Below are 71,453 nucleotides of genomic sequence, written 5' to 3' on the forward strand. Positions count from 1 at the left end.
AGAGACTAATTAAGAACATGTAGAAAATGCCTAAAACTCAACAACCCCACCCAATAACAATAAACAGCAATGGACCCGAATAGACATTTCTCAACAAAATATACAGACGGCCAATGAAGACATAAAAAGATGCTCTATATCACAAATCATTTTGAGAAGAGAACACACAGTCTTTCTCCATTATCAGAACAGAAATGATTCTGACACAAGTTCTCCAGGTGTCCTGATTTGCTTCAGCCCCATAAGAACACCTAAGTGTGCTGTGGAACAATCCTTTTCTACACTGTGAATATGTATTACTTTCATGGGTTAATAAAAAGCTTACAGGCTGGTACCTGCTCAGGAAGTTAGGTGGGAAAGCCAAACTGAGGATGATGGGAAGAAGGAAGGTGGAGTCAGGGGAGTTGAGAGAGATGCCAGCCAGCCAATGGGTAAGCAGTGTAAAACATGAGGTAACAAGCCATAAACCACATGGCAAGGCATAGATAGAAATATGGGTTAATTTAAGTGTTAAGAGTTATCTAGTAACAAGCCTGAGCTATCAGCCGAGTATTTATAACTCATATTAAGCCTCTGAGTCAGTTATTCAGGACTGGGCGGTAGGGACAGGAAATGTCTGTTTACATATGGTGCCCAATGTGGGGCCAAAATTTCCAAATAAAACCTGACAAAGCTTAAAAAAGGAGTCTAGACATACAAGAACAGAGTCAAGCACGGCTTCTTGGTAGTTGCCTTTTTTCCAGTGGGCTCTGTCTGCTGGTGGTGAGGCATGGCTCCTTTAAGAGACAGCTTCTTGGCTCAGTGCTAGTGGCAAAAACAGGTGGTTCTTTTAAGAAGTCCTACTACCAAACACTTACATGATGTTTATGAGGAATCTGCAGCACGCTACTCAGTGGCAGTGTGGACCCAGAAACTTCAGGATGGGGTGGTAAACATGGCTCCCAGAGCTGGCAATAAACGTACTTCTGCCATGAGAACAGATTCTCAGGGAACTGAGGGGGAGGAGTCAGCACCAAATGTCATGATCTAAGTTACAGAGCAGTTTTTTGCTCATGCAGATGGAAAAGGTTACAGATGTACAATAGGGACAGATTCAGACAAAAAGAGCCTCTAAACGGGTCAGGTCACAGAGTGTTTAAAAATATATGTAGGCTTGGGAGAGAAAAGGATAAAGAAAGTCCTTAAAAAAGAAACAGGATAATAAAAAAATATAATAAGCTACTTAAAGATGGAAAATACACAGAGAGTCCAGATTGTGTATATTATTGTGTTGTCTTTAAAATTTTTGGCTGCTAAGAGACCTTGGATTACGAAAACTGCTATAGTAAACCAATCTATATATTTTAAAATTATATTGACTTCAAATTTTAAGTCAAAAGATATGTTACTTTTGGGGAGAGGTTATGCTTTTGTTTTCACAGGAAATGAGGGACTGTGGATTCATTCTGGGTTAAGAAAAATTAAGAAAAATTGATCGAGGACGACTCCCTGAAAAATCTCCAATGGGAACAGATGGCCCAGATGACCCAATGCTTCAGAGCGCCTCTATTGCAGTTTCTTCTGAGTTTTTCATCCTGAACAGTTTCAAGGCTGCTGGCTGAGATGATCCAGCCCCACAGAATACTCCAGTCAGGACTTGACCATAACCCTAAATTTTCTCAAGGTCCCCCAAAGATTACCAGAACCCTAATCAACAGGAAGTAGTCTAGAAAACTATGCCCACATTCCCAAAAAATGCATTATGGATATTTATTATCATTTAAGAGGGGCTGGTTACAAGTTGTTACTGATAATGGTCATGAAAAAAGCTGAACAAAACAGATTAGATTTAGGGATCTCATTCTAAAAAGAAAAGGGGGATATAGAAATAATAGGATAAAGGAGTAGATTATTGAATCTACTTTAATCCAAAAGACAACTATTAATCTTACATATTTTACATTAGTATGGATTTTGGTTTATTGATACAAATTTAAAGTTACTTTTGTTATACAGTATGTGTATTTCTACTCTTGTTTAAAGTATTATGTTTATGCAGCCCTTAAAAATAGAATGTATAATTAAGAAATACAGATTAATAATTAGTCATCTATAATAGTCACCCATATCTAGCAAACTTATGGTCATGTTAGTTAGGTTTTCTAGGTATACAGAGATATATTTCAAATAGATAAGTAATCTTCAAACACTTCAAAGACCAACAGCATATGGCATTTAAATGTTTAATAACTTAGGCTTTTTAAGACAGTGAGATGTCTGTTACAGACATACTCCTTTCTCCTATTTGCATCATGAGCACCTATTAATTTCTCAAAAACCCAGTTTGGACTTCAATTCAGAAAAAGTTAGTCACTCCCTCTCCCCAGCACATATTTTGTTATACATACTCATTTACTCAACACTTGAGAAGTGTGTCCTGACCATTTCCTAACATGTCAGTGACTGCTAAGGAATCTTACCATCATGGTCCTCTTGGTGAACAGATGTGACACAAGCCAGGCTTTCAATGCACACTTATCCATTCACGGATCTGTGAGATAACTGCAGACACTCGTCATCATCACTGTATAAATGAGGAAACAGCATCCTGCTGTGGAATAACCCTCTTGTACACTGTCAAGATTTGTCACTCAAACTGGTTTAATAAAACACTGATTGGCCAGTAGCTGGGCAGGAAATTAGTCAGGAAAGCCAAACTCAGAATGCTGGGAAGAGGACGGGCAGAGTCAGGAGTCACCAGCCAGATGCAGAGGAAGCAAGATGAGAATGTCGTACTGAGAAAAGGTACCAAGCCACGTGGCTAAACATAGATAAGAATTATGGGTTAATTTAAGTGTAAGAGCTAGTTAGTAATAAGTCTGAGCTACTGGCCGGGCATTTATAATTCATATTAAGCCTCCGAGTCAATTATTTGGGAAGTGGTGCTGGGTATTTGGGAGTTGCTGGCGGAAAAGAAACTTCCCTTTGCAGAGTCCCAGGCAGTTAGGGTTCAGAATGCACATACAGTGGATTTTGTCCTCACCCTAGCAGAGCTAACCCACAACTATTTTGACTAAGTACAGACGTTTAACAAGTGGATAAACATAGTAGAGCTTGGTACTGTATGGTACAGCACAGAGTGAACGGTAGCTAGTTTTCCCTCCAGCTCAGTTAATGTAGCACTGTGATAGAGAACTTGCCTCGAATGCATGAAGCCCTGGTTAAGTCTTCACACTGCAGAAACACTGAAGATGAACAAATCAACAAGAAGCCCCATGGAATCACATCCATGCCTATTCACAGTCATAGGAACTTGTCAGGCAGTTTTAGTTTCTTCCGAGAGGACACATTTCTTTATTCATTTGAATCAAATACAACTTACCTCTGAGCCACCATTCTGCGGCTATATTGAAAACTCATTTCCTGTAGCCCCCCTGACCTTTACTAGGATCACAGAAAGGCTGAGCGAATGTCCTTTCTTCTTAAACCACGCTTTAATATAAAATATTTCTGCCTAACTTTCTGCCACAGGGTGTATCTTTTTGTTTTGTTTTGAGATAGGGTTTCTCTTTGTAGCTTTGGAGCCTGCCCTGGAACTCACTTTGTAAACCAGGCTGGCCTGCCTCTCCTTCCCAAGTGCTGGGATTCAAGTGTATGCCACCACTGCCAGGTGCCACGGGGTCGAAATCTGTGTCCTGAACTTTCATGTAGCAATTGCTACCGTTGGTCACCCCTCTGTAACTGTAAAACTTCCTTCCTTGGTGCCTATGATTATTTTAATCTCTCAGGCCCACTGTTTCTCAGTCTCATTAGCCCTCTCTGCTCAACCAAAAAATGCTGTAAGCTCTCAGAGCTCAGTTATCTATATATGCTTAGATAATATCTGGCCCAACAGCTGTCCTTACGGAGATACAGAACTGGTCAAAGTCCTGAGAATAAGAGACCAAGTGATCAGCCCTAAAGGGGAGGGAAATCTGTATCAACACCCTTCTCCTCCACCAAGGCTCAGGGTATTTACTCAAAGATGAAACGGTAAGAATGCAAGAGCTAGGCTGCCCTAGTGGAAGTCGGCTGTCACCCAAGAATGTAAGAGCTGGGGGTGGTAAAGAGTGTTGTGAAATGCTCCCTTCCCTTCGGGATAGGGCATGGCGTTTGGCAGCTGCAGTGACCGGCTCAACACCAGGCAAAGCGCCAGCACGGACTGGGCGGGTAACTTCCGGGCCCCACCCCTTGCTGAGCTCTGGGCAGTGGGAAGTGGCCAGGGCAAGAAGAACCGCTGAGGATGTAACCCGTGGCAGGAGGGAGTCCCGTGCATGGGCGTCCCACACCCATGCACACGTAGACTCAGTTGGTTGTTTTTTAAAAGGCGCGAAATTGGGATGGCTTTTGACTGCCGTGTTCACCACTGTTAAGGGCTCAGCCCCTGAAGGCGGGCTGCTAAATGATCAACATACACTGACCGACACTGCCCATCTCTGCTATAAAAGCCACACACAACCAGCAGTTACTCTTTGGTTTTTAGTGGAGAAAAGTAAAAACGGACTCCACGAAGTGCTTTTTTTCTTCGCCCCGGGAAGCGTCCGGTGTCTTGCACGGCCACGGCTCGTGTGGCTGAGGCCGGACACCCGGCTGGGCGTGCTCCCCCTCTAACCTTAGGTTGCCCGCAGCGTGATTCCGAGCTCTAACTCGCGGGACCGCCCTTCCTGACCCGCCGGCCTGCAGACCGACCACACCTCTTCCGCCAGCGTCCTCGGCCGCCCAGCCCGGGCACGGAGTGCGCATGAGCAATTCAAAGCAGCGCGGGAAGACGCGCGCAGGCGCGCTCGGGGACCGGCTCGGGGCGCGCTCCTGGCGGCCGCGACCGTGGGAGTCCCAGCTTCCGTAAACCGTGAGTCTCTGGACCGTGCGGGGCCAGGAGCGAACTCTCGACCGGGACCGAGGTTCCGTCGCCCCGCCAGCACCCTGGCAGCTTCTCCGCGGGCTCCCGCGGCGGGGGGGTGCGCCTGCGCACTGCGCTTCCCGTTGCCGTGCGGGTCTTCTCCGCGCTCGCCCAGGCCGGCCCATTCATTCATCCCTTCCCCGGCGGCCGGGCTCGCGGTTGGCACCGGGCCGCCCTGGGCCGGTTTGAGCGGGGCCTGGGCCAGCCCTGTGGCGTGCATTCTCCTCCCGGGTCTTCTCGGTCAAGCCGCGGTCCCTCGCCCACAGCCGCCGGCGGGCGGGGTCCCCGGGCCGGCCTGAGCCGGCCGCAGCCCGGCCCGCAGGAGTTCCCGCCCAGCCCCGGGCCAGCGACGCCTCCCAGGCTGGGGATTTGGACCTCTGTGGGTTTTTTGATGTTAGTGCCCGTGAGGGCCGCTGGTTTTTGTTCCGTGCCCGTGACTTCGCCTTCCTCACAGTGTTCTGATTTCCACAGCGGCTGCACCCCCCGGTGGACATGCCTGTGCCGTAGCTGACATTCTGCACCCCGGTTGCGTGTGGTGGGAGCCGCCTAGGGTGCTCAGATGGAGGAGCCCATGGCGTGTTCTTCCCTGCCTGGCTGTGACAGGAGCCCCGCCGATGACTCGTTAAAAAGATATGAGCAGAATGTGAAACTTTCAGGTATGTGTTTCATACCCCAGGAGTGCATTTCTGAAGATGCGCGGTCGGCTGGCAGTCTGCGCTTTCTAATTCGTTAAAAACTAGGTGGAAAGAGAAGCTCCCTTCAAATTAAATTACAGTCTCAGAAATCAACAACAACAAAACCCACAAACACCTGACTCTTAGGTCTTCATGTGTCAATGTAGATTCATAAAATCTAGATTTAGGATTGGATTGCATTTTAAGAGGATTGAGCCAGGAGGCAGAGGCATGCGGATCTCTGTGAGTTCAAGGCCAGCCTGGTCTACACAGCGAGTTCCAGGACAGCCAGGACTTTTGTATAGAGAAACCTATATAACCAAGAGAGAGAGAGAGGATTAGAATCCAACTTTGTCCTTTTAGATGAACTTGATTAGGTCCAAATGTTAGTGGCTTTCTAGGGAAACAGGTTGTGTTGGTTTTAGAAACTGTCAGGGAAGGAATTTTAAGTTTTCAGAAACAGAATTCACAGAACGGAATGGTTTGTAGCAGTGATATAACACCATTTCTCACGATTCAAGATGATGACTGAAAATACGGGATCTTAGGAACTAAAACGTGCCCCTTCAGCTGGGCACGGTGGTACACATCCATAAACTCAGGTGGCGGTGGAGGCAGGAGGATCAGGAGTTCAAGCCCAGCCCGGGCTACTGGAGACCCTGTCTCAGCCCCACCTCCAGAAACAATGTGTCTTCATACAATTGTGCACGGTGCTGTGTGTCAGTGTTCATTTAACATACGTGTTTTTAAGCAGAAGAGTCCCAGTTGACTGCTTTCTTTCCTAAAATCTAGCCATCCTCTTTGTCCTAAGAAAATTTAGGCTTGTCCAAGAAGATACTAATTTTGACTTTTAATTTATGGTATGCCCTTTATTGTTGTCCGGGGTTCTGTATTTTGTGGGACGATCAAAGGGAAAGAGACACTCCAGATTAACTTCAGGCTCTGTTGCAGCAGGGAGGAACAGTTTCTATGAACTGAACCCCAAACAGCTGTATTTATTGAATGTGGCCAGAGCCATGCAAAGACTACAAAGCTCCTTCAGAAAAACACTCTAGAGATAACAGAAAACAATCACTGTTTCCTGCAATGATTTCTTTAAGGTCTAAGTAATTAAAGAAAACAAGTGTTTATGCTGATGTTTACACTAGATACAGCGAAAACACCTATTTCATTCTAATGTTTATCCTAGATACAATGATCTTACTACTTTTTCCTCTACAGTTTGTATACTCCCAAAAGCTTTAATGTCACTTAAAAAGCATAATGTCACATATTTTTGGTTTCTTTTTTTGAGACAAGGTTTCTCTGTATAGCTTTGGATCCTTTCCTGGAACTCACTCTGTATCCCAGGCTAGCATCAAACTCACAGAGATCTGCCTGCCTCTGCCTCCTGAGTGCTAGGATTAAAGGTGTGTGCCCCCAGCACCCGGTTTATATTTATGATTTCTTGACTAAAACTAAACTGTTACTTATTGTCACAATGAGTACCTCTCAGTGTCCCTCTTCATGGTGATGAACACCACTGTTAACTGTCAGACTTAAAAGCCTGAGGCTCCTCTTCCCTTCCTTGTTGAAGTACCATTAACTTCCTTAACCTAAACTGTCTGCTTCCGTTCCTCTTAGATTTCCAGTCCATTTTATATGCTTTAGATTGATCTTAAAATACTACCGTTGCCTGGTTTCCCCTGTCCTTTATTTATTTTTTAAAACAACTTGTTTTTCAGTCTGGCTTTGGGGGTGGGGGGTTTCGAGACAGGGTTTCTCTGTGTGTCTTGGTGCCTGTCCTGAATCTCACTCTGTAGACCAGGCTGGCCTCGAACTCAGAGATCTGCCTTCCTCTGCCTCCCGAGTGCTGGGCTTCTGGCTTTTTTTTTTAAATTAATAAATACACATACATACATATGCAATAGCATAGTCATATTCTCGTATCACTTAGCATTCCGTATTTTTGGCCTCTCATTCACATTGTTCATTGACTGGAGTGTGTGAACGCATGAATCTGATCTGGTTCTAGAATTATTTTCGGAGGAATGCTCCTTTTCTGATATCTTGAACATGGGATGAATTAGTGGGGTGATTTTTATTTCTGGTTTCAGAAGTTTTGTGGCTGTCATGTAACCCAACTTAGGCCGTTACAAATAGTGCCCATGGTAACTTATAAAACATGCTGAAATTTTACCCATGAGTTCTTTACTGTGACTCTTAACAAAAGCGAAAGCCATGTCAGAAATACCACTTTAGGAAAGACTAGTACTGATGAGGTCCAGGCATGCCATAAGTCAGATGAGATAGATCATGAAGCAGTTATGTGCCTGCATTACCTTAACTCCTTATTGAAGTTTCAGCTTTTTTGGTGGGGGTTTTGGGACTTTTTGTCTACCTTTGCATATGTAGAACCAAAGAGGATCCAGCCCACAGTAGGGGTTTGTTAGTATTAAATGATATAAAATAAGTGCCTAGTATAGCAGATGAATAGCAAAGCCCTTTGTTTAGTAGTATTGTTGAATTTTTTTTTTTTTCTCAAGACAAGGTTTTTCCGTGTGGTTTTGGTGCCTGTCCTGGATCTCACTCTGTAGACCAGGTTGGCCTCAAACTCACAGAGATCCACCTGGCTCTGTCTCCCAAGTGCTGGGATTAAAGGCATGTGCCACTGCCGCCCAGTATTGTTGAATTTTTGTAATACAACAAGATTTTCATGCTTATTGAAGAAAATTTAGGAAAATAAGAAAGCCTAAGTAAAATATTTCCAGTATTTAGTCCTTTAGTTATGTGTGCGTGTAGATAGAACACACAGAGGACAGCCTTGTACATCATTCCTCAAGTACTGCCAACCTTTCTGTTTTAAGACAGGGTCTCTTTGGCCTGAAGATCACCAGTGTGGCTAAGCTGGCTTGCAGGTGTTCCCCAGAGATCCCTTTTCTCCACTGTTCCAGCCCTGGGATTAAAAGTGTGGGCCACCATGTCTGGCTTTTTGACTTGGGTTTTGGGATCAGACTCAGTTCCTCATACTTTTCAAGGCAAGCATTTACCAACTGAGCTATCTTCCTGGGCCTAGGTTACATATTTTAAAATTAAGTTGGGATCATAATCAACATATTTCTAATTTTGTTTCCCCCTCGGTGTTAGGAATAAGATTCAGAGTTTTGTGTTGTTAGGCAAGTACCCCACCTCTGAGCAACACGCCCAACTCCTCTGTTCTGTTTTGCTTAGTATATATTTTGAAAATTTCTTAGATACTTAACATTCTACAGCTTTCTTTTTATTCTTCAAAGATTTCCAGCTTGTATGAAATTATATGATCCCCTAAGTATAGGGAATTAAGTCAGTATATAAAAGTCCCAAAATGAACATGACAGACTCCTATGCTATTATGGGCTGTGTTCTAATGTAGAAAAATGAAAGAGATTGAAGAGATACCCAAGTGACGGATACTTAGTATCTGTTATATGCAGGCACTTTTCTGGATGTCAGGTATGTCAGTGATTAAAGCGTAAGTTAACGTTCTCAAGCCAACTATAGCTGGAAGCGGCGGCGGCACAGCCTTTCATGCACTGGGGATGCAGAGGCAGGAGAATCTCTAAGTTTGAGGGCAGCCTGGTCTACACAGCGAACTCCAGGACAGCTGGGACTGCATAGACCCTGTCTCAAGTGCCCCTCCAATGTAACTATTATAGTTAGAATAGTAAGGATTATTATAGTCATACATTTAGCATTTACCGTGTGACAAGCTTTGTGTAAAGTGTGTGTACACATTTATTTTAATCTTCTAAATGCCCAAATGATACGGATACTATTAAAACCTTTTTATCCCAACTTTTCTTTTCTTCTGTAGATGATAAAACAACAGCTATTTTAAAACGAATAGAAAATCTCTTAATTAAAAAGAAAAAAAGCTATGGAGCGATGTACTCAGTGGTAGAGCACTTTACTAGTATGCACAAGGTTTAATCCTCCACACTACAATAATAAAATAGTGATATGTATACCTGTAGATAGAAACTTAGATTCATAGAGATGAGCTCTGCTCAAGACAGACATCTCAGGGTGGTATACAGTGGGTCCATGTTTCTGACTTCGGTTCCCACCTCCAGTGTTGTGTTAGGTTGCCTCCTGTATTGAAATCGTGTGGAATCTCCATCTCACCACGGTGAGGGCCGCTTGAGTAAATTGTGCTTTAAGTGGGTCCTTGTGGCAGAGAGAACACTGTGCTGGCTCTCCTCGGACTCTGTCACCTCTGACTCTTGATGGTCCCCTTCAAATCTGTCTTCTACTTGTCATTTTTTTACTTTAAACTTTGTATAGCATTCACTTATTCTCCTCTTTGCCCTTTTGGGTTTCATTGTGTTTCATTAACTCTTCTTACCCCAATCATTCATTCCTTTTTCAGTGTCTCTGCATACACAGCTCCTTCTTCAGCAAATGTTCTCTTTCATTTTTCTACATTAGAACACAGCCCGTCTATGCTGGGCGGTGGTGGCACATGCCTCTGATCCCAGCAGTCAAGAGACAGAGGCAGGTGGATTTCTATGAGTTCGAGGTCATCCTGGTCTACAGAGTGAGTTCCAGGACAGCCAGAGCTATACAAAGAAACCCTGTCTCAGAAAAAAAAAAAAAAAAAAAAAAAAAAAAAAAAACAAGAAAAGAGAGTAAGAATGTCTGTCTCTTCTGCTAGACTAAAACCCCGGGGAAGCCCAGCTGCACCAGTGTGTTCATTTTAAACGTGTACTTGTTGCAGAACGTTTTAAAAGGTAGTAATTATGAGTGAGTGTCTGTAGGCATCAGTGGTACCTCTCTGATGCTGAGCAAATGATGTAACTTCTCTGACTAGATACCTGTATCTGATTTTAGACAGGGTTTCACTCTGTACACTCTAGCTATCTGCCTCAAACTTGCTATATAGACCAGGCTGCCCTCAAACTCATGGAGATGCCTCCCAAGTGCTATGCCTGGCAAGATATTCATTCTTACTGTGCCAACATCATAGTGCTGTTATGAAGATCTGAGGGCCAGGCAGTGGCATGTGCCTGGAGTCTCAACATTCTGGAAGAAGTAGGAGGAGGATTGCAAACTTGAAACCAGCCTGAGCTACATAGTAAGACTGTGTCAGAAACCAGGAGCTACAGGATGGGTAGCGTTTGCCTAGTGTGAGCCCTGAGTTCTGGCCACACCGCTGCAGAGAGGAAAACCATCTGAGAACGTAATGCATGTGGAAGCACTTTGAAAGTGCCTTCAGCTTTGAGTGTGAATAATTACCGGCACTGGCTCGCACTTGGCTTCGGTTCTGCACTGGAGTCTGAAGATTCTTAGGTGGTTCTTTTTCGTATCAGTAGTTCATTAGATTTTACATTACTGCTTCCACTTATTTTAGCTATGTATACTTTTGTATTTAAAATTAGCAGTTTTTCTGGGGTCAAAAATAGAGGATGCCATTAACTTTGGGAACACATTAAAGAGTTTTTCCCCTACAAACTAGAGAACCTTAGAAGACTGTCTTCCTAAGGATAGACTGACCATTCCCTGTATAACACTTTCCTGCCTGTAAGATTTTGTGTCTGATGGAGGAAGTTGTTTTCAAGACGATTGCATTGTGCCCTTACTGTGCCTTCTAGTGATCACGGCATACATTGCGTGTTCTGTTTTTTTCATTTTATATTTTGGGTGTTTGTTTTGAGACAGTCTGGCCTCAAATTCACTATATATTTGAGGCTGGCCTTGAACTCCTAATCCTCTTGCTTCCATGTCCTCGGTGCTGGAAGTACCAGCATGTACTAGCACACCCCCCCTTATAGATTTTTTTTTTTTTTTACTTTTTTCCACTGTTCCCTTCCCTTGCTGGCCTTAAGCTCCTGGAGCTCAAGTGGTCTTCCTGCCCTAGTGCCCTGAGCAGTTGGGACTACTGCATGCACCACCTTGCCCTGCTTTAGGTCTTTTTTTGCTTTGAACTTAGCATTTTCATCTTAAAGGCCAAATATGTACTAGCAGTATATCTTAGTGTGTAGCTCCAATACAGTAGAAATTTGCCGTGTTTAATTTTGGGGCTATCTTTTTATTTTTCCTGCTAGTTATCGTTTTGCAACTTGCAACTTTTTAGCAACTCTGTGCGGTTTTAATGTTTATCATTTTGTGTTTAATTACTTGGTTTAAAATGTATTTCATTGATTTATCGTTGAACCTGAGAAATTATAAGTTGGGCAGTGATGGCAAATTCCTGTAATCGTACTTGAGAGGCAGAGGTGGGAGAATCCCAACCCTTGTCACAAGACCCTGCCCAAGCCTGGCGGTGGTGGCACACGCCTTTAATCCCAGCACTCTGTAAGTTCCAGGCCAGCCTGGTCTACAGAGCAAGTCCTAGGACAGCCAGGGCTACCCGGAGAAACTCTGTCTCAGGGAGGTGGGGAGGGGCAACGACTCTGTCCAAAACCAACAACAACAAAAACCTTAACTACCTGTCGTTACAGATTCTAACTGTAAATTTTTCCTTCCTTCATAGGCATTAAAAAAGATATTGAGAAGCTTTGTGAAGCTGTACCACAGCTTGTCAGTGTGTTCAAAATTAAGGACAAAATCGGAGAAGGTAATTTAAGGGTGTATTTTACTGTTGTTAAACTGTTGAAACCATGATAATGTTGGTAACTATGGTAACAGATTTTCTCCCCCTTGGAAAGAATGAAAGTAATAAATATTTAGGATAAAACAAACAGTCACAACTTAATGTATTATTCCATTAAGATATTTATTAATCTTATAGCATTGTTTACCATGACCTTTTTAAAGCCTGATATGAGAAGTCTACCCAATTGCTTCACAGGCACCTTCAGCTCTGTCTACTTGGCCACGGCGCAGCTGCAGGTCGGACATGAAGAGAAGATTGCGCTGAAGCACTTGATCCCAACAAGTCACCCCGTGAGAGTCGCCGCGGAGCTCCAGTGTCTGACACTTGCGGGGTAGGCGACTTAAAGGCGTTCATTCCACCCGAGTGGACGCTGCGGGGTTTATAGTATTTACGGTAGTTTAACAAGACTCTGAGGCTGTGCTTAAATTATGTTTCCAGTCAGCTGTGCCCTGTCCCATGCCTTGGAATGGTTAAATTTCCATTAATCCTTTTAGAGGAGATTTCTCCTGAGGTCCAGGGTGGCCTCCTGTTCGTATTCCATATCTGTTTGTAGCCTTCTTTCCTGGCAAATGGTCAGCCGTGGCTTATGACCTGGGCTTGTCTTAGTGGGAAGAACTGTGTGCATCTTGAGTGCTGACAGCCTTGTCTCCCGTGATAGACTTAGGACAGAGTCATTTGTCCTCTCTCGTTCGTTCGTTTCTCTGCTAGGTCAGTCCTGTCAGCATCTGGACGTGGTGACCGTGCTCACCTGCCTGGAGCTGTCCTGTCCTGCTTGCACCGCTGTCCTTTGCTCTGTAATGGCCAGATTTCTTCAGTCACTCACGTGGCCATTTTTACCTACACACTGCTCTTTACACACTCAGTTGCTCTCTTTGTTGAACATAATTGACTTTCTTAGTAGACACAAAGTAATTGCACATTTATACAGTATGATATAATGATTTATACAAGCAAATAATGTATAATGATCAAATCAGGTCCAGTAATGATTCTATCTCCTTAAAGATGTATCTTTTTTTTTTGTATTTCAAACCCCAGATGAAATGTATAACTAAATTGCTCTGAACTCTAGTCAGTCACCCTACTGTGCAGTGGAGCACAAGGCCTTATTGCTGTTAGCTAAATGTATTTTGATAACCATTTTCCAACCTCCTGTGTGCCCTGCCTGTTGACCTTGCCCTCTAGTGATCCTGTTTACTTCCTGCTTCCATGAGATCCACTGTATTGGCTTCCATATGTGAATAAGATAATGTGATAATTTTTGTCTTTCTGTGTATTGCACCCATACCCAGATGTGTACATACATCCCTAAATTTTAACCTGTCTTGCCTAGCCAGAATAACCAGTCCAGCAAATTTCTCATCTGCCTGTGTGTAAATGGCACTACATCTGTCTCCTCAGTTGCTCAAACCAGCCCGTAGATACCATCCTCATTGTCTTCATTTCACTCCTACACTGGCATCACCTAAATCTGGCATGCCTATGATCCCAACAATGCCAAGGCAGAAGTTATCCCCATGAGTTTTTTGTCCAGACTGAACTAGAGTGTGAGAGCCAAAGAAAGGTATCTTTTCTGCAAGTGCGTCCTCAGTGCCTTTCTTGGCCTCCCACCTTGAAAGGTGCGGTGGTTAATGTGTGGTCAGCTTGGCTTAGGATGCTTCCTTCTCTGGTTTTCCGCTCTGTTGGTGACTACATTGACCTCCCCATCTTTTACAGACAAGTCTGGAGTAGTGAGTAGGAGTACATCTCTAGCGGAAACTGCCTGGATCCGATCACACCTTCCTTACTTAACTCCTTTCAGGACTTTGGGGAAGTTCTTGCCTCATTTCCTCACTTGTAAAACAGGGGTGGAGGATGACTTTTTCCATGAGGGTGTCGTGAGACTGAGGTTTTGGGTTTTTGGGGTCGGGGGTTGTTTTTTAACTGAGAAATTTTTCATACAATATATTCTGATCATGGTTTCCTTTTCCCCCAGTTCCTTTGAGGACTTTCCCATCCCCCCAACTCCACACCTTTTCTCTATAGAAAGCAAACAAACAGGCAAACAAACCAAAGAACAGACTAAGGCCAGGGGTGGTAGTGCACACCTTTAATCTCAGGAGTTGGGCGGCAGAGCCGGAGGATCTCTGAATGAGTGAATGAAAAAACAGAAAAATCATGGGAAACACACACACACGTAGCCAAACAAAACCCACAAAAACACGAGGTCAGAAACCATAATATATAGAAACCATAATATATAGAAACCATATTATATAGAAAACAATATATAGAGACCATAATATATAGAAACCAAAATATTTAGGCAAAAGGCTAGTAAGAAAAAAAAAGCCCAAACAAAACAATATGAGACAAAATGTCTATAAAAGTGCATTGAGTTTCTTTTGTGTTAGCCATCTCCTGCTGGGCGTGGGGCTGCTTGAAGTGTGGTTGATATATCTAGTGAGGTTCCACTGGCATCTAATTTCTATGGAAACTAATTTTTCCTTTGCAAGGGGGTGTCAGTTGCTGATAGCTCCTTGGTTAGGGTTGGGAGCCTACAACTTGCCCCTCTTCCCCTACGGCTCTGGGACCCATCTGGCTTGAACCTGTGCAGGCCTTGTGAGTTTATACATGCCTCAGTCACTGTGGGAGGCACTGCTGCTTTGGAGTCGCCCATCCCTCTGACTCCTGAAGACAGGAGAGGTTGATGGACGCATCCCATTAGGACTCAGAGCTTTGGCAGATTATAATGATGGTCAGTGAATGTTACTTTTTTTTTCTTGGTTTTTTGACACAGGGTTTCTCTGTGTAGCCCTGGCTGTACTGGAACTCACTCTTAGACCAGGCTGGCCTTGAACTCACAAAGATCTGCCTGCCTCTACCTCCCACGTGCTGGGATTAAAGGTGTGTGCTACCGCCACCGGCTATTTATTTTTAAAACCTACTGCAGGTAATATTTTATCTGCCAATTAGCCTTGTTATCTGCCACTTCCCCAGTTAAAACTGCAGATATCTCATGTTTGGGTTGTTACAGTAACCTTGTAACTGGTGCTGTTTTTGTTCGAAAGTTTTCTTTCATATGTCAGTTAAATGCTTATATTCACTAATGTGATTTTGCATTTTCTAGTAGTAAGTACATGTGCATTGCTGAGATAATTCAGTTCTTAAGGCATAAAGTTACAGTGCGTCTGACTTCCCTCTGAAGTTCACTGTGCGTTTCCCACCAGGGGGCAGGACAACGTCATGGGAATCAAGTACTGCTTCAGGAAAAACGATCATGTGGTTATTGCCATGCCGTATCTGGAACATGAGTCGTTTTTGGTAGGTTTTCACAGTTTGGTAACTTTAATTAGCTAAATGTTTAGTTGAATAGTTTTGTGACTTCATTCATAACTTTATTTTAGGACATTTTGAATTCTCTTTCCTTTCAAGAAGTACGAGAGTATATGTTTAATCTCTTCATAGCTTTGAAACGGATTCATCAGTTTGGTATTGTTCATCGAGATGTGAAGCCCAGCAATTTTTTATACAATAGACGCCTGAAAAAGTAAGTGGGAAGAATCCTGGGAAACACAGTTGAGTTTGCGCTGTGGAGTCCTCTCTTAGACATACATGTAAACAACCACAGTGTTCACGTGGCTTCTGTTCAGGTTTTTATTGTGATTGGGGAGAGAGAATGCAGTGAGGAAAATGAAATGATGTTAATAACAATGTACATCGTGAGATGTGCACTTAGGTGAGAGAACTTAGAACTGGCCCATTCTAACCTTAGAGCCCTTGTTTCCCGTTTTAGTCAATGGGACACTGGACAACACAGTCAGCTTTCCATTTTAACACCAAAGTTGTTATATGTGTATTTTGTTGATTAAATATGGAAGAGATGTTACAAGCTGAAAACAGTATTTATATTATATGTTATACTTAGTACAATAAGGAAATTCAGACTAATCCTGTAGCCCTTGTGTTTTCTGTAATTTCTTTATACTTGTTTCATTAGAAAGTACCCATTGTAATGCCCTTTAAGGATTCATCTTTCTCTGATTTTCAGTCTTAGCTATGAAGTCCTTGAGAATTTTTCTTTCTTTGTTTTGTTTTGTTTTTTGCTTTTGACTATTATAAATTCTTCTTTTTTACTAATTTATTTAACTTTATTTTATGTGCATTGGTGTGAAGGTGTCAGATCCCCTGGAACTGGAGTTATAGACAGTTTGAGCTGCCATGTGGGTGCTGGGAATTGAACTCAGGACCTCTGGAAGAGCAGTCAGTGCTCCTAACCGATGAGCCATCTCCCCGGCCCCCCCATCCCCTATTATACATTCTTAATTGTTCTGGAGTCAGTTAGTTTCTGAATGTGGTTGAGAGCATTGCAGTGTTACCAATTAAGTCGCTATAGCAGGGTGACAATACTTAATTTTGCTTCTTAGGTATGCCTTGGTGGACTTTGGTTTGGCCCAAGGAACCCATGACACGAAAATAGAGCTGCTCAAGTTTGTCCAGTCTGAGGCTCAGCAGGAAGGCTGTCCACGAAACAAGTACCACGGAGTCACTGGACACAAGGGCTCCCTGAGCCGCCCAGCACCTAAAAATCTGGATCAGCAGTGTGCCGCAAAAACTTCCGTCAAGAGACCCTACGCAAACTCACAGAACGCACAGACTCACGTTAAGCAAGGGAAAGACGGAAAGGTTCTGCCTTTTACATTTTCAGATAGGACGTTTAGGAGTGCTCTCCGTCACCCCCAGGGGGCAGTGCTAGGGTGGTGCTTGAGATAAAAAGCCTGTTACGCGTTTCAGTTGGTTGGTGTTTTCACTGAGATTGTACTCTGTTTCAGACCAGAATACCCTGCTTGACAGGCTTAGTCTCTGCAGTTATAAGTTACATTATATGATAAAGGGGGGGTTCCCTGTAAAGACGTTAGATGTCCTTTCTCCTTTTAAAGAAAGAGCATTGTACGGGGATTTGAAGTGTCTGTCTCCATCTCAGCCTCACAGGCGATGAAGCCTCTGCAAGGGGCGTTAGAGACTGTGGTGTGTGTGTGTGTGAACTGTGGTGACAGACTGTGGTGACATTGAATATGGACTGTGGTGACATTGAGTGTGGACTGTGGTGACATTGATGTGGACTGTGGTGACATTGAGTGTGGACTGTGGTGACATTGAGTGTGGACTGTGGTGACATTGAGTGTGGACTGTGGTGACATTGAGTGTGGACTGTGGTGACATTGATGTGGACTGTGGTGACATTGATGTGGACTGTGGTGACATTGAGTGGACTGTGGTGACATTGTGTGTGGACTGTGGTGACATTGTGTGTGGACTGGTGACATTGTGTGTGTGGGCTGTGGTGACGTGTGTGTGTGTGTGTGTGTGTGTGTGTGTGTGTGTGTGCGTGCGTGCGTGCGTGTGTGTGTGTGTATCTGTGTGCGTGTGCGTGTGTGTGTGCATGTGTGTGTGTGTGTGACTAGTTGTCTAGACTATTCCCTCCTTCACAGTGTTCTGGTGCCTGAGAATGGCTTGGATGCGGCTGTTTGGTTACCGTCACTTAACTCTTTAAACGCTGTGGCAGAGTACAGCTGGCAGAAAGTGTTACAGATGTGACCCTTATTCTCCTGTTTTTGTTGGTATTGTAGGAGGGATCTGTAGGCCTTTCTGTCCAGCGCTCTGTTTTTGGAGAAAGAAATTTCAATATACACAGCTCCATTTCCCATGAGAGCCCTGCAGAGAAAGTAAGTAATGTAGCCTCGTAGTCGCCCGTCAGTCAGTCAGCGCACGCTGAGGAGCTCGGGGAACCCGCTAGAGTTAGCACTGGAGCATGTGGTAGAGTTTGGCTTTGGCAGAAGGTATTTTTACTCAAAATTCAGTTGTCTTCCATTTTTTCCCCGAACTTTTTTGGTGGAGTTTTTAATTCTGATTAGCTGTTGCTGTTCTTTCTCTAGAGGAACATTGAGAACAGGGCCACTTCACCTGCGTTCCCAGCACCTCACAGTCCCCACACCGTAGGCAAATAGCTGTGAAGTGCCTTCAGGTTAGGTGATTCTAAGGTGACGTAAGGACCCTGTGACAGCCAGAGCTCAAACAATGGGTGACGTAGTGTCCTGCAGTTACAGTTCTGAACAGGAGTCAGACCTGGCAGTTAGTGATGGTTAGTACTGCTGTAATGCTCCTAGGGTATCGGGAACTGTTCTAACACAGTCTCAAATATCTGCCACACGAACTGGGTTATTAGACAGAAAACCCCGAAAGCCAAACCTTTTTTTTTTTTAAACACAGGGTTTTACTATATAGCCTAGGTTGACATCAAACTTGGAATCCTCCTGCCTCAGCTTTCCTAGTTCAGCTATTACTAACATGTACAACCATGCCCAGTGGCTTTAAAACATTTTAGTAAAGAGCTGTTGAATTGCAGTCTGGTAGCTCCTTCAGCAGTTTTGAATGAAGTTTATGCTTTTGATAATGCTTTTACCATGCCAGCATTTGAAGGCATCATGTTAAATGTCGTGGAAATAGAAAATACAACTTTTTTTTCTTTAGCTCATAAAGCAATCAAAGACTGTGGATATAATCTCAAGAAAGCTAGCAACAAAAAAGGCGGCCATTTCTACAAAAGCTGTGACTGGTGTGATGAGGAAAACTGCCAGTTCTTGCCCGGCTGTCCTGACCTGTGACTGTTATGGGACGGACAAAGTCTGCAGCATCTGCCTGTCGAGGTAAGGTGTTTGACGTTCTGTAGAGTCACAGCATGTTGCCAGACAACATTAGAACTGGAAACAACTGGTGGGATATTGGTTTAGTGGGTGAAAGCGAGTAGACGTGGGCTGGTACACAGCAATCCATTAGGCACGTAACGGGGGCCATGTATTCATCTGATGGAAACACTGTCTCTGGAAAGCACGTCTGCTCTCATGCAGCGAGGGTGGGTGGAGGAGGCTCTGGGAGACGTCTCTTGCAGAAGCCATTGTTTCTGCCGACTTTACTCCTGCCTGTGTAGAATAACCAGGACCAAATAATGCTTCTTACTCCTCTGCCTTGAAAGTTTTTCCTTTAGACTTGGTTTTTATAGATTCTTCCTGATTAACTCAAATCTGCATGTGAATAAGTATATCAGGAACTCAAGATCCCCAAACAAAAGGATTTTTATATAAATTCCTTTTGTGTTCTGTTTTTCTCTTACAGTTTTTATTATCTACCATCTGTTTTTATACTTGGAATTTGTGTTAAAATTGTCTGGGATAAGGCCAGGGTTTGGGGCTTGGTGGGGGAGAATGAATAAAATCCAGAATGTTTATCGCAGTCAGTTTTCAGTGCTTATAAGAATTTTATTTATATTGACACCAGGACAGAATTTTATGTGAACTAAATTGATAGCTTACTTTTTGGACTTAACATAGTTCAATGTTTTTCTGTTTGTTTGTTTGTTTTTTGAGACAGGGTCTCTATGTAGCCCTGACTGTCCTGGAACTCTTATGTAGACCAGGCTGTCCTGGAATTCTTACCTGTGTAGACCAGCCTAGCTTCTGACTCCCAAGCTCGGGTGGATTACAGGCATGCGCCACCATGCCCCACTAACGTAAGGAGGTGTCCTATTTCTTCCTCATCAGGCGGCAGCAGGTTGCCCCTCGGGCAGGCACACCAGGATTCAGAGCACCGGAGGTCCTGACAAAGTGTCCTAACCAGACCACAGGTACGCAGCACACGTAGGGGTCCGTTCACACTGCTTCTCCCGGGTGTGTGTTATTTCGTCACCGTCGCTGTTGCCTGACGCTGAGCCCTGCTAGTGCACCTCCCACTTTGAGACAGTGTGTTTCTTTATGCAACTTCCTGATCTGAATGCGGTATTTTTTAAATGACATACTGTATCAATCAGGCTATGCTCAGTAGTTTTTGTCAGCGTTAGAATTATAGCACTTACCTGTTAATACCTCAGAAGTTTTCTGTGGTACAGATAAATTTTTTGATTAATTATTTTGTTACTATGAAAATAATACAGTAGCAGTTAACAGATTTTGAAAAAGAGAAAAGGTTTCTAGAATCCAGAAAGTCATAGAACTTAGAAGACACCTTGTCAATGTACAGGTGACTCCTGTTGTGGAGGTGGAACCTGGAGACACCATGTTAGGTGAACGAGATGACCCCTGCTGTTCTCTTGCATCATGGGCTTTGAAGAAATCATCATTCGTTATGTACCTGTCCTGTGCTTGCTAATGATGTAAAAATGAGTACGACTATTTACATTATAGTTAGGCCACACGTGGTCATGGTTACAAAATGACTTGTTGAATGTGGTGATAAAACTGGATAGGGTATTGAGGGGCATCTGTTCTTACCCAAAGGGGTATGAAAGCAAGTTCATAGAAAAGATGACCTCTGAGGCAATACTGTGCAGTTGGAGATTGGCATTGAGCATGACCTGAGATAGTCTAGCTGTAGAGGAAACTGTAAGTTCAGTGTTTTGTAACGTAAAACGGAATTCAGGAGGTGACTGGAAGTACACTGGGAAGACACAGATTCCGTGTGTCAAACCGCTCAGCCTGTGGGCCAGTGGATGCCACTCAAGGAAGACCGTGAGGGTTGTGCTCTAGGTCCCTGCAGACGTGCAGAAGAACAGCTTTCTGGAGACTCGTGTCCTACCGTGGTCCAGGTGAGGGGTGAGGGTCCATGATGGCACCGGCACAGGAATGGAAAATGAGTAAGGAGTTGACAACCATTAGTAGGTGTTGGTACTGAGGGGAAAGGCATCAGGGTGTTTATATGACTAGCCTGAGGGATGTAGATGTGTACCCAGAAACAAGAGAGATGCGGAGAGCCTGGTTTATAAAAGGTAAAATTGGACGGAGCCATAGCTGGTTTGAGATTTATGGCACATCCAGGAGAATGTCCTGCAGAGGGAGAGTTGAGTCTGAGTCAGGAAGGAGCTGGAGTGGACAGGCGGCTGAGCACCAGTATGTGGGTGACGATGGCTGCCGCTGTGTAGTGGGTGGGGCCTGAGGGGTGGAGGAGACGACACTGAGGGAGCAGGCCGTGGCACACATGAAACCAAGGAGGGCAGTGCTGAGTGGCCGCGCTCAGTACCAGGACAGGCAGTGCTGAGTGGCCGCGCTCAGTACCGGGACAGGCAGTGCTGAGTGGCCGCGCTCAGTACCAGGACAGGCAGTGCTGAGTGGCCGCGCTCAGTACTGGGACAGTCAGGAGGAAGACTCAGTCAGGCTGGTGTGGGGCTCAGACCCAGGGCTGTTGCTGTGCCAGGCTAACGCTCAGTGTCTCGCTGAGAGGAGGTCACCTGCACTGCCAAGGTGCCATCCTGAAAAGTGTCCGGTGTCTTCCTGAATGTTGAGTTTCCTTTGATCCTATAAAATGTGCATTTACCTACAGTTTCCTAATGATGAAATAGTTCTAATTCTAGTTCAAGAGAGAAAACTATTTCGCAGGAAGAATACTGAATTAGAGTTGTGGTTATACATTAAAATCCCCCAAGAAACTTAAATACCTATTCCAGAACTACTTGATGGGATTCTGTTGATTCAAGCCCGTGTGTCCTAGCTTTTTCGGTTCCGAGGGTGATGTTAGTTCGCAGTAGAGGTCTGCAGCTGACAGTCTAGATGGCCACACGGTCGCAAGCTCAGGCTGGTGTTTTCTTTTTTTGTTTTTTTGAGACAGGGTTTCTCTGTGTAGCTTTGTGCCTTGCTTGGATCTCACTCTGTAGACCAGGCTGGCCTCGAACTCACAGAGATTCACCTGCCTCTGCCTCTGCCTCTGCCTCCTGAGTGCTGGGATTAAAGGCGTGCACCACCACCGCCAGGCCTCAGGCTGGTTTTTAAAGCTTGTTTTCTGTCACAGCAATTGACATGTGGTCTGCGGGCATCATCCTCCTCTCCCTGCTCAGTGGGCGGTACCCATTTTACAAGGCCAGCGATGACTTAACTGCTTTGGCTCAAATCATGACAATTCGGGGATCCAGGGAAACCATCCAGGCTGCTAAAGCTTTTGGTAAGTTCTGTATCCTAGAACAAGGCAGATGCTTTTGATTATCACCTATAAATTGCTAAATAAATGTTATAAAATTCTCCTTGCAAATAAACTTGCTCAGTATGCATAAAGTTATCTACTCTTAGGAAATTATCCACTTGCTTGAAAACAGTTATTTTCTTGAAAACAAAATCATTTGCTATCACACACAGAGTACTAGTGACTCTGGTATTAAAAGCAGGACTTGACATTTCTTTGTCAACTTCTTTGTCTAGAAGAAATCAGCTCTGTAATCTTAACTCTTTGATTGTAACTTGACTTTTATTATATACATGTTTGAATAATAAATTTTAGTCTGTTGTCTGTTAAACATCAGGTACTTGGCACTGAAGTGAGGACCACTGTCAGGGGAGATAGTAGAACTGTGTATTACTAGTCCTTAGCTTCCTTGGGTAGAGTGGCAGAGAAGTAGAACAGGTGGACCTTTCTTTACGGCATATTGTCTTACGTGTGTGTAATTTCTGTACTTTGTGGACAGGGTCTCATCGTATACCTCTGGCTGGCCTGGAACTCACAGACAGCCTCCTGCCTTTGCCTTCTGAGTGCTTATATTACAGATGTGTGCTGCCACACCCAGCTCTTGAACTTAAATATTAGCAGCACAGGTTAAGACTGAGATAACACAATCTATGGGGTGCCTGAGAATTACTTCAGCTCTAGTAACCCAAACTCAGATCCCTCCATGTGTCTGTTCTCTACATAGTATTGTAGTTGTTACTTCCCAGCTTGGGTGCCCTTCTGTCAGTGGATGGTAAGAGTAACTAAGTTGCTGTGTGCCCAGCCCCAGGACCAGTGGTCCTTGAACAGGAATACACATCAGGATTGACTGACAGGCTTTAAGAGCTGCATATGTCTGTCCCTACCCTGCCTGCATGGAAAATATAGTTTAGAAATGGAATGCTTATGAGGACTACCTCTGTTTAGAATAATGACTCTTAAAAGTGCCCTTGCTTTGGAACACCAGTTGCCAAGGTCTAATGTGCCAGAGAATCTGTGTGGTGGTCTTTAGGAGAGTCTCAAAACAGACTTGCCAAAAAGTATGTCAGCAACGCTGACTCTGCAGTTTGTGCCTGCCAACCTATTATAAGAAAGTTTTGTTCCACATTGATAGGCTGAAAGAGTGCTCCCAGGAGTGACATGGTTATCTTGAAATTCAGGTCACATTACAAAAAATAGAACATGTTTACATTGGTTCTCAACTACTTAAAATGTTTCACCTCCCATTAAACAGCTCTAAGAGAAGGTTGGGCATCCGGAGTTTGTCAGCCAGTACCAAACATTTTGTTGAAAAGCCTGAATTTCCCTCATTGATAGTCAGAGTTACGGAATTACTTTAGTCAGATCCTATGAACTTGGTCTGGGTGCAGAGGACGCAGTGCCACAGATGCTGCTTGATGACAGCACTGATTTCCGGGTGTGCAGAGCCCCCTCTGCAGGTGGTCAGAAAATACTCGTGGGACTGTGCTGAGTAAATCCAGAGAACACTTGGAGCCGAAAACAGTGCCTGACACAAGATGTCCTGGCTGAATGTGTGCACTAGGTTGCCTCCCGCAATACTTTGTTTAAGTGTACTCTTGGTCATGTGCTAAAATTTGTGTGTACATATAGCCTAGGACGTGCTGAGCTTCATCTTATGTCAGAACAAGCGAACAGGTTAAGGAATAAGCTGTATGGCCGCCCCTCGGGCTGGAGTCTCCTAGGGAAAGTAGAGGTGTCTGGAAAGTGGAAATGGACTCAGTGTTGCAGAGGTGTCTGGAAAGTGGAAATGGACGCGGTGTTGCGTTCTCACTAAGCGCAGCTTGTGCTGACTGCTCCCCTTGCTCCCTCCATTCCTGCCCGCTTCATCCTCTTCCTGTCCAGTAATTATTGTAGCGCATGTAAAGGAGGCCCTTAGAACCAAGATCGCTATGTTGGCAAGCTGCATACTTCAACAGGGAATCTCCACGTGCATCTCATTGTTGAAAGCTGCATTTCTGTTTAATAAGGAAGTATAGAGTTCATGATTGCCTGTTTCTGTCCTTATTTTTGCCCATTCTGATAATAAGCTGACGGCAGGTTGTTTTAAAGACATTTATGTTTTTAAAAAATTGTGTGTGCTTGTGGAGGCCTGAAATTGACACCAGGAGCCTTCTTCGTTTGCTCTCCTTATTCACGGAGTCACGGCTTGGTGATATGGCTGTTCTTACAAGCCAGTTTGCCCTGGGAGGTCTCCTGTCTCTGCTCACTGAGCACCGGAATTACAGATGTGCCGCACACTCACTGGGCATCTGTGTGGGCTGTGGGAGCAGACCTCCAGTTCTCACACTTAGTGCAGCCGCACACTCACCGGGCATCTGTGTGGGCTTTGGGACCAGACCTCCAGTTCTCACACTTAGTGCAGCAAGTGTTTTTTCCACTGAGTTACCTCCCCAGCCTGACATTTACCTTTTTGAAAAAACCTGAGGTCTGGTTTCTTGATTGATTTATTCATGAACATGCCTGGGGTGGGTACCAGGCACTGTTTATTGTGAGCTGGCAGTAATAGAACTTAAGGCCTGGTCCAAGGAAACATTTACTGTTACAGATGAAGTGTTGAGGAAAGGGAAAGGGTATGGAGAGGATTCAGCTACTCTTCAGGATAGGTTGTTCTAGAACAGCATCCAGAATATCCAGGAAATAAAGGATCTAGCACAACAGACGTATCTAGTGTGTACAGGAATGGATAGGTTTCAGGAGCTGGATAACTTCTTAGTCTTCAAGGAGCTCACAGTCTTGTAGGTGAGACAGACACAGTAAAGGTAACAATTCAACCCTCTCTGATGAGCAGAAGCCGAGCAGGGACTTTCTGAGTACAGACCTCACAAGTGCGATTATTGCGCTGAGCAGAGAACGTCCTAACACAGGACTATCCTAACACACCGAGGCCTGGAGCTTTGGAAGGAGGGAGAACGGGTGGCAGACTCCAGCTCCTTGAAGAGAGAAGCTGGCAGGCAGCTGAATGCCTGGCATAGCTCCGTAAAGCCCTGCTTTCTGTTTTCTGTCCCCTACTTGGTAATCTGGCTTTGAGCTGTGAAGGTTGAATACATTCATGAGGCACATGACCTACATGTTTCTCATGAGTTCTTGTGATATATTCAGGTAATTTTTTTTTCTTTTAGGCAAATCAATTTTGTGTAGCAAAGAAGTCCCAGCACAAGACTTGAGGAAACTCTGTGAGAGACTAAGGGGTCTAGACCCTGACACTCCCAAGTTATCGGTCAGTCCACCAGGCTGTACTTCTCCAGAGAACACTGACCATAAAGCTTCTTACCACGTACAGACATCTCCAGCACAGCACGCAGAGGAGTCCTTGAATAAAAGGGACAGTGATGGCTGTGGGAGTCATCCCAGGCAGTGTACTACCAACTCGGAAGGCTGGGACACAGTACCTGATGAAGCCTACGACCTGCTTGATAAACTTCTGGATCTAAACCCAGCTTCTAGAATAACAGCACAAGCGGCCTTACTGCATCCGTTCTTTAAGGATATGCACTCCTGATGCGGGTCTCCATTCACGTCTGCTGTGTGTTGTCAGGTGGGGTAGCTGAGCACAGGTTCCAGGGAAGGATGAATAACTTATTTTCAAATTACGATGTTTGCTCTGGTGTCAAATTGTAAACAGATTAAGAATTATTAAATGTTCAGGGGAGTCCTTAACATGATCTTTAGTTAAACCACCAAGTAGAGGCAGAGCTTTAGTCCCTGTTTTCTCTGCTTCTGGAGCCGCCTTAGCCTGACGCACAGGTTCAAGGAACAAGTCCTATGATTCACAGATATGACAGGGAGTAAAAGTGAAAAAGACTGTTTCCAGATCTGTGTGGTCTGTGCTGTGCGTGCATGGGGAACTGTTCTTGGTGGTGTGTAGGAGACATGATCTTTGCTACAGGCGTGCATATTTATAAACGCAAATAATGACTGCAGAGATGTGGGCAAATGACCCTGCTTCAGACAGTCAGTCTTGGACGTTGTTAGACGGTGCTTACTGCAGAGTTCTGGTGCTTTCCTAAGTGTTACATGTATTTATATTGGGAGCCTAATAATGTGCATATTGTGGATAAGGCAGAAATGCTCCTTTCTCTTGTGTGACCATTTTTTTCTCACCATCTTAGTTTATTTAATTAGGTAGCTGCCACAAGGAAAGGTGAGCATACACCTGGGAACCTGAGGGTGTTGTCTGCCAGGAGCATCCAGATTTCTGCATTTCTGTTCAGAGTTGACCTTGCTCAGAGAGAAATGGTTCCTGGAGTCTCGGGAGGACTGGGAAGAAAGATGATGAAGTAGACAGAGTAACGAAGGACTTGCACAGCATTTGTGCATTTTTACACTCACCTGCTCTGTGTCTGTGGTAGCGCACCAGGCTTCCCAGGGGTCGGGAGGGTAGACTTGCTGAGGGGTCCCCTTGGTTTAACCACAGGTTCTAGGGAACTGTTCCTCATTCAGAAAATTCACTTTCCTGTTTTGAACACTGATAGATCAATGGTGTATACACATATTGTCTTATGCTGTATTTTTTTTAAACTTGAATGTCTTGGGGATATGTATTTAATAATAAACGTTTCTTTTTAGATTCTCATGTCAGATTACTCCTTTTAAAGAACAATAACTTAGCCAGGCACATGTGGTATGTGTCTCTAGTCTGCCCAGGTTGCTTGAGCCATGGAGAAAGCCAAAGAGTGGGGAGGAGAAAAAAAAAAAGAAACAACTTGTATGTACATTTTTTCCCGCCAGACATGGTGTGGCACACACCTTTAATCCCAGCACTCAGCAGGCAAAGGCAGACAGATCTCTTGAGTTCAAAGCTAGCCTGGACTGGATACGGAACTCGAGGCCAGCGAGGGCTGTCTAGTGTATATAGTATAAGTAAAATTGTTTTTACTCCCGAGATGAACGTGCAACCCTCCTCCACTATAGAGAGGGTAGTAAATGAACAAGTACTGGCCTAGCTGAGTAAGCTAGAGAAGTTGGAAGTGTCTCTAGCAATGTGCCCTTTGACCTAATTACCAGGTTCTTCACAGTATAAAGCATGTGTCAACAATCAACATGAAGTCTAATCCAGCTACAGTTTTGACTCACAAATTGACTATCAGGAGAGTCAGAAGATACAAGAATTTACCAAAAGAGGGAGCAACAGTCTCAGGAAACTTAGAATTCAGAGCTGTCGTTTCAACTTCTTTTAGGACAGGACTTGATTGACATCAAGAACTAAAGATAAAGATATGTTAATAAAGATAGCCCGGATTACAGGTTGGTTTTCAGGGAATCTGGAGGATGTTTCCTCAGTTTTTGTTTTGTTTTGTTTTTTGTTTTTTGTTTTTCGAGACAGGGTTTCTCTGTGTAGCTTTGCACCTTTCCTGGATCTCGCTCTGTAAACCAGGCTGGCCTCGAACTCACAGAGATCCACCTGCCTCTGCCTCCCGAGTGCTGGGATTAAAGGCGTGCGCCGCCGCCGCCACCCAGCTTGTTTCCTCAGTTTTGAGGAAACATCCCCACCACATTCATCAGAATTAGTAAGGAACCTGTACGTATGGTGATGTATATGCTTGTGTGAATGAGAGAGAGAGAGTGTGTGTGTGTGTCTGTGCGTGTCTGTGTGTCTGTGTGTGTCTGTGTGCGCGCGCATGTACACTCTGGTTAAAAAAAAAAAGCTGGGATTACAGGTGCCTGCCATTGACTTCAGCTCTGTGGGTTCTGGGGATCCGAACCCCGGTCCTTGTGCTTCAGCGGCAAGCGTTACCACCTGAGTTGTCTCCTCAGCTCCTTCGTGGTTAACACATCTTATCCTTCCCTCTGGTAACCAGGCAAGACAGTCATTTCTGAAGGAAGATACGGAGATTTGTTGGCACGGTGTCAGGCTCAAGGTTTGCCTGGGCTTCGTAAGCAAGACTCTCAGAGTGACTGAATGTTTCCCTATTATAAAAGGTCCTGGAATATTTGACTACTCTTCATGGCCAGCTCTTTAAACATTCTTACTGCTTGAACTTGGGGTTGTTAAGGTTGTTTTTGTTTAATAGGCCTTTAGACATTTAGAACTATTAACATAAGCTACAAGTACTGGTTTTTGAAACAGGCTGAACTTCAAACCTTCTTAATGAAACTTTCCCTAATAAGGAGATTGATTATGCTTTTCTTAATGATTCAAATTAAGAAAAATAAATAAAAAGTGGCTCAAGGATTGTTATTCTAAAGAGTCCAACTGAATTTGTTTCAAAATCTGAATAAAACTCATCAAGTAATGTTAATCCCTTAGTTTCTGGCATGAGCATTGTAGGAACAGATTTGCATCACAGATGTCAGAATATTGATTGCATAAGGTCTTGAGACCCACAAAACTTGTAGACTTAGGCCCTAGTACTTTCTGTTGTTCATGTAATTGCAGCCTAACACGTCACTGTAAAGTTATTTATCTTAAAAAAAAAACAAAAAAAAAAAAAGGCCATGTGTGGCGGGTACTGCTGCCTGCCGGCATCTGCAGATGTGCTGATTCCACCCACACGTGTGTGTGTCATCCGTGGTCTCTGAAGGACACTATCTCCAGACAGTCGTGTCAAATCCTGCTTCAGAATCTTCCTCATCTTAAAACTGATGCGGCTGTTCCCCGATTTCCGTCAGTGTGTGTCTGAACTGCCGTCTTTCTTTGAGGGTAGCCTGTCACTCGGGGTCCAGATAAGCAATCAGAAGTAGTTGAGGCTTTCATCAGAATAACCAGAGTCACCGACAAGGTAAGGCTTCCCCCTCCAGTGGTGTTCTGGATGTCTCAAGTGGAAAAGTACGGTCTTTGGAGCAACTGCAGATTGGGTGAGAAATCACACAGACGTGGAGATGGAAGTAAGCCATAAACCCTGCAGATGGTACACACGCACACACATACACACACACACACACACAGAGAGAGAGAGAGAGAGAGAGAGAGAGAGAGAGAGAGAGAGAGAGCTTGATATGAGCCGCTTGTTTTCTCAGTGGAAGAAAATTAAAAAGATAAAATTGTCCTTGAACTTTGTTTTTAGTGCTTTAGAAATTGACACTTGATGGAAAAGAATTCAAAAGGAGGACTAACATTCAAAACTATTTGAAGAGTGTTTTCCTTATTTTTAAGCATATCCTGTGAGCAGAATATCCTTTTGAAGGTGACACCATGGAGCAGATTCGTTCCACCTTGGACCCCACTGAAGCAATGCTTTAGGAAAAGTAACAGGGCTGGAGAGATGGCTCAGTGGTTAAAAGTGTTCCTTGTTCTTACAGAGGACCCAGAGTCAGGTCCCAGCACCTACAAGGTTTACAGCCATCCCTAACTCCAGTCCCAGGGCATCCAACACCCTCTTCTGACTTTGGTGGGCACCAGAAACATATGTGGTGCACATGGTAAAACTCTTACACATGAAAACAAACCTAAAAATTTTTTTTTAAAGAAAAGTAATGGGTTTTGCACTAGAAAATTGAATCCCAACACATGAAAGAAGGTTGAAAATTAATAACCTCACCTCTGGTGCTGGATTCAGACAATGTCAGTGCCACTATCGGGGAGCCAAAAAGACAGAACTTCCCAAACTAGAAGAGTAAAAGCTCGATTCTGTCAGCTGTGGGCGAGGAGCACACATTAGAATGTGAAAGCGCTGTTGGATGGTTTATTTCTAATCAGAAGTGATGCACATGCTTCCTATCCGCTTTGAACTCACCATCATGTGCTTTCGTGTGTATTATTTGCCTTGTGTGTAGATTCCTTCTGTAACTTTGCCGAAGACCGTAGCATGTGTTGTAGAAATGACTCCAACTGGGAGAAAACCGTGAAAGTGAATTGGAAGCAGATGTATGGCTCCCTAGCCTCACGTTGTTTTAGCTCAGTCTTCAAGAATGGGGCAAGGTCTGGGGAGCCCAGCTGCCACCACGTGTCTCGACACCCCAAGTTATGCTTCTTTTTATATTTCTCATGGTTTTTGTTGATTCCTGTCTTCCTCTGCTCAAATGCTCTGATTAAAAACAAAACCAGCCACACTGCAGATGTGAGGTATGAGTAGTCTCTGAAAGTATCACCAATGTTTCCTTAACATACACTTTTCTCTAAGGTGGTGAAATAAATGCCTGGTGTGCGTGTGCATGTGTGTGTATGCGTGTGTGTGTGTGTGCGCGCGCGCGCGCGATTTTGAAAGATTATGTATATGCATGTCTTTTTTTTTTTTTAGACAGGATTTCTTTGTAGATAAGGCTGGCCTCGAACTCACAGAGATTTCCTCTGCCTCTGCCTCCCCGGTGCTGGAATTAAAGGCTTGTGCCATCACAACCAGCCTCTGTGTATCTTGAGTGTGGGTGAATTGAGTATCTGCAGGGGTCCAAAAGAGGTCATTGGAAATGGAATTACAGGAGTTATAAGTCCACCCGACATGGGTGCTGGGGCCTGAGTGGTCTCTGATGCACACCTTTAAAATGCATCTTTGTGTTTATTTATTTAAATGGTGCATGAGGACAGTCTTCCGTAGTTGGGTTCTGGGGGCTGACTGCCAGGCTTGACTGCCTTAACCCCTGAGCCACTTCACTGGCCCTTAGCACCTTTCACGATTTGCTTTAAAACCCAGTAAGTAAATACTCATATCAAATACATATTTATAGGAAAGAAGCATCGGTTCTGTTACAGTTAAAAACACCTCAGCATTCTACACCTCTTTCTGTCTTTTTTGTTTTTGTTTTTTTGTTTGTTTTTGTTTTTCGAGACAGGGTTTCTGTGTAGCTTTGGTGCTTGTCCTGGAACTCACTTGGTAGCCCAGGCTGGCCTAGAACTCACAGAGATCCTCTTGGCTCTGCCTCCCGAGTGCTGGGATCAAAGGCGTGCGCCACCGCTCCCGGCTTTTGAGAAAGCATCCTTTCATTGGTCCAAACACTGAGGAGCCAGGAGCCAGGTGCACATAGAGTTAGGTGCTTGACAAATACTACTTGAAGTAATGCACTTGTTAATTAATTTGCTTTCTTGGCAATAATACCAGACTAAAAACTTCTTTTTTATTTTTTAAAAATTATTTCTTTTTTTTTTTTGAGACTACAATTTTATCATGTACCCCTTCCTTTTCTCTCTAAGCCCTCCCATATACACGTCCTTGCCGTCCTTCAAATTCATGCCTTTAATTGTTTACATACATATCCCTAAATACATAACTATAGCCTGCTCTGTCAGAAACGTCTCTTAACAAGAGTGCCGATGTTTGTTTTCTGTTTCAATTTTTTTTTTTAATGAAGTCTCACGTAGCCCAGGTTGGCCTTGAGTTTTCTGTGTAGCCAAGGATGCCCTTGATCTGCCTCCTCTTACCAAGCGCTGCTGTGACAGGCATGTCCGCCATGTTCAGCCAGAGTGCATTTTTTCACTGAGGAATTTATCCTTTGTGTGCGTTCCCTCCGTAACTCTTCACTTTTTTTTTCCTCAAGATTTATTTATTTATTATGTATACAGCATGTATGACTGCAGGCCAGAAGAGGGCGCCAGATCTCATTACAGATGGTTGTGAGCCACCAAGTAGTTGCTGGGAATTGAACTCAGGTCCTCTGGAGGAACAGCCAGTGATCTTAACCCCTGAGCCATCTCTCCAGCCCTCTGTAACTTTTCTGAAGACTAACATATGATTACACTAGACAAGAAACTGGAAGGAGAGAAAAATGAAATCGCTTGCTCCAATAGTCTTCCCTTCCTCGTAAAAATGTAACTTGAATCAAGGCAGTATTCCAGGTGCTTCGGTTCAGAATAAACCAAAGGGGACTTCGGACTTTGGAGTTACCATTACCTGGAATGTCTTCCCTTCGGTCTGTGTGTCCCAAATGCATTTGCTCATAGCTGGCCATCGGCAGGCCCTCCTTTCTCTACAAAGCCTACCATGGTCACTCCAGCCCAAACAGCAGTCTCCTTGAAGACCTATAGTGAAGGTAGAGACCACATTTAACATTGCTTCACATTTCTTGCCGCTAACGACTCAAGTGGTCAGTCTAAACTTTAGAGTTGCCTGGGAACTTGACCCCACGAGGGTGTCTAAGTCCCGTCAGAACAGCTCCAGTCTAAAGATAGTCCCTAGTTCTTAGACATCTAAAGGGTTATACTGTTTTTCCGTGATGAACCGTCTGTCCCGTGACTTCCCAGCTCCCCCACGGTCCATCCATCTCAATACTAATTCCTCTCCTCTCCAAGTTACTGGTACTTTGTTCCCAGAACATTGACCTCAGCAGAGGAGAAACAGCTGGTGGACATTTTTTCCACAGTAACCCTTCACAGCCTTGTATTAGAGACCAGTGAGCAAAAATGCCGTAATTCTCTAGTAGAGTCCTATTTCTTAACTCTTGCTCATGTGTCAAATGCATAAAAAAAAAAAATTCAAGCGTGTATAAAATACCATGGAAAAGCATAATGTCCACACTTGATTATGCCTGGTAGTATAATTCATACATGCAGGACACCACTTATTCTGGAATTTTTCTAAGATAGCTTCAATTCTAAAAGTATTGTGTCAGTTCCAAAAGCTTGTTTGTTCTGAGAAATCCAACATTTCTGTGTCCAAGTTGCGTTTATAAAACTGTCTCCCTTGACTGGGAGTATATTAAAGTTGTTAGAAATGCATTCCAACTTGACTTTGAACCATCTGAGCCGTCTGTGCTGGGGACTGACAGACGGACATGTGTCACTGAGTGTCTTCTGGGCACTGAATGGGGCCTCGAGTGTTCTAATTCTGTACTCACATTTAAAAGTATAAACGGCATAACTGGGAAAGGTTTTAATGCCTCCTTGTTTACCCTTTATTGATTGACAAACTATGACAAGAGGATCATGACGTAAGGCGTCTCGGCTGCAAAGCGGGGTTCATGTGCCTACAGCGCCCCTGTACAGCATCAGCACAGCTGTGTAGTGAGCTTCCTGTCCTTTCTCCCCTCTCCGTCCTCCTTGTTTGCTTTCATACAAGAGAGCATCTTCCTTAGCTTCTTTAAAAAGTACATCTGAGGGCCAGAGGGATGGCTTAGTAGTTAAGAGCAATTAGAGGGATGGCTTAGTAATTCAGAGCAATTGCTACTTTTGCAGAGGGCCCAGTTCGGTTCTGAGCACCCATGTTGGGCACCTCCATGTGCACGTGGACACACATGCAGGTGGACACACACATGCAGACACACATGCATAATTAAAAATAAATCTAACAATGATAGCAAAAGAATAAAGAACATCAGGGTATTTTTTATTGTTAGGTTTTTATTTTTTTAGATTTTTAAACTTTATGTATATGAATATTTTGCCTGTATGTCTGTATACCACATGTGCGCATGGTTCCCACAGAGGTCAGAAGAGGGTGTCAGACCACCTGGAACTGGAGTCCTGAAAAATCAAACCCAGGCCCTCTGCGAGAGCAACAAGTACCCTGCATGGCTGATCTGCTCTCCAAACCCCTCACCGTTTGTTTTTAATTTAGACAAGAGCTTGTGTAAGCAAAGCTCGTCTTGAACCCCTGACCCTCTGCCTCCCAGGTGCTGAGGTTGTAGGTGTGGGCCACCGCAGCCAGCTACATGCATATGACTTCTTAGCTCACTGAGAAAGGGTCCTGGATGCTGTGCCCTCTGTCCACCAGATGGCAGGAATTCCTTTGGCATGTTCTGTGAGGCACCTGTCAGAGCATTAGGATGGGTATCTCGGTCAGACTTTGAAGACATAAACACAAAACATGGACTCTCGCACAAAACTAAGTTTTCAGGCAAACACCTAGTGAGGGTTTAACTACTTCCTATCCACAGCTGCTCACCTCTGTTCCTTCTCTGGGCTTTCGCAGATGCCTTTTGCCTGAAGGTCTTCACCACACCTCAGCCTGCTGCACCTGGCTGACTGCAGGTGTAGGCTCTGCCCCGAGTTCTTCATTCTCCGGGCATCACTGATGGTGATTAGGAAGACTTTCTTGTCCTCCACTCCTACCCCTCTTGTGAACACAAAGCCGGTCATTCAGTATGCTGTTCAAATGTTGCCTTCTCAAACATCTTGGTTACTTATTTAACATCTCTTCTTTGGCACAAGTAAACAGCCCATGGTAAGGAATGGCTTTTGTTCCCACAGTTCAGGGTGGCCTCTACCCTTCCTGTTGGACACTTACAGGACGGTATTACCTCCTGTCTATCATTTAAGACTGTGACCCCAGTGATAAGGCTGTATCATCTTATTCATGTACCTTTGTGTCTCTAATGCTTGAAATAATCAGGCCTCAGTAAATACCTGTTCACAGATGAGTACACATAAGTTTGTGGTTCCCTCTGCATCAGCACATGGCCCAGCTGCAATGAGGTATATTTTTGTGGTTTCTTCTTTGAGGTCAATGAAGCAGAGGAGAAACGGTCCAGAAGCCTGCAGCAGCCTTTCTTAGCTACCACAGCATCTATGCTCAGTCAAGCAAGATACAACAGCGGTTGTCTAAATAGAATCTTATGCTGGCTTACATTTTCAGTGACTAAAGGATTCATCACAGACTTTGTAGGAAGTTAAACATTACTTGCAAAGCACGAATTTATGGAGGCCATAGAAAGATGTTTGTGGGTGATATAAAAATATAAAAATATCACTAAGAGAACCCATGTTGATCTAGACAGTTAGCTATAAGAAGGCTGAGTGCAACAGTTAGAAAGAACCAGACTTAACCATGAGAACCCCTTCAAAAGATACATCTTAAGCAGCCAGTAATGCTCCCAGTAGCCCTTCAATCTAATACAGTAGTCCACTTAGAGAAGGATATGAGAAGTGTATTTGATGCCCTGCTCTTAGTGATGTTAAGGACCTGGCCGAGTGAGCCCTGTCCACCTTAGTTGGCATTTTCTTTGGGCCACCAACCAGCTCCCAAATAAAGACACAGAGACTTATTATTAGTTATGAATGCTCAGCCCTAGCTTAGGTTTATCCCACTGGCTCTTTTTAACTTAATTTAATCTGTTTCTGTTCATCTACGTTTTGCTCTTTTTAACTTAATTTAATCTGTTTCTGTTCATCTACGTTTTGCCTTGGGGCTTTTTGTCCTCCTTTCTGTGTGTCTATATTCCTGCTTCCTCCGTGGCCGGCTGGCCCCTTGTGTCTCCCTTTCTTTTTCAAGCCTAAATTCCTCCTCTTCCTTACTCTGCCGCGACTATACCTACCTCCCTCGCTATTGGCCATTCAGCTTTTTATTAGACCAATCAGGTGCCTTAGGCAGACAAGGTAAAACAGTAACACATCTTTACATAGTTGAACAAATGCAACGCACCTTTACACAGTTAAACAAATATAAGCATCTTTGCATAGTTAAACAAATATTCCACAACAGTCCACCCCAAATCCAGTGCTGACATTAGCCTCAGGATTAAGGGTATCGTGTTTCTGTGTGTATGTGTGTGTGTGGGGGGGGGAGTGCGTGTGTGCTCTCAACCTCTAAAATAGAGGGTTCTAAGCTCTCTAACCCAGCAGTGGAGGCTGAACACTAAGCTAAACGAAAGCTGACTTCTAGGAACAAAGCTATATGTTATATGTGTTGAGGGCAGTGAAGTGCCTTTCTAAGTCCTTGGGCATGAACATAAATGCTAGAAGCTTCCCTGCCCTACCTTCACAGCTAGAAGGAAGCTGCGCCTGAGGCTTGGCAGGTTCCTTTCCCCCTCACCCTTCTGCTTGTGGTCAGAGAGCGTAGCTGACTTGCATCGCTTGCATGCAAATTCCAGCAAGGACATCCAAAGCACCTCTAGGTCTCTCCTTCCGCTTTCCTCTCCCATCTGCTTTCTTCCTCATTTCGTTTTCAGCCTCCCCTTTCTGGGCGTCTTTGCCCCTGCTCTATTTGAGCCTCCATGTAGTAAGGGAAGAAGGCATTTCTCTACCTCCACATCGGCTCCCAACCTGTCTTCTGCCCTTGACAAGTCATGAGATACACCTTGGTGCACTCAACAAAGAGGAATTGTTTTGATAATCCAAACAAAGCTAAGAATGTTTAAATTCCTCCCACTCTCTCATCACCACAATATGAGATGAATCCAACTATGTTGTAAGAGTGTGGCCTCGGGCCTGCACTCTTGAGTTATGAAATGTTGCGGCAAACTCTCCTTGTATAGCAATGTTATCAGCCAAGAACTCTAGCCTTAACCCTGCCATTGAGAAATCTGGATTACTTTCCCCTTGTGCACACAGACTTTCAGAAGTTTCTGCCTAATGGACATCTGTAATATTCATAAGAATATATGTGATGACGTAAGGCTCCTCTGGTGATTTCTTTTCTCTCCCCAGAGACTGTATTTATACAATCGGTCCAAGTAGGGGCTTAGCCATTCTGTGTGAGCCCTCGAGCCTGATGCTCCGCTGCACATTTAAGGGATGGCAGATGTTAGAACTGGCAGCTGGGAAGCATGCAGTAGGTGGGAATTAGAACACTGTGTCCATATATTCCAGCACATGATGAAATTGGAATAAGGAGAAAAATATGGCCTTTGGCTTTTTAGTTTTCTCTGGTTAAAACTCTAGAGCATTTTCTTTTCCTTTGTTTCTTTGTGCATATACATGTGTACATGTGCAAGGAGAAGCCAGGACAATCTCAGGTCTCAGGTGACACACCTCCCTCCCACCCTTTTGAGGTATACTGTCTCGTTGGGCTGGAACTGACTGAGTAGGCTAGGATGATTGACAAGGGATCTGCTTGGCTTTGCTTCCTGCTGCTGAGATTACAAGGTAACCCCTACTTTTCCTTCCTTCCTTCCTTCCTTCCTTCCTTCCTTCCTTCCTTCCTTCCTTCCTTCCTTCCTTCCTTCCTTCTTTTTGAGACAGTGTCTCACTATGGAGTGTTGGCTGCCCTGGAACTCACTCTGTTGACCAGACTGATCTCGAACACTGAGGTCCACCTGCCTCTGCTTCCCAAGGGCTGTGAGTAATGGCGTGGGCCACCATACCGGGCAAATTAAAATGTATTTATTGATTTGGGGGGGAGGGGAGCAGGGTTTTACTATGTAGCTCTGGTTGGGCTAGGATTCACTATGCAGACCAGCTGACCTCAAACTCACAAATGCACAAAGCTCTGTGTGTTTCTGTCTCCTCCTAAATACTGATGTGGAAGGCCTGAGCCACCACACCTGGTTGCGCTCAGCGTTTCTTCCGTGGGTTCTGGGGATTGGATTCCTGTTGCTGTGCTCTTGACTGAGCTGTTTCCCGGCCTTTTCCCCACCGAGGTTCCAGGCATGCTGCACCATTTCCAGCCTAATGTTTGCGTGCTGCGAAGCCTCGGTACTTTGTACCCTTTAGGAACATAGCTTTCTTTATCTTGCCTCGAAGCCGCAACATGGTTTACATGCCTTTCATCCTTGAACAATTGACAGGTAGTGTTAATTTTCAGATCTCAGATCCCTCCCTCTGCCCACTTAGTATCTCGCATCGTTTTTGCCTAGAGCTGGCATTCATTCGTTGACTATTTGTTGGGGTAAAACTTGCTTTGCTTTGGAGCCGTTTTATGCAAACTTTCCAACAGTTTTCTTTCAGGACCTTAAATCTTTGACTCCTTACAGTAGAAGAGATGGGCATGAGAAAGGATTGGGCAGGGGAAGAAGGAATGGGTGAAGACCTGCAGCCAGCTCAAAGGCCCAGGAATCCCCTAACGCCAGATCTCTGATGACCGACCCTGGGCTGATTAGAGGAAGTGGCTAGTGGTCTGAGTGTGAGACCCCAGTGTTTGAAGGCGTGGGCTCTGCAGGGTTCCCTGGAAAGGTGTGCACCAGGGCTGGTGGTTTACTATTGTTAGGATGATTAGTAATCCCTGAGGGTCAGCAGGTGTTAGAGTACAATGAGGGAGGGAACCATGGTCGATACATTCCTGTGGGAGAGTACCAAGACTCGGGGGAGGAAATGGGAGTTGAGTCTAATTCAAAAAGGAATATAGATGTTAAACTAAGAAGTTTGGTTTCCGTTCCATGGATGGCGCTCTGTGACACCCCAGGAATTCTAAGCAGGGAAATGAAGCAAGAGCTGTTTGGCAGGGAAGCAGTTCTGGTGTTTCTGGGTAAGGTGGAGTAGAATTTAAGGACCGAACCGATAGGACCTTGTAATGAACTAGATGTGAACTTAAGGGAAAGATGGGAACAAAGGCTGACTGCAGTGTTTCAAGCGTCTGTGGCTACGAGATTCTGTTGCTATTAATACACACACGTGTCTGGGGATAAGGTACCTCCAGCTTTGGAGATCCGTGGGCAGGAACCAGGGACTTGTTTTCAGGCATGTTGGTTGGACCACACTCTGTGTGACACTGTGTCAATGTTCCAGCTCTACCAGAACCCTAGAGTACTCGCCTCTCACTGTCCTTCTGTCTTCCCCCAGTGCTTAGCACAGAGCCTCACGCTCCCCTGGTTCTCGTGGTTCTGGGTGTTTACCAGGGGCACATTCCCTAGGACTCCCTCACATGATAGTCTGGCCTCTCTAGTTGCTAGCAGAGGTCTGAAGGTGTCCCAAGATTACACATCCAGGACATGGATAGGAGCCTCAACTCCAGTGAGTCATCTGTTAATAATGGGTCTTCCGGACCACCGAAGAGCGTTTTCTGGTGTGCTGACATTTTGAAATGTGATGCTAGAGAAGTGCCTAGTACAGTTGTTCTCAGCCTTCCTGATGCTACAGCCTTTTAGTACAGTTCCACGTACATAAAATTACATAGAAAAGTACATAAAATTACGTTCATTGCTACTGCATAGCTGTAATCTTGCTACTGTTATGAATTGTAATGTACATATCTGCTCTGCAGGATTATCTGATATGTGTCCCTTGTGAAAGGGTTGTTTGACCCCTGAAGAGGTCAAGACCCACAGGTTGAGAACTGCTGGTCTAGTGATCAAGGTGGTACCTATCCTTAATTTTGGAAGGTATTGGATGCAGGGCTTAAGAGGACGCTGAGACAGATTGTCAGGGTTTGTCAGAAGGGCTATGACCTTGTGGGGAATCTGAGGGGGGTTCAGACCCATGTGGGAGAGTTGGTATCCCTTCTTATAATCTCTGACAGAGGGGGATGTTTCACAGCACACACCTTCAGCCCAATTCCTTGATTCCTCAGCTGGAGGCAGGAGAGGAGGTGGGGAGAAAGGTGTGTGGCCACCTGTTGGGAATCTCTGTTCAGGTCTCATTCCAGACCCTGCCCCTCAGAAAGCCCACCAAGGGTCAGCTCCTCCCCCGGGGCTGCTCAAGACCACACCTCCAGGGTATTTAAGACCTGGTCACCAGCCCTGCCAAGTGATCTCCTCTCCTGCCTCCTGAGTCACCTGGGAGCTGCTTTGATCCGGTTACTAAACTTGGACTTTTTAATTCAGCTTGGACTTATTAATTCAGCTTGATTGGCTTATCGCATCTGCAGAGTTACCCACTAATGGGGGATAGTTTTACTTATCACCACCAATATCCCTAAGATGTGAACTCACCTTCCCGGGTGGAAGGCTGCTGGCTACAGCCAACACTCTCAGTAGAGTGCCAGTCAGTATCCCAGAAGAAAGGCTTGTTGTGGGCATCCTGACTCTGGGAGCCACCTGCTCTGACTCTAACTATGGTTTTATCAACGCCAACTCTAGAAGGACTCCATCTTGATCGTGTTGATGAGAAAGTCAGTTCTGAAGACCTTAGTGTCTCCTGTGCCTTTCCCCTTCTGTGAACCTTGACTCTCCTTCAGCTCCGATTAAGGACCGCCCTCCCCTGCCAACAGGCTCACCTGTTAAAAGGAGTGGGTTTGAATCAAGGATTCAAGAACAATAGGCGGCTGCTTATCTGCCACTGCGTGAAATCAGGACTTGTATGCAGTGCCTTCATTCACGGACTCAAATATGTGGGCATGAGTGGTCGATGAAGAAGAAAACATGCTCTCGAGATGTAGAATGTCTTGATGAAAAGAGGACCTCAGGAGCCCTCTTCTCCCAGGCTCCTTAGGCCCTCTTGCTAACCACCACCCCAGTGCCTTGAACTTCTCTGTTAACATTACCAAACTTACAAACATTTCCAATGTCCCTCTCCAATTCTGAGAGCGTACGATCCATGAAGACTCGGCCCATCTTGTTCACGTCTCTTTTGCTTCTTCACAGGTGTCCAGGCCACTGGGCCCATAGCACAAACACGATGCATAAGTACATTTAATCTTGACAATGCTGAAAAGTGATAGCATTTTCATTTTACAGCAGAAATTGACCCTCGGCAGGATTTAGCGGCTCACCCGTATTCACATAGCCAGGTCAGGAATCGGACAGCTTGAGGGCGGGTCGCTAGAGGCTGGCTCTTTCCCCTTGCATGCCCATGGAAACTGCATCAAGCAAATGTCACATCTCCATCCCAGGTCTGCTCTTCCTAACAGGATGGACCACAGCCACCTTTAGCTAAACAAGTTGATGGACTAGTGTCAAGAGGTCATGGGCTGCAAGAACAGCTAGGAAACTGGAGGAGATCTGGGGTTCCAGCATGAGAAATAAAGGTTGAGTGAAGGCCTTGACGTCAGGTCTTCCATGAGTTTTCTTCGGTTCTTGCCCATGTTTCAACCTTATTTGGAGTTCCAAGAGAGTATTTAATTGGCCAGAGGAGGGCAGCATTCCTGTATTGTACATAATGGGGGAAGAGGAAATTTCCCCCCAAAACAATTCAAGTGAGGTTACAAGAAAAAGTAGAAGCGTGTACTGGGGATCCAAAATAAATAGCAAGTGTCCGCCATGCACCGTTACATGGAAGGCTGGCTGCCAGCATCCTGAGCCAGGAATGAGTTTACCCCCCACTCCAGGATGTGTGGTTAGCAGAGGGGGGGCAAGTGGAAGAATCTACCACAATGCCATCTTTGAATGCCTGCTGGGCGCCCCGCCCCCAGTTACCTCTGTTGTTCACACCTTCCTGTGGGATTATTTCAAACCCCTGTTTCCTGATGACCCAACATCCTCCTGCAATCAACTGGCAGGGATGAAGCCTGCCAACCCCTCAGGTAGCAGCCTGGCCCTGCCCAGCGCCATTTTCAGCAACATCCTGTGTTCACAACTTTCCAGCTCGGCTCCAAATGCCAATTTTGGTTTGTGAAAATTTCCATGGCCTCCTGCTGTGCACCCTTCATATTCCAGCCCATAGACGCAGTGCTCTGCTAGACCGTGTCCCTTTTATGCGGGGCTCCCTGTGTGCTGTGCCATTATCACCTTACACAGGACACTTGTGACTTCTTTTAACAACCCCACTGTGAAGGAAGGGTCGTCTTGGGAACCCAGAGAAGGTAAGGAACTATGGTATACTCACGTGTAGCCATTCTGGCAGAACCAGTACTGGAAACCAAAGTTCTGGTCTATGGACAGTAGTGCCAGGCTTTGTCATTACCAAGGCTGCTAAATCAGGTCAGTGAGTGTCTTGGAATCTACTACAGTGTAGCCAGAGAGCCCACAAGTCTATAGTTGCAACAAATCCTTGAGGGTTTTTTTTTTTCTTTTTTCTTTTTTTAGAAGAAATCAGTTCAGAGTTTTCCCTCATCCCGCACCTTCTGTGGTGACAGGCTCTGGGCTTAGCATTTAACACGAAGCCGTCAATGCTCACTACTGCTATAGAGTGTGCACAGAAGGCGAACCAGGCTTGAGAAGCTATGTAGTTTACCTCAAGTTCATACGGTTAGCATATGGCACAACCAAATTCAGACTCAGCAAGGCGTCTGTTTTCCCACAGCACTCAGGTTTAAACCCACCTTCTATAGGTGATTTCTCTCTTGTGAGCAGGCACACACACACACACACACCAACCATTGTCTCCCAAAGGCCTCTAGGATTTTTCTTCTCTCTGTTTTAGTACCCTTACTGAAGTATAATTTATGTATCAAGGTCACCTATTATAAGCCGGGTGGTGGTGGTGGTGGTGGTGGTGGTGGTGGTGGTGGTGGTGGTGCACGCCTTTAATCCCAGCACTCGAGAGGCAGAGCCAGGAGGATCTCTGTAAGTTCGAGGCCAGCCTGGGCTACAGAGTGAGTTCCAGGAAAGGCGCAAAGCTACACAGAGAAACCCTGTCTCGGGGGGGAAAAAAAAGGACATACGTGAGCTTAAGTAAATCTGTACAGTTGTACAGTCAGTATATAGTAACATATATCCAAGTCTAGAACACTTACCACCCACAAAGTTTCCCCTACCTTTACACAATCAATCACTATTGATGCCCTTGCTCTTGTGAGCTCTTCTTTTTCCATACTTTCTCGGTGTCCAGAGATGGCAAATCAATAAAATCTAACACTGACCTTGTGACATGAAGTTCACTCACGTTGTTGCATGTATCAGTGGTCCATTTCACTTTTTTTGCGGACAGTAGTTCATTGTATGGCTGTCCCCTTTATGTATATACAGGTTGATAAATTAAATAATTTACAGTGTGAACTATTATAGTGTGTGGCTATGAACTTTTGCACGTTAAGTCTTTATGTAATTATATGACTTCGTATACCTATGTAGATGCGTAGAAGTGGAATATCTGGGTCATATGGCAAATACGTTTAACATCTTAAGAAGTTGCCAAACTATTACCTAGATTAAATGTCCCATTTTATGGTTCCATTTCCCTCCAACTTTTGCCCAAACTCGAAAACGTCCATCTTAGGCTGTTGGAATTCTAATGGAGAATAGTAGTGGCATTGATTTGCATTTCCTTGGTAAATAATGATGCTGATCATTAGACCTGCTTTGCTGTGATATCCATTCAAACCCTGGCCATTTTTATTTTTATCAACTTCTCCAGTTGAATCGTTAGACTTCTTTTTTATACGCATGCGTACACAAGCATATCATTTATTTTAAAATCTACCTTCTACTGAGAGAAAACCTCCAGTGTTTGTTTTTCTGAGTCTTGTTTTTTCATTTAACATAATGCTCTCCAGTTACATCCATTTTCCCGAAAATGTTATGGTTTCATTTTTCATTTTAGAATCCTTTCTAAATTCTGGTTGTAAGTCTGGAACCCTGATAAAAGATCTTCCTAACCTCAGAGGAACTAGGAGGAGCCTCAAGACCCTGGAAGCCAGTGCACTCCCGAGCACTGTGCAGTCCTGCCACAGGCTGTACCCCGGCTGCCTCTCCAGAGCACCTGCTGAACCTCCCCAAATCCACCATACTCACCTCAGTCGTTGGCTGTATTGCCCATTCCCATTTCCCTCTGCTTGTCCACATCCCACCCATATGCCAGCACCTAACTCATTCTTCCTGGAGACCTCTCCATCTCCGCACAGCTGACCACATGACCACAGCAGGGTGGTGCGAGGTAGGTAGTATGACTTAGGTATAAAGATAGACCTACCAATGCTGATAAGAAATCCATTGTCAACCAACAGGACAGGTGCCACCTTCTCTTTGAAATTCTTGTAGCATCTGTTGGGGGCAGATCTGACATATTCTGTATCAATTAAAGGGACTGGGAAGGCAATGGGAGCCAAGGATCAGCGGTGCTGAGCAGTGAATGTACCACCCGCTACATCCTTGTCTATCCACTGACTTAGACTTTGTGCCTCTCCTCGGCGGAGCAATGTCCTGGAGGCCCTTGATGCCTTCGGGACATCTTCCGAGGGACCATGCAATGGCTAGCCTGGCCACAAGCAATCCAGGAAGTTGTTGAAGCCCACACACTGCCTCCCCTGCCAGGACGCTAGGCGCAGGTGTACTTGACAGGTATACCCAGGACGCTGGGACCCCAGGGCTGGAGGGCTCTCTCACTCCTACCACATCCTGGAAGTCCCTGAGGCTCTGGGCAACCTGTCCACAACCGCAGAGCCTCTAACCATCTGACAGTTCATGGTCTCGCTTCCTGGAGAGTGCAGGCCTGCTTAGCTGCCCTGCCAGGGTTTCTGTCACAGCCCCAGGGCTGCGAATTACAAAAGTGGCTTTTCTACAGTCAGTTCGAGCCAGCCTGGCTCCAGTCCCTCATTCTCCTTTGTCAGTGAAGCAAAGACAGGGTTGTTCCCCGGCTTTGTGTCTTGCAGAGAGGCAGCGCTCTCCCCGCCCTTCCCCCCACTCTCTCTCAGAGCCCCAACTGTGCCTTTCACTTGACCTGCTCTGAAGTGGGCAGAAAGTCTGTTCCAGGCACAACGGGATGTCTGACTTAGTCCCACCTTCCCTCCGGTCTGTATGGAGATGCTGGAGGGAGGGGAAGTTGGAACACTTTGCAGCAACTCACAGGTTGAGCAAGAATGACCAAAAGTCACCCTCCTGGGGAATTCCCTTCATCTGCAACCGGGTGTGTTGGGGTACCGCCTCGGGCTAGAGGGCAGGATGGGTCTGGTTTCTGTGGAGCTGCGAGGAGACGATGTCCTCTGAGACTTTTCAAATGGAGGCATTTCTTTCCCATTTTTAAAACCAGATGTCTTTTCAGGAGGCCTCTGTTGGGGCTTATTCCTTCTGGTGTAGGGCCCCGCCTTTCCCTGGGCAGCTCTACCCAGAGTCCCCTGTGATAGCCCCTGCAAAGCAATGTGACTGGACCTCTTCTCTAAGCTCATCCTCTCCAGCCCCGGGGGGTTCTCAGCACCCAGCTGCCCTCTGTTTCCTGGTGTTATGATGACGCAAGGCTGACTTTGTTGGCACCCATTTAACAAAGAAAACTTCAGTGGAAAAGGTGGGTGAGGATTCATGAAGAGGACTAAGTTCAATGCAGTTTTTTCCAAGTCACTGAGGCATGCCAAATAAATGTGCCTTTCAGTGTATGAGTATATTTTAATTAATTGAACTTATTTTAGTTAGGCGGCACATTTGTATAAACCTCAGCACTCAGGAGACTGAGTCAGGAGGATCATTCTGAGTTCTGGGCCAATGTGGATACATAACAAGACCCTGCTACAAAAACAAAACCAAAATATCTTAGCATAGTCCAGTTACTATTCACTCTTGATGCCTGCTGGGGGAGGAAGTCAGTTTTCTTCAGGATGGGGGCCCTGAGATGATACTACCCATGCTCCAGTACATGGTCGTACACCCATGTACATACAGGCGGCACCAAGTGTACTCTGTGAGTATATGTATGTGGATGGATAAAGATGATAGATGATAGATAGATAGATAGATAGATAGATAGATAGATAGATAGATAGAGATGATAGATAGATAGATAGAGATGATAGATAGAGATGATAGATAGATAGATAGATAGATAGATAGATAGATAGATAGATAGAAAGAAAGAAAGAACATGAGGTTGGGAGGAAAAAGTAGAGGAATTGGAGAAAAGGAAATTGAGAGCGGATTTGATCCAAACAAATATGTATGTATAAATATTAAATAAAATATTTTTAAAAGATAAAAGAAATGCAAGGTGGAAAAATATAGCCAAAAAACAAAACCACATGGGCTGGGAGTGTAGCTCGTCAGCAGACACCATATTTAGCATGCTTCAGGGCCCAGGCTCAATCCCTAGTACCCAAAACAACAAAAGAAAACACTCCGATCAAGTGATTTTGACTTGCAGTTACCCCGCTTATCTGGCAGACCTTTCCTCTGAAAGCGTGGGTCTCAGGTGAATGGCATCACTCTGGATTAGGAAATGCAGAATCAAGGCCTCACACAGGCCTACATTTTGAAAATCCTTGGAGACTAATACACACACTACATCGTAAGAACTGTTGCCTGGTTTGTGACGAGACTTTAAACTGGGGTAACCTGAACCATGGCCCCCTTTCTAGTAAGGAAGAAGGAGGTGAGGAAACTCAGGGAGGGAAAAGAAGTTTGAACAGTCCCAACTCTAGGTCCTCTCACCCAGCACGGCATGAGAGTCTGTATCTGTTACTACTTTTCACAGTAGGTAGGCAGACATCTGAATGTACTGAGCTATGTGTTCTGAAGCAAATTTAGGGGGATCATGGGGAGTGTTACAGAGCCTGTGTGGGCAGCTACTACACGAGTCAGCCACAGCCTTGAGGCTGTACCATGCCTCTCAGGGAAAGGCCGCTCAGGCAGCCATACTCATCCATACACCCACCACCGTGTGCCGAGAGAGGCCTTTCTCAAATCCTTCCCACAATAGCTTTCGCTCTGTGAGCATTCCCATCCTAAATTCCATTTCTGCTTGACTAGGTTTTAAAAAGATTTATTTTTATTTTCTGTGTATGTGTGAATACTTGCATGTAGGCCTGTATACCATGTGCATGCAGTTCCAGCAGAGGCCAGAAGAGGGGACGGGAGCCCCGGAACTGGAATTTAGGCAGTTCCTGAGCTGCCAGGTGGGTGCTGGAAACTGAACCCAGGCCCTCTGCCTAACCTCTCGATCCATCTCTCCAGGCCTGATTCTTAATGTCCTAGTCCCTAACATTTTAGCTTCTAGTCTTGTTCCCAACCTTTAGCTTGCTCCCTAAGGGAATCTCCCAAGCCTCCTATCTGAGTCTTCCATTAACCCACAGCAGGCGGTTCCCTGAACATCGCTTCTATACTGGTAAGCAGGAAATTCAAAGTCAATGTAAGATACAACCCAGGCCCGTGAGAGTCAGCAGCCTTGAATGGTGTCCACGTTCGTGTCCAGTCCCCTCACCCCACTCCCCTGCTCAGCCTGTGTGTGCAGTCAGGGACTGTGCTCAGGGCTAACTGATGTCATCTCACTCCATTTTCATACTCATAACCAAGTTGTTCCCACTTTGAGCCTGGACCAGAGGCTCTATATGACACAGATGGGATTTAAGTCCTGTATGATTGCCTCGCACATCTGCCTTATTGAGACTGATGTTTGTAACCTAGAAGTGCAGGGTTAGCAGGCAGCCCCTGCTACAGAAAGCGTTTCCCCCTCTCAGAGCAGCACACCACTCTGTAGAAGAAGCCTTCTTCACTGCGGTGCCCCAGACACTGTGGTTCCAGGACCCTTGATGGGTCTTCCCCTACCACACAATCATCATCCATGGAAGGAAGTAAAACACTGCTTTGAATCATCTCCGTGGTGCTACCCTTCATCCTGGAGCCTCCTCAAGACCATGGTTACTCAGCACCTATAACAACACAAAGGGCCTAGCCCTGTGTCTGAGGCTCACCCTGACTCACCCCTGCGTCTCAGGGTAAGGCAGCCACACAAGGACCCCTTTCTACCTCAGTTAAACTACATGTGGAGTTAATACAAGCTTTCCAATCAGGAAGTAGCAAAGAAGCATCTCAAAGCTTTGTTTTCTACACCAAAGACAATGTAGATGTTGAAGCGTATATGTGGATAGATAAGGCTCATCCTGGCTGCCATACCACCCCAGCTGCTTCCCACAGTGGCTGCCAGTGAGATCCTGGGCCAACTTCTCCTCCAGGCTATCCCATGCTGCCTTCACAACGCTGATGCGGATATATGATGATTTCCCCGTCCGTCCTCAAAGGGACAGAGCATGGAGAATGACTTCTGTTTCCTGTCGTGCAGATGGGTTGTGGATTCTATTGTGATTACATTGGTTATATTGTGGAATTCTAGAAGTTAAAATATTAAAGCCATTTAGACAACCTACATTAGAAGCCACCACCTTTTAGTTCTTTTAGACAGATGTTTCAGGACTGAAATACAAGGCAGAAGTAGGTCCCACGTACAGGCCAGCGAGCATGAAGAAGAGGGAATAGGAACCATGCTAATGGTTTACGTAGGAACGAGGCAGTACATAGACACTCGGGCATGCTATTATCCCAAGCGTGGCTCGTTTCTTATTCCATGCTGCCTTTCTCCCCGACTTTAAAAGCATTGGTTGTTGTTTTGTTTTGTTTACAACAATGGGGGACAACATTCCAAATGGGGAATTAAAATACTAACGTTGGAGAGACTGTAGCTAAAAATCTGAATTTGATACTTGGCCAAAGCGATTAGCCTCAGTTTTCTAACTAGAAATCACTACTACTTCCCTCACTGACTCAGGAGAGAAATTAGGCAACGGCTGTGAAGCAATCGGTAGGGTAGTTGGCACATAGAAGGCTCTCAGGTAGGGCTTTGTGCATCCCTCAGTTTCTCCAAGAAGCTCTTGCTTTGTGATCAGCAAAGATTATTCTTAGATGACCAAAGCGCCTGACATATTTTGGCTGTATTTTTTTTTTTTTTTGACCTATGTTCAAGTTTCTTTTTGTTGTTGCGATAAAACACTCTGACCAAAAGCAACTGGGGGGGGGGGTTGTGGGAGGCCACAGTCCATTGCTGAGGAAGTCAGAGCAGGAACCTGAGGGCAGAAACCATGGAGGAGCAAACACTACTTTCTGGCCAACTCTTTCATTCACACTGAGCTTGCCTTCTTATTCAGGCCAGACCACCTGCCTAGGGATGGGGAGTCAGACACGGTGCACTGGGTCCTCCCCCAGTCAATTCGAAATCAAGACAACCCCCCCCCAACAGGCCCCTCTCCGCTGACTCAGGCTGTGTGGAGCTGACAAAGCTAACTAGGACGTGTCTTTTGGTCATAGCTCCTGCCCTCAGCATCGCAACCATGTCCTTTGAATTCACACTCTTCTCAGATAAAAGGTCCAAACTGATATCGTAGTTACTTATCTGAATGCAGGTCATGGGACGCAGTCTCTGGCCACATCTTAATGACTTCTTGATAACTTGGGTCTGCGATAGGAGGAACCAGAGATGTTAGGTCAAGTATAGTAGGTTCAGGCCCAAGACTTCATCTCTCTTGAAAGCAGACCTTGCTTCCTTTAGCTTCTATAGCAAAAACTGTATAAAAGACATATACCTCCTTAGAAATATTATAATGCAAAGGTTTGGTATTCACAGGTTTCACTCAATGGAATCTATTTAATCTGGGTGTGGTGGTGCATGCCACTAATCTCAGCACTTGGGGTGCTGAGGCAGGAGGTTGGAGACCAGCCTGAATTACAGTGAACTTTGCATCCACATTTAAGGAGAGCCTCGCCTGGGTGAGGAATTTCCAGGTCTAAAGCCCTAAGATTGAAAGACCTCAACGTTCTTTCTCTTTTCTTCTGTTTTACCTCATTAAATTGTGAGCTTGAGAGAAAAGAAAACTAGATGATTCTTTTCTTTAAGATTTGTGTGTGTGTGTGTGTGTGTGTGTGTGTGTGTGTTGCATGTGTATGGGTAGCCTCAGAGGCCAGAAGAGGGCACTGGACCCCCTGGAGCTTACAGGTGGTTGTGAACTGCCTGATAGAGGTGCTGGGAACTGAACTCAGGTCTTCTGGAAAGAGCAGCAAGCGCTCTTAGCCACTGAGCCATCCTCAGCTCTAGATGACCCATTGTTACGATGAGAATGTAGATCCATTCCCTCCTCCAGTCTTGTTTAAACTTTCCAAATTGTGAATTGGAATTTTCCTGGAAACCTCTGTAGTCTGTACCTTAGTGAATACAACTCAGGCAGAAACCTGGCTTCATGGAAAACTTGGAAATGGCATTGCAATATTTTGCCTGGTAGGCTGGCGATGATGATGATGTTTATTATTATTATACATATCATTTTTTTCTCTGTGGGAAAGGGATCATTTAAAATAGTCATTTTGCCTGACTTATCCTAGAGTATTGTTTCTGTTCATCAACATTAAACTTGGAGATCTCCACCTTTAAAAAGTATGTCACAGTTTGAGAAACCAAGTATATAATTCATAGGCCACAAGCATCCTGGGGCATCTCATTCAAGTGGTGACTCAGGGATCTACATTTCTGTCATCTTATATTGTTGACTTCTGGGCTCAGAGTCACTCCAGAAAGGAAAGTGAGAACATGGAGAATTGTAATCATTTAATGTATGGGCCTAGCAGTAATATACACCATTTTCTCTCTAGTCAATTGGCTAGAATCTAGTTTTGTGGTCTGAACCTCCAAGGAACTTCCAAGGGAATGTGTGAAATGCAGTTTCCCCGTGTGTTTCAGAAGAAATAAATGCATCTTTTATAGTGTTCTGTAGCCTTCCCTATCCCACCCCCTCTCCTGACCACTGCTATGGGATGTTCTGTATGGCAAATGTGTTGCTCTGATTGGTCAATAAATAAAACACTGATTGGCCAGTGGCTAGGCAGGAAGTATAGGCGGGACTAACAGAGAGGAGAAAAGAAAGAACAGGAAGGCAGAAGGAGTCACTGCCAGTCTCTGCTAGGACAAGCAGCATGTGAAGATGCCAGTAAACCACGATCCACGTGGCAAGGTATAGATTTATGGAAATGGATTAATTTAAGATATAAGAACAGTTAGCAAGAAGCCTGCCATAGCCATACAGTTTGTAAGCAATACAAGTCTCTGTGTTTACTTGGTTGGGTCTGAGCGGCTGTGGGACTGGCGGGTGACAGAGATTTGTCCTGACTGTGGGCCAGGCAGGAAAACTCTAGCTGCAGACCACCTTAGGAAATCTGGATAGGTTTGACACAGCAGTCTGGGTAGAAAGAAGGGTATAGACCACAACCCAAGATTAAGGCAAATCAAAGAGTGAATTAGCATGTATCTGTATTGAACTGATTCATTAATAGGTTTGCTAAAATTCAGTGCCCTCAAGAATTATAGGGAGAACTCAAACACGTGCTGAGAAATAAGCAAGGTCAGGGATTCTTAGGAAACTTTTATTATATCAATGCACAACTTCCTCGATAATGCCATCCCAGCTCCTCCCCTCCGGGAGGCTCTGGCAATCTCCCTGCAGCTGTTTCAAAGACTGGGAAATCATTCTGAAGGCAGCAAGTCCTGCTGGTGGCATTGACTTTGGCTCACCTCAGCATCACTCTAGTGTTGCTATAAGCCTGTTTTGAAGGCCTGAAGTTGGCTGTCCTTGAAATAAAATGAGAAAACCTGAGTTTGTAGGCCAGTTTGGTTCCCAGCCCAGCTATCCTGGCCAGAGAGAGCAAACAATCCTGTGTTTGTGAGCGCACAAGGACCATCCAGGCCAGCCAGGAGGCCAGAGGGAGCACATATCCTCTGAAACGTCAGAAAGAGCCAGCTCATTGCCCAAGTATTAATGAATGGGCTCCACTTGTCCCCTGGGGCAGCCTCAGCAGGGACGCAGTAGGGCGGAAGCCCATCTATCCCGTCTCTTAGTTGAAAATTAGGCTTAAAAAGTAGATCATTAGTACCAAGTACAGTTAGTTATGTGAGTCATTACTTGATCGATGATTTCCTTACCTCTCTATCATCAGGTAAGGACTGTCTACTCCCTACAACCCAGCATAGAGGCCCACAAAGAGAAGGCAACAAGTAAGTATTTGTGTTATGCAGAATAATTAAGGCAAACTGGTTTCTCTCTCTCTCTAAAAAAATATATGTGCACATATATATATATGTAGGGTGTGGGTGTTTGTTTTGCCTACAGGCATGTCTGTCTGTGCATCACGTGCATGCAGTGCTCAAGGAGGACAGAAGAGGGCGTCAGATCTCTCCTGTGACTAGAGTTACAGTTACAGATGGTTGTGAGCCACCTTGTGGGTGCTGGACATCCAATCTGGGTCCTCAGGAAGAGCCGCCAGTGTTCTTAACTGCTGACCCATCTCTCCGGCCCCTCTGACCCCACTCTTGTTTTTAGCTGTACCCTCCCCAAGAGAGATCATTTTCACTTCTCATTACAAACACAAAACGGATTTCAAACACCTTCTGTTGCCTGTTTTTGACTCTGTGAATCTCAGAACCATCAAGCTGATTGGATCTTTAGGAACCGCTCCTTCGCCAACGCCAGCTGTGAGCTGGGGATGAAACCTTGTATCCCAGCAGTTTATGAATATGTGTGTCCTGGTGTATACAGCATCCAGGGCACAACACCGTAAGGCGAATACAGTCACACCTAATCTCTTCGCACAGAAAGTGGCTTACCTTCCTGGTGGCTGATCACACTGTGGGGCCAGAGGAGTCGAGCTTGAGTGTGCAGAGAGGCACACTACTGATCACTGCCATGTGGCTGAGGCAGCTGCTCCACTCACTGGGTCTTCAGCTGCTTTACCCAGGCTCGGTTCCTACTTTAGTCCTCCTCGGTGAAGTCCACCCAGCTGCCCTTCGGTGCTCCTGGCTCTGGACAATCCACGAATTGTTTAGACCTCCCTCAGCAGTCCTTACTTTGCTTTGTGATTGGTCCATTCATTTTAAGACACAGATTTACCCCCTTTTAGCATCTCTTACTTTTGTTATATTTGGGAGAGAATTGTTTTCAACGTCGGGTGTTATTTCTCCGAACACGGTCCAGGAGTGGAGTCATGTGAGGAGAAGTCTGAGTGCTTGTGAGAACACTCCAAGAGAACAAGACAAAGAGTCTTGTGGCCTCAGTTTCTTCAAAACATGGAAGTTTTCTTGGAATGTGTTTTCCTGCTTCTCCCAGGTGTAGTGGATAAGAGTGAGTTTACTTCAGAACACTCATTATTGCTTGCTGCTGTTATTTGATTAAACATTTAAATACCCTTTCTAGCCCTCTGTGGAAAACATGCTTTGCCAGGTGGCTTGTCCTTGTGATTGTACACAGCTTGAACTCACGAGAGCTTCACGCATGCTGCCCCTCTGAACCCCCAGAGCAAACACTGTCTGATGTTCTGCTCCATTCTCCCCACCCACTGCCTCTAGGGTGGGGACAGTTATTCCGGGACAAGACACCTTTTTGGGGGAGGGGGCAGGGAAGAGCTCTCTTTCTTTCCCTCTCTCTCTCCCTCTCTTTTCTGGAATTCGAAGGTTAAGGCTACACTGGCTGGCCAGGGAACTCTCTCCCTTCCTCAGGATTATAAACCTGACCCACCACATCCTCGTCTTTCCATGCCTTCTGGGGTTATTACTTCACTTCTTACGCTGTCTCTCCAACTCCCCCGCCCCCATTGCTCTTTCTTGGCAAGATTTCCTTTAAGTCGATAAGATTATAATATCTGACTTCGATTTGATAAATCTTGCTGTTTGCCTCTGTGCTGTCAGGTTCTGGGCTCAGCAAATGTAACAGATGTGTGGAACACCCCTCCCCCATGCTAGTAAAAGCTGCTAAAGTTACAGCGTGTCCCTTATCCGGCTGGCCACCTCTGCTCTCCGGATAGTGACCCTCAGAAGGTCAAGGACTGGGCTGTGAGACGCTTCAAGGTAATCCTAAAGAGCACAGGCAGGCACGGAAAAACCACTTTCCTCACTCAGCACAGTTCCTTCAAATGATCCGATTCCTGCGTCAGGAAGCAGAGGGCTCCGGCGAGGGGGTGCGTGGATGTGATAAATGTTCACTTGTGGGACCAGGGGAGAGAGTAATCATGTCTCCTCAAAGCTGAGCGCTTCCTCTGAAACCACAGGGTCTCAAAAGGATCACCTTTCAAAGGCTCATTTCAAACCAAGAAGGGCTTTCAAATATTGAGTCTCTTGACAAAATCCACAAGCCACCCTGGCAATGTTGTGCTCACTATCGCTGTCCTGTTCGTAAAATGATAAACAAAACCTTTGAGAGCTCCAACTTTTACCCAGATACCAGTCACAAGAGGGTTAAGTGCTCAGTCCAAACAGGGCGAGTGGAGGCACCATACAGACCTTTGATTAGTATTGCTCCATGAACTAGACACCACAGAAGGGTTTTAAAGACCCGAGGATGAAGTGTGAGGAAAGCATGCAGAGTTCCCGTGAGCAAATATTGGCCTTTGAACCTTTGAGGTTATCACAAAGCTGTTGTTTGAAGGAATTCTTTGGGTTGTTTTTTTTTTCCCTTGATGAGTGGACTGAAGCACCGACCCAATTACAGGAGGCCTCGGGTCAGTTTGGGGCTTTTGGCCATTAGATAAGCCCAGATCCCATGCCCCAGACTACCAGCATTGCTCTCTCGGGAAACCAAGTCTGCGCCACCTGAGTCAAGCTGTACAAACGCCTGGGCTGAGCAAAGGGCGTGGACGGTTCAGATAAATTCCTCTTCCTCACCCAACTGGGCCTGCCAGGTGGGCTCAGAGAGTGGAGTCCTGGGGAGCCTGGCAGCCTGGGGCCCCTGGGCTCCCCACAAGGCTGGCTACACTAGGCTCCTCTGCTATCTCCAGCATCCTGGTCTTGAGAGGGAAATCCATCACAAATTCTTTAACTTCCTGTTTGCCTTTCTCTTCCTTCTCCCCTTAAATTCCGTCGAAATGAAAGGGCTCAGGGACGAATTGAAAATAGCATCAAGTATACGCACGTCAGGCTCTCCTTCCAGACGCCCAGGCTGCCCTGCGTCCTCCCTAAGGCCTCTGCCCCAGAAGAACACCGAAGGGGTAGACCTCTAAGGGCCTGGGAACGTGGAGCTAACCGGGACACACCGTTCCCCTCGCCGGGCTCCTATTCAGGAGGCAGTGTCAGTGAGGGTGTCCGGCAGCAGGGGTGTGAGGGAGATGAGTGGGAGAGGCCGGCGGCAGGAGGAAGGGGTGCAGTACCCTGTCCACACAGCCGCTGCCCATCACGCGCTGCTCTGGACTCACCACACCTGACGCCAGCAGCCTAGTTTCTTAGGCAGCTGTCTTGACCATTTCCAAGGCTCAGCTGAGGGATCTTGCCCCTCCCCCTAACCCAGAATGCTCTGACTGGGACTGAGGAAGCTAAGGAGAGAAGATAAAAAAAAAAAAAAAAAGTCCACGGAAGGAAGCGGTGAGTTTACAGAGCCCCAGATTTCTTATCTTACAGGGCTTCCTCTCCCCACCAGCTCTCCGTTAGAGTTCCCCTTCCTTTGTGTACAGTGAGATAAGCACATTTACAAAGAGGATGACAGGCCCTCTCTTCTGGATATTTCTCTCCCTTCATCCTGCTCCACCCACCCTCTCCACCAAGGTCCTGGGTCTAATCCTAATAGTAATGTGGTCAGAATTAATGCGACTCATCTTCAAAAAAACTTATTTTAAACACAAATCGAGGAACAGACACAGCACAACAAAATAATTGATCTGTAATCACCAACTATATCAAGTCATGAAAGGCAAAGCAAGGGAACCGTTTTAAAAGGACAGATGTTAAAGGGATGTGACATCAGCTTGGGATGCGGGGGTTGGTGAAGGCTGAGTGGACCGCTGCTGACTTCCTGGCTTTGAGAATTGGGTGAATATGCAGGTGAACACTATTGTAAGTTTCCTTTAAGGTATTGACTATTCTGTATTCCATTTTCAGGAATCAGACCCAAATCCATAATTTTGAGGAGACAAGTCTCTTATTTTTTGTCAAGAAAGAGACCATTCAAGTGTAGTTAACAACACAGGCTTTTCACAATCTAATTCATGCAAAGAGTGTTTGAGTGGTTTTTGTTGTTAACTGAACTGACTAAGTAAACGATTGCACATGTACACGCTAAGAAGAAATAGGAAGCATCTGTGTATCAATATGGACCAACCTCTGGGATATAATAAACAAAAGAGCCAACTACAGGACACTGTGTGCGCACACAGAGAAGAAAACTGCGTGTTGTGTAATATTTTAAAATTAGAGACCAGAAATATGAACTATAATTAAAAAAAAATGATTACCTGTAAGAGAAGAAAAAAATGGGTAATGAGGTAAGAACAAATGTTTAGACTCTTTGTAAATGGATTTGGTAGATTGGACTTTGGAATCATGTAAATGTTTCATGTAATCATCAAAAACTTACTTTAAAAATATTAAGGGGTTTCAGAGACAACTGAGCTGTTAAGATCAAAGTACTGTTTTCCAGAGGCCCCAAGTTCTGTTCGCAACACCTAATCTCCACACCTGTCCTCTCTCTCTCTCTCTCTCTCTCTCTCTCTCTCTCTCTCTCTCTCTCTCTCTCTCTCTCTCTCTCACACACACACACACACACACAAATAAAATATGAATCTTTAAAAATGAACACTATGTATTTGTGTGTGTGTCTGCGAAAACTATAATGAAACAATTGAACCGACATCTGATTAGTATAACACACTGAGGGGAGCTGTTCCAGGCGACTTCCACTTGCCTGCAGCCTGCTGGCGTATCTATCACACAGACAACAGGAACTGCGAGAGCAAGGCTTGTTCTGGTCCAGGCCTGTAACTGCAGCTACTGGGGGTTGATACAGGAGGATGGCAAATTCAGTGCTGCCTGGAAAACTCAGGCCTTATTTCCAAACAGGAAGTGATCAGTGGTAGAAGACTGAGCAGGAGCAAGGCCTGGGTTCAGTCCCAGGACCACAAGAGGACAGAGCCAAACAAACCCTCTTGGCATGGATTGTGTTAGAGTGTGAAAATGTTGGTACTTGGTTCTGCAAGAGGTGTGTGTGTGTGTGTGTGTGTGTGTGTGTGTGTGTGTGTGTTTAGGATGATTACACAATTATGTGAGAATGTATATTTGAACACCAATATTCTCTGCCACCAGAGAAAGGAGAAAACTGGGTTGAAACTGCTCAGCAAAGTCATCAGAATTGAACTCACGGTATGTTTTATTGCAAGAAATAAACATACATCCTAGTTCAGTCTACAGAAAAGACCTAGCAATAACACCATGCAGCCATGGCAGACAGTGAGTTCTAGAACACTGCTTCCTCCAACAGTGAGAGCTTCTCAACCTTCCTAATGCTGCGACCTTTTAACACAGTTCCTCATGTTGTGGTGACCCCAACCATAAAATTTTCATTGCTACTTCATAATTGTAATTTTGCTACTGTTATTAATCATAATGTAAATATTTTTGGAGCTAGAGGTTTGTCTTTGGGGTTTTGACCTACAGGTTGGGAACCACTGCAAGCCTAACAGTACTACGGGACTCCAGGAGAAATGTGATCCCACTTTTAGAGCAGGCAATGTTCAAGAAGTCCCTGAAACATTGCTGCCCTAGATTATAAGAACGGGACCAAAGACAGCTAAAACTATGTTGAAGGACTAACTTTACAGATTCTCACTGGCCAATCTGTCAATATTGACATTCTCTGTGATAGGAAAAATTTAAATCTTGAATCTGTGACAATTCTAAAAAGATAACTTATCACTCCCATAGGAAGCTGTGATTCTTTTTAATTTTTTTGCTACTAATTAGTTAAAACAAACAAACAAACAAACAACAACAACAAAAACCCACAAGCATTTATTCTACCTCTCCTAGAGGAAAAATTGCAGAGGGTGACCAAATATAGGTGGGACTTTTCTCTCCTTCCTATAAGGATTACAGCAAAAATAAATAAATAAATAAACAAAATCAACTTTTAATGAGTCAATAGACCTAGGAAGTGATCCTCAATAGTTGATAGAATCACAAAAGAGAAAGGCCATGTGTTGCATGCTAATGGAGGAACACGTCACCACACTGAAGCAGTATTTCCAGAATTAAGAGGGGAAGACATATCAAGATCCAACTAGTCTGGGGCTGGAAAGGTGGCTCAGCGGTTAGGAGCATTGGCTGCTGTTCCAGAGGACCCACACGCCAGTCTGCAGCAGCATGTGACTCCAGTTCCAGGCAATCGTATGACCTTTCCTGGCATGCACATGGTACAAGGCATGCAGTACACAGACATACATGGATGCAGAACACTTATACACACTTTTTCAAAATTTAATTTTTTCAAAAAGATCCAATTAGCAGTTTATAGAAAAGCAGAAGATAAAGAATATTAAAATGACACCACAGAAATGTAGGGAGGGAGGGGATGGAGGAGAGGCAGACAGACAGACAGCAGACAATGAGGACGAATAAGGAGGCATGGCAGCTGGTCACAGTGTATGAACCTTGTCTGGGTCTTGGATCAAATAAGCAATTTTTTTTTTTTAAATCACAACAGTTATGAAGCTATTTAAAAGTTTGAATTAGTATATTAATTAGTCTTTAGATGTAATTATAACATCATACCTATGTTTTAAAAGAGACCTCTTTTAGGGTCTCATGCAGAGCTGTGTACAGAGGAACCTGCATTGCCGATTGCTTCAATCAGACGGGAGAGGAAGCGAGTGGGGTGGACATGAAAGGCAGAGTCAGCCATGAATCCGTAACTGGTGAGGTCGAGCCGCCTTTTTCTGATGCTTCGAACCTTCACTCACCCTTTCCATGTTCTCGGAATTTTCCACGGTAAAGAGTTTGAAAACAGCACCTACTAAGTACCGGGCACTAGACTGGCATTGACCTCAGCCATGAATTTGCATCACAGAAAAACGCAGTTAAAACCTTTCCCTCATGGCTTAGACATGTGGGAAGGGAGAAGAATGTGGTGGCAACGCCCTTAACTCTCCGGACTTGAGATGAATATGCAGTTTCTGTTGCCAGATTGGAAATTGAGAGCAGAAGGCAGCCCTGTCTAGCGACATGGTCGAAGGCCGGAATCATTACTCAGGGGCCGACTGCGCAGTGTGCTCTCCACCCAGGAACACATGCAGATAGATACCCACCAGACTGAAACAGGGCCACATGTGGGTTTTCACAAAGAACAGTTAGGAAGAAGCCCCACAGACTCGTCTGACTCCTCTCTTTGGCCCCTGGGCCTTCCGTGGAACTGTGAGCTTTCCTTGACACACACACTCTCTGGACCGTAACAAGAGTCCCATAGAGACTGGGCAGTGCCCTTTGGCTGCCCAGAGGGCAGGGGCCCCAGTGTTCCACACTGCTAGCATTCACACCACAATCTCCTCTTATTTCTGGGACCCGCCCTATTTGCACTTTGGCTCCATGGAACTTGGGGGCAGAAACATAAATTCAGCTGGTTACTGTTCTGCGTGATGGGGTGACCTTTATCCCACATGTCTGGGATGTTTTCTCAAAGAATAAAAGAAAAAAATGGCTTTGTCAAAGACACATAGTACCATGGAGATGTCTGGTGGAGGAATGTGTTTGGGCACAGGTCCCCTGACTACACTTCTGTGGCTTGTGACAGGGCAGTGTTTCTGTGGGAACCAGCATGGCTATTTACACATATTTTTATTTCATCATTTGCTGCAAGGAATACAAAAAGGAGCTTAAACAGCTCCCAGGCAGGTTGGGGAGAAAGACACATTCACAGATTGCTTCCATTTAGAGCAGGGTGTGATCAGACCTTGAAGAAAAACTTTGGAGAGAGAGAATTCCAGCTTCGGTGATGAAGTTCCAGGAGGTGAAAGTGTGAAGCAGATTTGAGAGATGAAGCTAACGTTGAAGTTAGCATTAGCTAACATTGGAAATGGCGTGATGGTGCGTGATCATTGGTTTTCATTGTCGGGCTGATGGGATTTGGAGTCGCCTAGGAGACACAGCCCCACAAAGTTTGATTTTATGAACCTCCTCATTTTTAGGTTATTTACCCATTCTATGAGTGCCACAGCTGTTCTGTGTATTGTAGGTTGTAGTGGGTAGCCATTCCAGCTTTGATGTAGTGGGTAGCCCATTCCAGCTTTGATCTGGAAGTTCCAACCCCCATTGAGGCTTCGGCAACTGTCACGCCTACAAGGTGGGGCCAGGGGAGGCGCCTGGAGACCCGAGATCTGGATGGGTCAGCGCTCTCTCGGTTCCGGGGCCCTGAACGGTGGAGGTGGACCGAGCAGAGCTCCAGAGAACACCGCTGGACTGCGATACACCTTCCCCAGACCCTGCGACCTACCTACCCCTTAATTTGTGAGTTACGCCATTAAATAAATATCCTTTTAACTACGTGGAGTGGCCTTAATGATTGCACCAATAGTAGGCCTGGCCTCTCTACCCACTAGAGGCCAGATGCGGCCACCCTTCACTTGACCCTCCACTTGTAATAACCAAAATGCCAGTAGACATTCCCAAGTGTCCTACAGTGGGTGGGGGTGTTGCACAATTGCCCCTGGTTGAAAACAGCTCTACTATATAAAGACGTCATTCTTTTTTTTAGGCGTATATGAGATATGTGTTATATGAAATCTCTAATGTTTCCATATATTAGCCACTTAATCCTCACAGACCCTAGGGAAATAGAGGTACATTATCACTGAAATTACTCACATCTAGCAGAAGAGCTTAACTTACCCAGACACACTCCTGAAAGTAGACTCAGGACCCCCAGCCTCTAAACCCTCAAGCTCCATCATCAACACCCCAGACTAACTTGCTAGTCTCCTCTCCCATGGAGACACAAACGAAAGGGTGTGTGAAACAGCAAGGGGGCCCCGAAAGCGTCTTGGTTCCCATCTGGACCTAGGCTGGAGGTGTCTGGGGTTGAAGCCCATGCCGTCCAGGGGGGCTTGGAACCACCTTCCTGTGTGTGATCTTACTCTTCTGAAATTCCTTTGAGTACCAAACATTTCTTCTGTATCTGGACCAGCATCCCTTCAGAAACAGCTTTTGTCCCTGTTAATGCCTCATGTCTGTAGACGAATTTCTAAACAGTCTTATTAAATAAGGAACACAGAGCCAAATACAGGGGTGAAAGCCATAGAGATCAGGGAAATAGTGAGAGCCACCAGCCAACCTTAGCTCACCACACCACTGTAGCTTCCCCAGAGAACCGAACCAGCTTCTTCCTGTCTAACCTGCACCTTTATTGCCTTGCTGTTCTGCCCTCTCATTGGCTCTTAGCCCAGCCACCTCCTTTCCTCATCACTGCCTATCTGTACAGACCTCCAGGTCTCTATGGTTGGTACTGGGATTAAAGGCATGTGTCACTACACTTGGCTATGTCCTTGACCACAGGAGACTCTGCCTGCTATGTGATTGGATTAAGGGCGTGTGCTACCACTGCCTGACTTTTGTTTATGGCTGACTATGATCTCTGATCTCCAGGCAAACTTTATTTATTAACATACAAATAAAATATCACATTTCAGTACAAATAAAATATCACTACACATGGCCATCATGACAATAGCCCATGGTAACTGCCATGTTGCCAAGTTGACTTCTTCTACCTTTTGATTTAAGCACCGAGGAGGGGAAATTTATCTGAAAGGATACAATTGTTCACATGTCACAGGACATGAATGCCAACTATAGGACCCCACAGTGGACTTTAGGCTATCCAATGTAAATTCCCCTTTAGAAACTATACCAATCTCTATTCCATGCAGCTTTGATTTTAGATGATACCCTAGGTATTCTCTCTCTCTCCCTCTCTGATGGATCTGAGTTCAAAAATTAGTTCTACTGGGTATTAGAGATGTGCAACCTGCAAATTAAATACCCATTTATGCTTCAGTTTTCTCAATTTCCTATACAGTATTATACAGAAAAAAGCTTAAGCAGAATCATTGTGTATATTTAAAATAACACACCCTGCAAAGTGCTTTTTCATGCTATCTTTATTAATCGTTAATCTCTTCCTAGGGGTTTGTTTGCCAGGTTGCTTCTTAGTGTGGTCTACTCTCCGCTGGGAATAAAATGGAATGTAGAGATGAGCACCTTGGTGGCAACGGAAGCCCTGAACAAGGACAGGAGGACCCAGGGTTTAATACAATTAACATGCCAGGAGTCTTGGTGAACTCTTGTTGCTATGACAAAATACCAAGGCAATTGACTTTACAAAGATAGGAGGTTTTTGGTTGTTTGTTTTTTCTGTTTGTTTTGTTTTGTTTTGCCCACTGATTTGGAGTTTCAAGGGTCCCTGGCACCTCTACAGATTGTTTCAGTTCTGGTGAGGATCCTTCATGGAGATAGCAGGGGCTTTTCAGGGACAAGCATTCACATTTTGAGATAAGAAGCCACTGAACTAGATGAAGCCAGCCTCCAGGTTTTATATTAACCCTCTTGTGTTTCCTGTGGAAGGTGGACTGTAACACGAATCTTAAAGGTTTTATAATAAAAAAACAGAGCCAGATATTGGTGTGAAAGCTGAAAGATCAAAGTAGAACAACCAGCTTACCTCTACGAAATCCTCAGCCTCAAGAGAATAAGTTCCTGTTTCCTCATGCCTTATATACCTTTCTGTGTCCTGGCATATTACTTCCTGGAATTAAAGGTGTGTGTCACCACTGCCTGACCTCTATGTCTAATCTAGTGGCTGGCTCTGTGCTCTGATCCCCAGGTAAGCTTTACTGGGGTGCACAATACATCGCCACAGTAGATGGATACATCTGTGTTAGAAAGACCTCCTACTAGGCCTCACCTCTCTTCAGGGTCCCATCAGCTCTTACATCATCACAATGGGGACCTTTGGGAGACAAACCAAATCCAAGTTATATCAAGGCACTAAGAAGATGCCTGTAAGTTTCCTACATCATTTCATTTCTTTTCAAACCATGCATATGTCTATATGGGGGCATATGCACATGACTGCAGGTGCCTGAAGAGGGTGTCGGATCCCCTGGAGTTGGAGTTACAGGCTGTCAGGAGCTGTGTGGTGTGGATGCTGGGAACTGAGCTCAGGTCTTCTGCAGGATCAGCAAGATCTTTGAACTACTGAGTGTCTCTGCAGCCCTCTACTTCAGTGTTTCTGAAGACATGGTACCACGAGCAGGCATCTCGCTTTGGGGAATGACTACTGGAGAAAGACTCCAGCCAGGCCGGGGGGATTTTTAGTTTTATTATACACAGTCTACTAAGAAAACATCATGAGCTTTTGCTCCTGCATGCTCAGCACCCACAAACCCACAGACAAGGACACCCGGCCATCTGATAGGCTCAGCTATTGCCAATGTCCACCCTTGTTTGTTGATTTGGCTCCCAGTGAATGAACTTCGGCAGGTTTGGTCTTCAGTGAGTCACCAGCCAAAATTAGTCCAAAATGGCCTGTGAGTTGAGCCTCCCCTGACTTTTGCTGGTTCCTGAATTGCTGTTTAGTTTCTTGTCACCAGTTTGCAGCCATCAGAAGCCCGGCCTATAGAACTCATCTCTGGCTGGTTTCCTCTTGAACTTCCAGAACTCTAACAAAATTTCCAAATCGTGTAAGCGATCATGCAAACTCAACCACTTGGCATCATCTACCATCTAGACCTGAAGTTCTACACGAGCATCAAAAGGTTTTCCCATTTTCCACTGGCGGAAGGAACTGGAGCTTAGGAGGGACTGAGTGACTGGCCTGAGGTCAGCCAAGGCTAGGATGGTTAGACTTTTTGTTTTATGTAAAGCTGCCTCCATCTCCCATTTCTGGCAGATGTTGGGGTATGAGAGTGTCCTCTGAGCTGGGACAGCTTTCAGTTTTTACACTACCAGCCGAGCCCAGCCATGATAGAATGAACAGAAGTGTAGAGAGTAGGAAATGGGTCAGAGCACTCAGAGGAACCATGGAAACAGGAAGAAAGGGGAAGGAAGGAAGCGGGGAAGGAAGGCTGCCTTTCCTAGTTCCGGTAATAGTGAACCCAAAGGCATTTCCTGTGGGCGTGCCCATGAAGGAAAGCCTTCCTAGTTTCTGGTGAGGGGAGGTGGAGACCATGGTTGCAGGGGCTGACATCAGCGCTTGTCACTCAGAGGGAGGCAGTTGCTTGTGTGTGTGAAGGGCACATCGGAAGGGCCATCTCCAAGTCATTACAGATTCACAGAAGACTGAATGCCCCATAAGAAGAGTCACCCCAGAGTGCTGTGGAAAAATGGGACCAAGACGTTTCTGGGCGCTCACAGAAAGCTACCAGCGACCTCCCTGCCTCTCCCAGCTCTGAGCCACCCTCTCAGTCCTATATCACAAAAACTACATTTAGAAAGTAGAGGTTTTATAATTGGCACATTTCTGTAAACACGTTGCTTTAATTTCAATTTTATGGCTCAGCTACTCCCTGGAACACATGGTCTGTAAAGCATTTACGGTGTTGTTCAGAATCTATATACTATTTACATTCCCTGTTCTTTACTCAGGTAACATGGGGCTAGGAACTTGGCAAGCGTCCTGGGGAAATGACTAGGATTATACAGAAACCACAGCAGCAGCAGCAGCAGCAGCAGCAGCGACACCCAAGGATTTTAGAAAGGATAAGGAACCTTAAATGTCGGCCTCCCAGGTGAGGAGGTCCAGTGGGACACTGGAGAGGCTCCTGAAAGCGGCAGGTGGGTGTTCAGCACCACCCCACAGCCTGGGTTCTGATTTTTGTTTTGGTTCCTGGGTCTGAGTCTCTTATGTGTCCTAGGTTGACTTCAAACTAGCTGTATAGCTGAGAATGACTTTGAACTCCTGATCCTCCTGAGTTCTGAGATTACAGGCATGCACCATCCTGCCTAGTGTAATGTGGTGCTCAGAGATTGAACCCAAGTTTCTGTGCATGCCAGGCAGGCATTCTACCAACTAAGTTACATCAGGAGCCCACAATCTATTTTCTGTGAGTTTGTTGTTCCAATAGCCTGTTGAAAAGCACTTCACTTTGGTTACTCCCTTGGTTTTAAAGTGTTTTAAACTTTTCCCTGAAGTTCTGAGCCCTTGGGACTCCATATGGTTCTTGGTCTTTGGTCTGGGTGCTGTTGACATGGAGACCACACCCTGTATGGTTTCCCAGCCACCCAGGATGGGCTAACAGAATTCTTCAAGCCATGTTCTCTCTACCCCCTTTAAAGAAAAAGAACTCAAATTGTAATACATGAAATGTGACCCTGAGCCTGGGGAGAGGCCAGTGCAAGAGAAAAGGGTCCAAAGTTTAAGCCTATCTTTGAAATAAAACTACCTCTGGCCTCCTCAAGCTCTGCCCAAGAGCAGATCTTAGTTGGCCCTTGTCTGATGGTATCTGATGGTACGAGGCAAGACTTGGCCTGATTCCTTGGCACACAAAGATGCCTCACTGCTGACTTTTCAAGCACAGGGTGGAAAAGTGAAGTAGCAAGATCAGAATCAGAAGTTAAAAATAAACCTGGCAATACCAACCAGAGGACGGTCAACCAGCCAATGGCAATCACTTTAATGGGCCGAGTTAGGAGATGCTATCAGAGGGAATATCTGCTGCCTTCAGCAAACAGCATTTTACATTTGAGCATTTTGCCGTCGGTGCCCACCCTAAGCTGTAAATTCCTGGGGCCACGCATCACCCATTGCCTCTGGTGCTGTGGATCCCCCATTGCCTTGCCACCCAGCACTGGCTGAGTTCCATGCTTAGCTGTGCACTGAGTTCTGCCCTCAGTCTCTGGAGCAAGACTGGCTGCCGGAGAGACAAGTGTAGGCAGGAAGTCCGTGGTGTCCCTGCTTAGGCTTCGTCCTTCGGCTCTTCCGGCTGGTGTGCTTGGGCTGTGATGGCTAGAAAGAAGAGATGTTTTAGGGTCCAGAGGGAATTAGGCCAGTGGCCTAAACAGCCAAGTCCAGCAAGGACAAAAGCCCATGTCACTATAGGGGAGGGAATCTTTACCTGTGAAAGTAAAAGACGATGCCTTAGACCTGAGTTGGCCATGAAAACGGGGATTTCAGCCCTGATCCCCAAAGAGCCTTTGGGCTCAGTGTCTCCAGGCCAAGTGACTGGTTGTATATCAGGGTGACCCAGCAGAATCTGAACCCAGTAGTCAGAGCTGGACCAAACAAGGTGCCTTTGAGTTGCTATGGCTTTATTGCTGGAACCAAAGCTGCTTATTTAGGCAAGCATCGGCATGTCAAGAACCAAGCGTGCCCCTGGGAAGGTAGAGTAAGGCTCCTGTTGGGAGGAGACAAAGGGAGATAAGGAGCAAGCAGGAGGGAAGGCTGACCCTGCCAGAGCAGGAAGGGACCAAGGTGGCACCAGCTTGCTCTCCCCTGGTCCTGAGGAGTCCATGTCCTTCATGAACAGAGAAACGGTTCCTGAAGCTCTGCTGCCCTCAGGCTGGGGCCCGACTCCTGCTGGCTGGAAGGTCCCAGTGTCTTCAGGAGGTTGCTTATTTCTTTCAGTCTTACTTTAAATCTTCTTGAAGGATGTCTTAGTTGCGTCTGTCTCCTCACCAGATTTGGAGGTCTGGGAGAACATGCACGATCCATTTAACTATGACTTCATGAGAGCTTCAGGTATGAGCTAGGAACTGATCCAGCTATTTGAACTTAAGCCATCTCACCCCTCTAGTACATAAGACTCAGACCACAATTGATTTGTCTAAGATCACACAGCTTACTGGTATTGCCTAGCATGTAAGCCCTAGATGTCTGACTCTAAACTGGATATGAAAATATTGCTACAGTAAATTCTTGATTTGTAAAGCTTAAAAAATAACTCTAAGGCAATTACTCCAAAATTCGTCAACACGGCTCTGGAATGTTTATGTTCATGTTTAAATGTGGGTATGATTTCTATCCTAGGAATCCACAACTGCAAACAAAGTAATAAAGATATTTTGTAGGTGCTGGAGAGACGGCTCAGCAGTTAAGAGTACATTCTACTCTTGCAGAGGACCAAGGGTGGTTCCAACATTTGTGTAGAGTTTTTCACAACCGCCTGTAACTCCAGCTCCAGGTGATTCAACAGCCTTTCCTGGCCTTTGAGGGCACTTGCATACATGTGGCATATACTCAACACAGACACACACACACACACACACACACACACACACACACACCATGAATAATAAAATTATTTATGTATATAAGCACTTTATTTGTGTGTTTGCCTGCATGACAGAAGAGGGCACCAGATCCCATCATAGATGGTCGTGAGCCACCATGTGGTTGCCAGGAATTGAACTCAGGACCTCTGGAAGAGCAGGCAGGGCTCTTCATCACTGAGTCATCTCTCCAGCCCCTAAAATTTTTTTAAATGATATTTTGTAAATAATCCCCAAATTATGAGCATCTCTACTCTGCTGCTCCTACAGTGCTCCTCAGGCCTGCCCCTCCCTCCTCCCCTCGTCTGTCAGGGAATTCTCCCCAGCTCTCTTTGCAGCCCTGAGCTTCCTTGTGCTTCCAGAGCACACATTCTCATGCTTCCTCGACACCCGCATGTGGATGCGTAACTGCTGCACGGACAACCATCGGAATTTTGTCCTCACCTTCACAGCTGTTTCCCCCACTGACCATTATTTCAGGAAGAGATTCTGTCACCCACGCAATTGCCCAAACCCAAAACCTGGGAATCACCCGTGGTTCCTTTATTCATCCCATCCAGTATTGATTCTTCCTTTGGTTACGGTTTCTACTGCTGTGATAAAAGACCCATGACCAAAAGTGACTCAGGGAAGAAAGGCTTATTTGACTTACACTTCCAGATCACAGTCCATCATTGAAGGAAATCAGGGGAGGAACTCAAACAGAGCAGGAACCTGGAGGCAGGGGCTGACACAGAGGCCATGGAGGGCTGCTGCTTACTGGCTTGCTCAGCTTGCTTTCTTGTAGAACTCAGGACCACTAGTGCAGGGATGGTACCACCACAATGGGCTGGGCCCTCCAACATCAAGAAAATGCACCCGAAGGCTTGCCTCCATCTTATGGAGACATTTTCCTAACTAGGATTCCTTCCTCTCAGATGACACTAGTTTGCATTGAGTTGATGTACAGCTGGCCAGCGCAGATGCACATCCCGAGTCTCATCCAAGCTGCCTTCTGTGCAAGGGGCTCACAGAAGTCGCCACAGTGTGTGTGTGTGTGTGTGTGTGTGTGTGTGTGAAGAGAGAGGAGGCGGGAGGTCACGTTTGCCTTGCCTGGTCCTTCCTTCCACCAGGGTTCTGGGTATCAGACTGGGGTTGCCAGGTTGCGTGCCAAGTACTTTCACGTGCTCACCCAACCTGAGTCTGGCTTATTTGTTTATATCTAAACTGTTCAAAATACTGTGTCCAGAGACAGTCCTCCCCAGAATAGGGGCATAGCTCTTTCAGTTCTGATATAAAATTTAAGATTCTATACATTCTATTGCCAAAATTATTTTTTGATCTAACCATTCAATTTAGCATGACAAAATTCTTGTCTTGGGAGGAAAAATCATTTACCTTTTTTGCCTCTCTGGTGCCAACTGTTTTAAACTTTAAGGAGACGACATAGGCCTATCATGTCCGCATAAAAACAAAGTTACATGTTAATAACCATTGACAAGAATTTTCTTTACTTTTAATGTGGCAAAGATGGCCTCAAAGTCAGCTGGGAAACCACCGACTCCTTTGATGGCATTTAAAGAGCTGGTTTTGGATGAACTATCAGGAACTGTATTTCTCTTCACTCTCCAAGGCAATCTGCATTTGGCTTCCATCACAGGGTGACTGAAATGGGGGCTGGAGTCATGGGTAGATTAATACAACTGTTTTCAGATATTTTTAACACACAGTTCCAGTTAGTCAGTAGGTCTTAAATCCCTGGTGTCTGGAACCCACTGGGCTGGTTTATGTGCAGGAGTGTGTGTGGGCCGATGCCCATGTTTAATCCTGCCCAGGATTTCTTAGCCATCTTTTGCTGCTCTGTGTGTTCCGACCAATCCCAAGCAATTGGGTAGAAATACAGAGAACTCTGTTTCCAAGGCTGCGGTCTTTCACAGATATTCCTGGGAAATGTAATCTTTGTGGTTTCCAATCTCATGTCTCTTTGAATGCAGATATGAGCAACTTTTACTGTGAAAAGATCACATGCACTTTGGTTTATATTAAGATTAATTTGAGATGTGTAAAGAAGGGAGAGCCACTTGGGATCAATATTTACTAAATCCAAATCTCCATTGCAGGGCATCAGGCTTAATTAGTGCTTACATTCGAACTTAATTGTGACAGGCGTCCTTCTGTTTACGTTTCTGAGATTAAACAAACTCTTGCCTCCTCAGTGGCCCTTCCTGAAGAAGAAAGAAATGCAGCTGGCTACGGGTTAGCTGGCTCCCTTCCTCTCTCACCTTTTTTTCTTCTCTGTAGACAAGAAAAAAAAGGGGCAAAGAAAAAAGTTCTGCTCTTGGACCAGCTGTAAAAAAAATATAAACCTTTACTGACATCTGAGTAAGTTAAATATAAATATCTGCAGTTTATTTAATTCAGAATTTGAGGGATTAGATTTAGGAGGTGGTTGACTAATAATCTACTTTACTACTTCACTGTGTTAGTAAAGGTGAATATTTCCTGGTGATTTTTTTTCTGCTGGTTACATTAATTTACCAAATAATAGCTCCTGTTTTAAGTTTTAAACCCTCAGCTCATATTTGATGCCTTTGAATTAGACAGCTCCTGGCTGAATCTGGCCACCTACAGGATGCTACATAAAAGTTGTCTTGGACTCGAGGGTTCGGTTGGCAACCACCTGCCTGGTAAATATGAAGGGTCTGAGTTCCATTCCCAGAAGACTCAAAAAATGCTGGGTATGTACTCTTGGGGAGGCAGAGGCCGGTACCCCAAGACCTTGCTGACTAACCAGGCTCACCTCACAGATGAATCCCAGGACAGCAGGAGATCCTATCTCAATAAACAAGGTGTGGTTAGTATCCTGAGCAATGACACCCAAGGCTGTCCTACACACACACACACACACACACACACACACACACACACACACACACACACACGGGAAGGGAGAAAGAGAGAGAGGACCATGTCCTGGGCACATAGCACAGAGAACTGTGTCCTGGGCACATAGCACAGAGGACTGTGTCCTGGGCACATAGCACAGAGGTCTGTCTTTTAGAGTGTGGAGGTGGATGGCTTCTGGTCAGGGCTCTCTGCAACCTCCTGGGTAACTGAGAATAACCAAATAGAGACTGTGATTTCCAGTCTCACATGCTATGTAGGGAGAGAACACCCTAAAAGCAGAAAGGACAGCTTGAAGAAAGGAAAAACAAGCAGGTTTGGAAGCAACTCTGAGCTGCGGTTAATAGAGCAGGATGTAGATGTGGTCAGATTCAGCCGAGGCAGAGCATGCAAACAGGCTGAAAGTGGATGAATTCAACTCCTTGTGGTTAGGTAGCTTTTCTGGGCTATGACTTTGGGCTTATGTGACTCACAGTCGAGTACACAAGAGTTTAGTGAAATGATGTCCTGGGTTCATTTGAAAACCTGGGGTCCTGATACACATGTTTGTTTCAACCTTTCCTGGGGGGGGGTCACAAATCGAGCTCCACTTCTTTTCCTTCTGAATTCCTCTGTTCTTGTGCTTAATTTTTACCTGCAGGAGTGCAGGGAAGGCTTGGAGGCGGGTCAGGGAAGAGAGTGCAAGACGTTGGTTAAACATCGGAAACTGGAGCAAAGGCTGCCTCGACCATTTCCAAGCTGTGTGACTTCTAAGTTGCAGTTCCCACACGAACACACCGGGGATGGCCACGCAGCCTGCCTCGTAGAATTGAATGAGATGGTGCTTCACGTGCACACGTAGACAAATGGCAGGACCTGTGTCCTGAGGGAACTCTGCTCACTTGAACCAGCCTCACCCAGCAGCCACAGAACTGGATGAGAACAAGAGAAGGACACAGAGGAGGCAAAGCACACAGCGGGCAGAGCCCGTTCCAGCCCAGATGCGGAGAGCGCCTCTGCTCTGTCTGGAACATGCTATGGCAGCTCACAACCCTTAAAGGAAAAGCAAAGTCCTCTCAGGGCCTTTTGTGGGCCCACACCTCTCCAATCCAATACCCGTACACCTGTCCCCAACTCCCTCTGGCTTCCTACATTTCAAGACAGTCATCTTCCCGTCTGGCTGTCCCCTCCATGTGGGTGTTTGCCCCTTTCTACCTTTCAGTCATTGTTCAGTTATCTTTCCAGGAAGCAAGGCTGTCTTGTGGCCTCTGTGCTCATATCTTATCTTTCTCATGATACTTACTGACACTAAAATGGCTTATCTTGTTAATTCTTGGTGCTGTGGAGAATTACCAGAGAGAAACAAGGTAAGGGGTTGGGGGGAGTTGCTTGGTTACCATGGTTTTAGGAGTTTGAGTCCACGGTTGCTTAGCCTCGTCACTGTGGGCAGGGCACGGTGGTGGAGATGGCGTCAAAAGCAAAGCCGCTCTCTCCATGGCTGCCAGGACGCACACGGAGGAAGCGGGAGGAGCCAAGGACAAGATGTGCCCTTCAGAGGCTAATCACCAGTGCTCTGCTTTCTCTAACCAGTTTCATCTTTCTCAGTCTCCACGCCTCTTGGTGGTCCATGAGAGCGTGAGTCTAGGACTTGGTGTGGTTCAGCTGGTAGAAATGCTCTCCTAGTGTGCACAAAGCCTAGTGTGATCCCCAGCACTGCATCTGGGTGTGGTGGGTGGCAAAGGCCTATAATCCCAGCATTCGGAGGTAGAGTCAGAAAAATCAGAAGTGTAAGGCCATCCTTGGCTATGTAGCAAGCTTGAAGCCAGGCTCAGCTGGAAGAAAACCTGTCTCAAAATCAAAAACATTTTTTTTTTTTTTTTTGAGACAGGATTTCTCTGTGTAGTTTTGGAGCCTGTCCTGGATCTCGCTCTGTAGACCAGACTGGCCTGGAACTGACAGAAATCCGCCTGGCTCTGCCTCCCAAGTGCTGAGATTAAAGGCATGCACCACCACCATCACCACCACCACCACCACCACCAATGGGCTCAAAAACAATTTGGATTCACCAACAAATTAATCCGTTGATTAAATCAGAGTCCTCACAAAAGTCTCACCTCTGCAGATTGCATCAGAGACCAGACTTTCTCCAGCACATGAGTCCTTTGAGAGCACATTCCGTGTTCAGACCCCAGCAGTGTGCCTCAGTGGGTCTGCTTGTCCCTGCGCTTCCAGAGCCGAGAGCATTCCTGATACATAACTAGTGTTCAGCAAGTCTTCAGGAACTGAATGGGT

General features: G+C 45.4%; 1 protein-coding gene and 1 long non-coding RNA gene across 3 annotated transcripts; both read left to right on the forward strand.

Moving 5' to 3' along the window:
* The first annotated feature begins 4,761 nt into the window (after positions 1–4,761).
* Cdc7 (cell division cycle 7) lies at positions 4,762–26,796 on the forward strand. Its single transcript, XM_028867367.2, has 12 exons — positions 4,762–4,867; positions 5,390–5,574; positions 12,083–12,166; positions 12,401–12,536; positions 15,415–15,508; positions 15,592–15,734; positions 16,612–16,870; positions 17,815–17,910; positions 18,716–18,891; positions 19,783–19,865; positions 22,019–22,168; positions 25,345–26,796. Exons 2-12 carry the CDS (start codon positions 5,478–5,480, stop codon positions 25,722–25,724), a joined length of 1,698 nt encoding a protein of 565 aa, XP_028723200.1. The 5' UTR covers positions 4,762–4,867; positions 5,390–5,477; the 3' UTR covers positions 25,725–26,796.
* Positions 26,797–41,043: 14,247 nt separating this feature from the next.
* On the forward strand, positions 41,044–55,802 carry LOC119088673. 2 transcript variants are annotated; one of them, XR_005092366.1, is made up of 3 exons: positions 41,044–41,421; positions 51,230–51,287; positions 55,152–55,802. It is a non-coding gene; the product is annotated as an uncharacterized LOC119088673 (long non-coding RNA). The 2 variants fall into 2 exon arrangements; XR_005092365.1 differs by lacking the exon at positions 55,152–55,802 and having other exon boundaries at positions 41,052–41,421; positions 51,230–51,292.
* The last annotated feature ends 15,651 nt before the right edge of the window (positions 55,803–71,453 follow it).

Source organism: Peromyscus leucopus, chromosome 10 (assembly GCF_004664715.2).
Source record: "Peromyscus leucopus breed LL Stock chromosome 10, UCI_PerLeu_2.1, whole genome shotgun sequence".
In the NCBI taxonomy this organism is placed as follows: domain Eukaryota; kingdom Metazoa; phylum Chordata; class Mammalia; order Rodentia; family Cricetidae; genus Peromyscus; species Peromyscus leucopus.

What these genes read in the sequence shown, in the direction of transcription:
- Cdc7 (XM_028867367.2), top strand. Translation starts at nt 5,478, where the DNA reads ATGGAGGAGCCCATGGCGTGTTCTTCCCTGCCTGGCTGTGACAGGAGC. An exon ending in TACAATAGACGCCTGAAAAA is followed by an intron (nt 15,735 to 16,611) that starts GTAAGTGGGAAG and finishes TTTGCTTCTTAG; the next exon opens with GTATGCCTTGGTGGACTTTG. An exon ending in ATGAGAGCCCTGCAGAGAAA is followed by an intron (nt 17,911 to 18,715) that starts GTAAGTAATGTA and finishes TTTTTTCTTTAG; the next exon opens with CTCATAAAGCAATCAAAGAC.